At 47.4% G+C, this 60,948-nt stretch overlaps 4 protein-coding genes across 5 annotated transcripts in view; 3 read left to right on the top strand and 1 right to left on the bottom strand.

Moving 5' to 3' along the window:
* The first annotated feature begins 570 nt into the window (after positions 1–570).
* Positions 571–5,611, top strand: LOC116989852 (zinc-binding protein A33-like). The gene is made up of 6 exons (XM_033047420.1): positions 571–1,058; positions 1,149–1,244; positions 1,893–2,123; positions 2,783–2,801; positions 2,900–3,022; positions 4,872–5,611. Exons 1-6 carry the CDS (start codon positions 648–650, stop codon positions 5,402–5,404), a joined length of 1,413 nt encoding a protein of 470 aa, XP_032903311.1. The 5' UTR covers positions 571–647; the 3' UTR covers positions 5,405–5,611.
* Positions 5,612–12,674: 7,063 nt separating this feature from the next.
* LOC116989944 (zinc-binding protein A33-like) lies at positions 12,675–30,731 on the top strand. Its single transcript, XM_033047498.1, has 8 exons — positions 12,675–13,064; positions 17,268–17,363; positions 19,322–19,341; positions 20,754–20,859; positions 23,290–23,523; positions 25,383–25,402; positions 26,882–26,997; positions 30,181–30,731. The coding sequence occupies exons 1-8, from the start codon at positions 12,675–12,677 to the stop codon at positions 30,729–30,731; spliced, it is 1,533 nt and encodes a 510-aa protein (XP_032903389.1).
* A 15,224-nt stretch (positions 30,732–45,955) lies between these two features.
* On the top strand, positions 45,956–52,767 carry LOC116989850 (zinc-binding protein A33-like). 2 transcript variants are annotated; one of them, XM_033047417.1, is made up of 7 exons: positions 45,956–46,496; positions 46,783–46,878; positions 46,959–47,192; positions 50,140–50,162; positions 50,251–50,366; positions 51,467–52,171; positions 52,661–52,767. In XM_033047417.1, exons 1-6 carry the CDS (start codon positions 46,014–46,016, stop codon positions 52,012–52,014), a joined length of 1,500 nt encoding a protein of 499 aa, XP_032903308.1. In that variant the 5' UTR covers positions 45,956–46,013; the 3' UTR covers positions 52,015–52,171; positions 52,661–52,767. The 2 variants fall into 2 exon arrangements, with proteins under 2 accessions (XP_032903308.1, XP_032903309.1); XM_033047418.1 differs by lacking the exon at positions 46,783–46,878.
* A 361-nt stretch (positions 52,768–53,128) lies between these two features.
* The window catches only part of LOC116989943 (elongation factor 1-gamma-like), a 12,439-nt gene continuing 4,619 nt past the window's right edge, over positions 53,129–60,948 (bottom strand). Inside the window, exons 3-5 of the mRNA XM_033047497.1 lie at positions 60,168–60,311; positions 59,099–59,258; positions 53,129–53,226 (exon numbers count right to left, since the gene is read on the bottom strand). Coding sequence (XP_032903388.1) covers positions 53,129–53,226; positions 59,099–59,258; positions 60,168–60,311 — 402 coding nt within the window. The remainder of the gene's footprint in view (positions 53,227–59,098; positions 59,259–60,167; positions 60,312–60,948) is intronic.

Raw genomic sequence — 60,948 nt, 5'->3', positions numbered from 1 at the left:
TGCTGGAGAAACTCAGCGGGTGCAGCAGCATCTATGGAGCGAAGGAAATAGGCGACGTTTCGGGCCGAAACCCTTCTTCAGACTGACACCCGAGGCTTCCTTAGCGCCGGGACCCGTCTGAAGAAGGGTTTCGGCCCGAAACGTTGCCCATTTCCTTCGCTCCATAGATGCTGCTGCACCCGCTGAGCTTCTCCAGCTTTTTTGTGTACCTTCGATTTTCCAGCATCTGCAGTTCCTTCTTGAACACGGTACTGTAGGGGTTGAGTTTAATGTAGTTGAGAGATACAGTCAGTGCGCAAACAGGCCCTTCGGCCCACCAGGTCCTCGCCGACCAGCGATCCCCGGCCATTAACACTATCCTACACCCACTAGGGACATTTCTTACATTTATCAAGCCAATATTTTACGCTTCCCAAGCCTTGGAGTTTGTCAGGAAAGCGAAGATCTCAGAGAAACCCCACGCAGATCACGGGGAGAACGTACAAACTCTGCACAGACAGCGCCCGTTGTCAGGATCGAACTCGGTTCTCTCCGCTGTAAGGCAGCAACTCTACCGCTGCACCACAGTGACGGTCACATGACCATGACCATATTCTGCAGATCCACGTCAGTGAATACATTTTGAACCAGGGAGAGCTGCAGATAAAATGGCTGCAAAAGACCCGGTCGCGAGTTGGACCGAGGAGGTCGTTTGTCCCATCTGCCTGGATCTCTTCACCGATCCGGTGACACTGGAGTGCGGGCACAACTTCTGCCGCTCCTGCATCACACAGAGTTGGGACAGCGAGCGGAGAAACTCCTGCCCGGAATGTAGAGAGGTGTTTACAGACCGCACCCTCAGGGTGAATCGGGCCTTGGCGAAACTGTCTGAGAAAGCTCGAGCACTGAGCCTGAATCTCAAAGAGAAGGAAAGTAAACTTCACTGCGAGGAACATCAGGAAGAACTGAAGCTGTTTTGTGAAACTGACAAGAAGCTGATCTGTGCGATTTGTGCAGCTGGGCAGGAACACAAGACTCACAGCTTCATGCCGGTAGATGAAGCTGTTAAAATCTACAAGGTAAAAGCAAACCGATTCTGATCACTTCATTGTGTCGTGTCGTGTTGATTTTCTGACATTTTTATTCTCTGATCTGAATCCCAACTCCAGGGTCAGGTGAAATCTACCTTCGAATCTCTCACAAAAAGGAAATCAAATACCCAGCAACTTGAGCAAGAACAGAAATGGAACATTTCTATTCTTCAGGTTTGTGCTATCAATTTAATGTTCTGGTGTGGATTTGATCCCTGTGATGTGTGCAATAATTTGGCATCTCTATAGAGCTCAGTAGTCGAGGGCCAGAACTCTTGGGAGAAGTTGAGCAGCCAAGGACTTTACTCCCTGGAGCACAGCAGTCTGAAGAATAGTCTGTGGCAGGTGTATAATATCATGAAACTAAATTATACGTTGGAGGGTCAGTCTTTTACACTAAGTAGGGGGGGTCGAGAATATGAGGCTATATGTTTTAGGTGAGAGGGAAAAGATTTAAAACGGACATGAAGGACAACTTTGATAGTGGCTCATGGAACGAGCTGCCAGATGAGGTAGTTGAGTCAGGTACCATAACAACAGTTCCTAAGAATTTGAACAGATTCATGGAGAGAAGTTTTAGAGCTATCTGGGCCAAATGCGGGCAGGTGGAATTAGCGCAGATGGGACATGTTGGTCGGTATCTAACAACCCTTGCTGTATGACTCTATGAAGTCTGTCATTCTAAGTGGTGCTGCTGTCTGCTAGTTCTGGTGACCTGGTTCTGTCCAGTGAGGGTTGATGGACATATAAAAATGGTTTAGGTTGCTGGGAATTGAAATGGTGAAATGGGTGAAATTGGTGAATCTTATCTTTCTCTGATAGATAGAGTCACGCAACTTTCAGTCACAGGTCACATCCCAGTTTGCTGATCTGCACCAGATTCTCGTGGAGAAAGAGCAGCGCGTACTCGGAGATATCCAGGAAGAAGAGAAGAAAATTGTAAAAGACAGTGAAGAAAATATTCAAGAGATACAAGAGAAATTAAATTCCATTCAGGAGGAACTCTCAAAGTTACAGAAACTAATAGACATGGACGGCGCGATATTTCTGAAGGTGAGGGGTTACACTACAGTTTGGCGAAGTGAAAGTGCACACTCACAAAGTGGTGGGTTACATTTCTTAAATAAATGCTGCATTTGCCAGTAATTCTGTACTGGGTCAATGTTCCATCTGTTCCATCTACTCACCAATTCTGACAACAATTCCCCAAATTCCAGGAACCCTCATGCATTTATCCCACTTCAACTTCAATTTAACTGCAATATTATCTTCAGGCCACCCTGTGAGTTCCACATTCTCTTTACTACATTTCTTGTGGAATTTATTAAAGGCCATCATACATTCCAGGCATTATCTCTCTTTTCCCCACAAGTAGTGATAATATTTCCAACCCCCACCCATTTAAATCCGCCGCTGACCTTAAAACATTCCATCCTATTATCTCTGACATCTTCTCCAGATAAAATCCCACGACCTGCCCGGTCTTACTCGTAAGTTGCATACTCGCAGTTATTTTCATCCACATTCCTAATGCTTTCCCCCGTGTTCGATGTCTCAACGACAATATCCACTTTCTGTCTGTGTGACAGCGGCAAAGAGTTGGGATGTGGGAATTATCAGAGGGTTTTTTGTAGCAATTTGGTGAAATACCCACCGTCGGGATCATGACAATCCATCTCAGTCTATTTAGATTTGTGTTTTATTTATTTCAGGAGCAAGCTGGTCACAAGACGAGGTAGGACATGCTTTTGACTGAAACAATGTATGTTTTTATAGTACCGCTCAAAAAAACAGAGAATGCTCAGTTTCTAACCAGCTGTTAAATATTTGCAGGGTTAGAGATGAAACCTACTCTCTGGGTGTGGTAGAAGGTGTGATGCCGATTGACAAGTTTGAACTCACTTTTTTCATCAACATGGTATTGAGAGAAGCATCTGATATCATCAAACAAGGTAAAACTGATACCTATTAACAACTCTTTGTGTGAAGAAAACTGCGTCCTCCAGTATTGATATCCCTGCATGACAATAAGGGTTCGATGATCTAGCCTATACCTTGTTGCGAACATTGGCAGACTTCCTCGCTATCCACATTTCCCATTCTCCACAAACATACTTGTCACACCTCCTACATTCACATCCAGGCCAGGAAAATATAACATAAACAGCAAAGGTTGCAGCACCGATCTCTGCTGCACACCACCAGTCACAGACCTCCAAGCTGAACATCCGTCTACCACTATCTTCCACCTCCAACCACCAAGCCAATTGTGGATCCATTTTACCAACTCGTCTTGGGTCCCACCTGCTTTTGATTTCTGGACCAGCCTTGCATGCAAAACATTGTCAAGTCCCTCAGTGAAGTTCACATATTGTCTCACAATGAGATCATAGTGTTCGTGGTTGTACAGACATATCAAATCCACCCTCCACTATAGAAAGCAAGTAAACAGTAGCAGATTGTCTCGCCCCTCCAGTCCACTCCCGTTCAATATAATAATAATAATGGATGGGATTTATATAGCGCCTTTCTAATACTCAAGGCGCTTTACATCGCATTATTCATTCACTCCTCAGTCACACTCGGTGGTGGTAAGCTACTTCTGTAGCCACAGCTGCCCTGGGGCAGACTGACGGAAGCGTGGCTGCCAATCTGCGCCTACGGCCCCTCCGACCACCACCAATCACTCACACACATTCACACACATTCACACACAGGCAAAGGTGGGTGAAGTGTCTTGCCCAACGACACAACGACAGTATGCACTCCAAGCGGGATTCGAACCGGCTACCTTCCGGTTGCCAGCCGAACATTTAGCCCATTGTGCCATCTGTCGTCCCGTAAATATGATCACGGCAACACCACCCCGCATCTCTACATCCTCTTAACAACCTCTAATTACCACTCACATTCGTCTCCTCAGCTTCCAATCTGCCTCTCCCTCTCCATCTACTGGCAAGATATTTGAATACCCGCCTTATTTCTCCATCTTCACCCGCAATCTCTCGTTCATCCTCACTTTACGCATTTGTTTTCCCCATCCGCACGCCCCTGCCCCCTCCCGTTCCCGATAACCCGCGGAATGTTCCCTTACCTGCCCGGTTCGGACACTCGGGGAAAGATATAGGTTATCCATCCATAGAAACATAGAAACATAGAAAATAGGTGCAGGAGTAGGCCATTCGGCCCTTCGAGCCTGCACCACCATTCAATACGATCATGGCTGATCATCCAACTCATTATCCCATCCCTGCCTTCTCTCCATACCCCCTGGTCCCTTTAGCCACAAGGGCCAAATCTAACTCCCTCTTAAATATAGCCAATGAACTGGCCTCAACTACCAAGGAAATCATTTTTTACACAGAGAGTGGTGAATCTGTGGAATTCTCTGCCACAGAAGGCAGTTGAGGCCAGTTCATTGGATATATTTAAGAGGGGGTTAGATGTGGCCCTTGTGGCTAAAGGGATCAGGGGGTATGGAGAGAAGGCAGGGATGGGATACTGAGTTGGATGATCAGCCATGATCATATCAAATGGCGGTGCAGGCCCGAAGAGCCGAATGGCCTACTCCTGCACCTATTTTTTATTACCTTCTGTGGCAGAGAATTCCACAGATTCACCACTCTCTGTGTAAAAAATGATTCACAGGTCACATCCCAGTTTGCTGAACTGCACCAGATTCTCGTGGTTGGAGTGAAACCTCGAGCAAGTTTTCAGTTATACGCCCGCCTGTGCCCGAGTCTCCCCCCGACCCCGGGGACTCTCTGATTCTCTGCTTCTTTCCCCCCCCCCCCCCCCCAGTCTCCATCACCCTAGATGACGAAACATCGGGTCCGCAGCTCGAGGTGTCTGAGGATCGGAAGAGGGTGAAACTGGCCGAGTACTGCAGGAATCTCCCTGAAACCGAGAAGAGGTTTACATCCCTGGAGTGTGTGCTGGGATCGGAGGGATTCACATCGGGGAGATATTACTGGGAGGTGGAGGTGGCGGAGTGTCGTGGCTGGAGTCTAGGGGTCGCCGCAGAGTCTGTGGAGAGGGGTGACGAGTTAGAGTTGAACCCGGAGTCTGGAGTCTGGAGCATTGGGCGGCAGGGTGACTGGTTTCATGCAAATACCGAACCTTTAACCCTACTCCCCCACCGTCCCACCCCCAGGAGGGTGGGAGTTTATCTCAGTTACGAGTCCGGGATAGTGTCATTTTACGACGCGCCAACCAAGTCCCATCTCCACACCTTCATTGGGAATAAATTCACGGAGAAACTTTATCCTTTCTTCTGGGTTTGGGATGAAAACCAGTGGCTGATAATCTACTCCGGTTCCGCTCTGGGTGTGTAAAAGGGTCGGGTCCCGGGACCGGCGTCAGGAGCGGGGCTCAGGGGCTGTGGGGCAGAAACCCGGTGGACAACAGGTCGGCGCTGAATGAACGGCTCCCATTTAATCCCCAAATTCCGCGTCGTGAAACAAACCCCAGTGAGCGCGGAAATAAAACCAGGGGGAATGTAAATGTGGGAAGAGTGAAATAAAGAGCAACTGAAATCAGAGCTGTCTGTCTGTCGATCCGTTCATTTCAATGCGTTAACCGCGTCCGGCAACGGAACAGAAATTACTTTTGTGAAAATATAAAGAGTGAAACAATCTCCCTTCCCGCGGGTTCAGCAGCAGCCGCGGGCGGCGGGTCCTGAGCTCCGGGCTCCCCCGGGTTCTAAAGCCGGCCGTGTAAGTTGTGGAGATAGAAATAATGCTAAATGTTGGAATGGGAGTTACATAGATGGGCTGTGTAGTGTGTTGGAAGGAACTGCAGATGCTGGTTTAGACGATAGACAATAGGCGCAGGAATAGGCCATTTGGCCCTTCGAGCCAGCAGCTCCATTCAATGAGATCATGGCTGATCATCCCCAATCAGTACCCCGTTCCCGACTTCTCCCCATATCCCCTGACTCCGCTTTCTCTAAGAGCCCTGTCTAGCTCTCTCTTGAAAGTATCCAGAGAACCTGCCTCCACCGCCCTCTGAGCCAGAGAATTCCACAAACTGACAACTCTATGTGAAAAAGTGTTTCCTCATCTGTTCTGTGGCCCCTGGTTCTGGACTCTCCCAATATCAGGAACATGTTTCCTGCCTCTAGCGTGTCCAATCCCTTGACAATCTTATATGTTTCAATGAGATACCCTCTCATCCTTCTAAACTCCAGAGTGTACAAGCCCAGCCGCTCCATTCTCTCAGCATATGTCCCGCCATCCCGGGAATTAACCTTGTAAACCTATGCTGCACTCCCTCAATAGCAAGAATGTCCTTCCTCAAATGAGGCGCTGGTAAGGCTGCATTTGGAACAGGGGGAGCCATTCTGGTCACAATATCTCAGGAAGGATGTGCGAGAGTCCAGAGGAGGTTTACAAGAATGATCCCAGGATCGAGTGGGTTAACCTATGATGAGCGTTTGTCGGCACTGGGCCTGTACTCGCTGGAGTTCAGAAGAATGAGGGAGTGGGGAGAGAGGGGGGGGGGACCTCATTGATAAATACAGAATAGTGAAAGACTTGGATAGAGTGAATGTGGAGAGGATATTTCCACCGGTGGGAGAGTCTAGGACTAGAGGTAATAGCCTTAGCATTAAAGGACGTTCTTTTAGGAAGGAGATGAGGAGAAATGTATTTAGTCAGTGGAATTCTTTGCTACAGAATGCTGTGGAGGCCAAGTCAGTGGATATTTTTAAGGCAGAGACAGATTGATTTTTGATTAGTTGAGATGCCAGAGAATGGGAGAAATAGATCAGCCATGATTGGTTGGCAGAGTATACTTGATGGGCCGAACGGCCTAATTTACCCCTATCACATGACCCGATGTCCCCGCCGGATCACGTGACCCTCGGTGCCCAGCAATCAAAGTCAAAGTCCAAAGGTGCAGGGAAGTGAATTTGCCAGCAGCGATACACTTAAAAAGGACACACAATGCACAATAGAATTTAACACAAACATCCACCACAGCATTCTTCACTGTGGTGGGCGAGGATGAGGAATGAAAGTTCTGGCAACTTGGAGCTGGGATGCTCCCGCGTGGACCCTTTTCTCCTTGTTTGTGAGAGGCCTTTACATAATACTTGGATGTAAAAGTTAACTTTAACAATGATGTGAACGTGATTGACACGGTTATTTGTGGGGAGGCAATGAATTCTGGACGCGTGGGTAACGTTCAAATCGTGTGATACAGGCTCTAAATCTCACTTCATCCAGGCGCTGGGGCGAGTGTATCTTCGGTTTAAACCAGCATTTCGGAAAGAAGGGATGGGTGGCGTTTCGGGTCGAGACCTGTAGTGCAATGAGACCCATACACAGGAGTAATAACTCGTAGTTTTTTATTGTAACACATGCGGAGGAAACATTACATGATATCGTCTCCGTGGTCAGCATCTAGTCTGACCGTGAGATAGTGAGGTGCTGTATTAATAGTCCAGGGTAGGGATGAAGCTCTGGACTGTGGACACGTGGAATGTGCAGCATGCATAATATGTGTGGTCATATCTATATAGTGAAGGCAGACTAATGTGGTTACTCTACAAAGGTAGATAAAAATGCTGGAGAAACTCAGCGGGTGGGGCAGCATCTATGCAGCGAAGGAAATAGGCGACGTTTCGGGTCGAGACCCTTCTTCAGACTGTTTAAGAAGGAACTGCAGATGCTGGAAAATCGAAGGTACACAAAAATGCTGGAGAAACTCAGCGGGTGCAGCAGCATCTATGGAGCGAAGGAAATAGGCAACATTTCGGGCCAAAACCCTTCACTGCGGATGCTGGTTTACATTGCGAACTTGGGCGAAGCGATCGCTTGATCTCACCGATGTAGAGCAGCTGACACCGAGAGCAGCGGATGCAATAGATGAGGTTGGAGGAGGTTCAGGTGAACCTCTGCCTCACCTGGAAAGACTACTACAAGATCCTTCTTCAGACTGAAGAGGGGGGGGGGGCAGTCTGAAGAAGGGTCTCGACCCGAAACGTCACCCATTCCTTCTCTCCAGAGATGCTGCCTGTCCCGCTGAGTTACTCCAGCTTCTTGTGTCAAACTTCTGTTTAAACCAGCGTCTTGCAGTTCCTTCCCACACAGTTATCAAATGTTGTTCAGACCAAGAACACAATGTGTTCCAAGTGAATGTAATGAACTAACTGTCCCCCACTACACTGTTTTGGTTTGACATTAATATTATAACTATGCAGACCTTGGACTTTGTTATCTCCACTTTCTCTGTAACTGTAACACGTTCATTCTGTAACACAGCATTCTGCCCGCTGGTGTTTAACCCTTTCCACTATCTGCTGTACTTGAGTATGGGTTGATTATACTCACATAATAGACTGGATAGAAAACAAACAACGATTTCAATTGCCAACAATAAACAAATACCAAAGCCAATAATGTCTGACAGTGGATTTTAAACCCATTCAAAAATAATTTTCTACGTTGACACAATAGCACAGTTTCAACCAACGCACAGCTGATAGATCAAGCGCCAGGGTCCCGGGTTCGATCCTGGCTGGGGGTGCTGTCTGTACGGAGTTTGCACGTTCTACAAGGTTTACAAGGTTAATTCCCGGGATGGCAGGACTGTCATATACCGAGAGAATGGAGCGGCTGGGCTTGTATACTCTGGAGTTTAGAAGGATGCGAGGGTATCTCATTGAAACATATAAGATTGATAATGGCTTGGAGACACTAGAAGCAGGAAACATGTTCCCGATGTTGGGGGAGTCCAGAACCAGGGGCCACAGTTTAAGAACGGAGACGAGGAAACGCTTTTTCTCACAGAGAGTGGTGAGCCTGTGGAATTCTGTGGAGGCAGGTTCTCTGGATGCTTTCAAGAGAGAGCTAGATAGGGCTCTTAAAATAGCGGAGTCAGGGGATATGGGGGAGAAGGCAGGAACGGGGTACTGATTGGGGATGATCAGCCATGATCACATTGAATGGCGGTGCTGGTTCGAAGGGCCGAATGGCCTACTCCTGCACCTATTGTCTATTGTCTATTAACTCCAGTATTTGCTGGAGAAACTTACCACTTATAAATAAGAATATACAATGCAGTTACCATATCACATTACTCAAACACTTCTGAAAACCTTTCTTATCCAGTACAGTCCTCCAATAAAGATCGATACCAACCAACAAGCACCCACTTTTACCCACGAAAGCAGTTCTGCCTTCCTACTTCCTACATAAGAGTCAAGAGTTAAGAGAGTCAAGTCAAGAGCATTTAATTGTCATATGTAGCAAAAACTAACAATGAAATCTCCTTTGCTGCAGCTTAAGAGGCCTGTAAACGCAATAACATACATATATATATATTGATCACAGCCATACTGCAAGGGCCAGGAAGCGAGCGGGCAAGATCATCTCTGACCCCTCTCACCCTGGCCACAAACTCTTTTAATTACTTCCCTCTGGAAGGCGACTCCGGACTGTCAAAGCTGCCACAGCCAGACATAAAAATAGTTTTTATCCACGAGTAATAGCCCCAAAATCTGTAGTCTCCTTTTCTGGTATTTTATTGAATTCACGTGTTTAATCAATAATGTTTTATTGTTAATGTTTTATGTGTCATTCCTAACTGTCACTGTATGTCATGTTGTTGGCGGAACACATAGAAACATAGAAACATAGAAATTAGGTGCAGGAGTAGAGGCCATTCGGCCCTTCGAGCCTGCACCGCCATTCAATATGATCATGGCTGATCATCCAACTCAGTATCCCGTACCTGCCTTCTCTCCATACCCTCTGATCCCCTTAGCCACAAGGGCCACATCTAACTCCCTCTTAAATATAGCCAATGAACTGGCCTCGACTACCCTCTGTGGCAGGGAGTTCCAGAGATTCACCACTCTCTGTGTGAAAAAGGTTCTTCTCATCTCGGTTTTAAAGGATTTCCCCCTTATCCTTAAGCTGTGACCCCTTGTCCTGGACTTCCCCAACATCGGGAGCAATCTTCCTGCATCTAGCCTGTCCAACCCCTTAAGAATTTTGTAAGTTTCTATAAGATCCCCTCTCAATCTCCTAAATTCTAGAGAGTATAAACCAAGTCTATCCAGTCTTTCTTCATAAGACAGTCCTGACATCCCAGGAATCAGTCCAAGGCAAATTCCTTGTATGTGAATACTTGGCCAATAAACTTATTCAATCATTCCACATGACCATCACGGTGCAAACAGCACTGTTCATGGTGCTGGAGCAACTCAATGGGCCAGGCAACATCTCTGGAGAAAAGCAATAGGTGGAGTTTCGGGTCCAGGCCCTTCTTCAGACTGAGATTCAGGGGAGAGGGAAACTAGAGGTGTGGAAAGGTACAGAGCAGATCACAGGCCGCACCGATGACCAAAGAGCCCACAATGGTCCATTGTTGGCTGTGGAGGAAGTGACACCAGGCGATACAAACAGCAAAACTAGCAGGGCGACTAGGGTGGGGGTGGGGGGGGGGGGTGGAGAGAGATGGAACCATAGACACACAGCCCGTAGAAGTTCATACTTGCTGAGGTAAGCGTTATGCAGTGTTCAATGGCCTTATGGTTGTTGGGAGGAAGCCCTTCCTGGTGGTCACTGGTTTCCAGACACCTGTAGGGGGAGAATTAGGCCGCTCGGTCCATCAATTCTACTCCGCCATAGTGTAACTTCCTCCCGATGGTAGCAGTGAGATGAGAGCGTGGCCAGGGCAATGTGGGTCCGAAGAAGGGTCTCCACCCGAAATGTCACCCATTCCTTTTCTCCAGAGATGCTGCCTAGCCCGCTGAGTTACTCCAGCTTGTTGGGTCTTTGATGATATTGGCTGCCTTGTTGAACAGCGCCTTCCGCCGATCCCATCGATGGGTGGGTAGTTCAGTACCTGTCAGGCTGCCTCTGGTACTCTATGTAATATCATCATCCCATCAAACTCCCCCAGGCTTCACAACTCGCGTACACACGAGGGGGAGGGGGGGGGGGGGGGTCTCGTGGCGATGTAACTCACCTTGGAAGAAAGCCCTGTGCACCCGGTGGAAACCCACTCGGGTCACAGGGAGAACGTGCAAACTCCACGCTGGCAGCACCGGAGGTCAACATCGAACCTAGTAGGTCCCACGAAGGTAGAAACATAGAAACATAGAATATAGGTGCAGGAGTAGGCCATTCGGCCCTTCGAGCCTGCACCGCCATTCAATATGATCATGGCTGATCATCCAACTTAGTATCCTGTACCTGCCTTCTCTCCATACCCCCTGATCTCTTTAGCCACAAGGGCCACATCTAACACCCTCTTAAATATAGCCAATGAACTGGCCTCAATTACCTTCTGTGGCAGAGAATTCCAGAGATTCACCACTCTCTGTGTGAAAAAAGTTTTCCTCATCTCGGTCCTAAAAGATTTTCCCCTTATCCTTAAACTGTGACCCCTTGTTCTGGACTTCTCCAACATCGGGAACAATCTTCCTGCATCTAGCCTGACCCCTTAAGAATTTTGTAAGTTTCTATAAGAACCCCCCTCAATCTTCTAAATTCTAGCGAGTACAAACCGAGTCTATCCAGTCTTTCTTCATATGAAAGTCCTGACTCCCAGGAATCAGTCTGGTGAACCTTCTCTGTACTCCCTCTATGGCAAGAATGTCTTTCCTCAGATTAGGAGACCAAAACTGTACGCAATACTCCAGGTATGGTCTCACCAAGACCCTGTACAACTGCAGTAGAACCTCCCTGCTCCTATACTCAAAATAGAAGAGAGAGGATGAGTCTGAAGAAGGGTCCCGACCCAAAACATAATCTGTCCATGTTCTCCAGAGATGCTGCCTGACTCGCTGAGTTACTCCAGCACTCTGTGAAACGTCACCTATCCATGTTCTCCACAGATGCTGCCTGACCCGCTGAGTTACTCCAGCACTCTGTGAAACGTCACCTATCCATGTTCTCCACAGATGCTGCCTGACCCGCTGAGTTACTCCAGCACTCTGTGAAACGTCACTTATCCATGTTCTCCAGAGATGCTGCCTGACCCGCTGAGTTACTCCAGCACTCTGTGAAACGTCACCTATCCACGTTCTCCACAGATGCTGCCTGACCCGCTGAGTTACTCCAGCACTCTGTGAAACGTCACCTATCCATGTTCTCCAGAGATGTTGCCTGACCCGCTGAGTTACTCCAGTACCTTGTGCCTATCGTTGGTGTAAACCGGCGCCTGCAGTTCTTTTGTGTCTACATTTCAGTCCCTCGAATCTGAGAGGCAGCGAGCGGCTCGGCTATTTGCTGCTATGCTTGGCGTTTTGTAGCATTTTAAAACATGGCCCTTGGCGTGGTGGGTCTTGAGTCGAGGTTCGGATGTAGGAGCCAAGAGGCAGAGTGAAACGAAGTGGAAACTTAAATCTCCCCCAGCCCTACCTCCCTCCCACCCTGCTTTGCCTTGTCCTCCCCCTATCCTCCCCCTATCCTCCCCCTCCTCCACCCCCCTCTCCCTATCCCCTTCCCCTTCCCCTCTCCCTCCCCCTCCCCCTCCTCCACCCCCCTTCCCCTCCCCCTCCTCCACTCCATTTTCGTCATCATTCCGCCTGGAAACTCTGGCGTAAGCGAGCGCAGTCTAACTGCGGCGCATTAGCGAAGCTGCCTTAACATGGCCTCTGGGGAACAGACGGAGGATTTGAATTGTCCGGTTTGCCAGAAGCCGATCACCGACCCGGTTTCGCTGGAGTGCGGCCACACCTTCTGCAAGCCCTGCATCGCGGCGACGTGGGGCAAGAAGGGATCGAACTCTTGTCCCGAGTGCGGCGAGGCCTTTTCGGGCACAAACTTCGGGGTGAATCGGGCCGCCGCCGAGAAGGCTCGGAGCTTCAAAGTGGATTTCACTCAGAGAGGGAGCAAGACCCATTGCAAGGAACATCAGGAAGAAGCGATGCTCTTTTGTGAGAACGATAAGGAGGTGATCTGTCTGAAATGCGTGGCCGCACCGGAGCACGGAGACCATCGCTTTATGTCCATTAACGAGGCCGCCGAGACCTACAAGGTAAATGTCACCCCCCACCCTTCTAATCGGATGCCCCCTGTTCTGAGGCAGTGCAGCGTAGGTTCACGAGATCGATCCCTGGGATGGCGGGACTGTCATATGAGGAAAGATTGAAAAGACTAGGCTTGTATTCACTGGAGTTTAGAAGGATGAGGGGGTTCTTATAGAAACATATACAATTATAAAAGGACTGGACAAGCTAGATGCAGGAAAATGTTCCCAATGTTGGGCGTCCAGAACCAGGGTTCACACACAGTCTTAGAATAAAGGGGAGGCCATTTAAGACTTAGGTGAGAAAAAACTTTTTCACCCAGAGATTGTGCATTTGTGGAATTCCCTGCCACAGAGGGCAGTGGAGGCCAAGTCACTGGATGGATTTATGAGAGAGTTAGATAGAGCTCTATGGGCTAGTGGAGTCAAGGGATATGGGGAGAAGGCAGGCACGGGTTATTGATTGGGGACGATCAGCCATGATCACATTGAATGGCGGTGCTGGCTCGAAGGGCCGCATGGCCTCCTCCTGCACCTATTTTCTATGTTTTCTATGTTTAACTGCAGATGCTGGGTGAAACCGAAAATGGACACGCAACGGGTCAGGCAGGTGGACAAAAATGCTGGAGAAACTCAGCGGGCGTGGCAGCATCTATGGAGCGACGGAATAGGCGACGTTTCGGGTCGAGACCCTTCTTCAGACTTCGCTCCATCGATGCTGCCTCACCCGCTGAGTTTCTCCAGCATTTTTGTCTACCTTCGATTTTTCCAGCATCTGCAGTTCCTTCTTAAACGACGGGACAGGCAGCGTCTCTGGAGAAAAGGAATAGGTGACGTTTCGTGTCGAGATGCTTCTTCAGACTGAACTGTACAGCTTTTTTATCTCTAGCCTTTGTCACCCATCTGCCAATACCCCCACCCCCTATCCTGTGTCGACCTATCCATCTGAAGAAGGGTCTCGACCCGAGACGTCACCCATTCCTTCTCTCCAGAGATGCTGCCTGTCCCGTTGATTTACTCCGGCATTTTGTGTCCATCTATCTTCGGTGTAAACCAGCTTCTGTAGTTCCTTCCTACGCACATCGACCTGTCTCCGGTGGTGCAGCGGTAGAGTTGCTGCCTCACAGCGCCAGAGACCCGGGTTCGATCCTGACCACGGGCGCTGTCTGTACGGAGTTTTACACGTTCTCCCCCGTGAGCTGCGTGGGTTTTCTCCGTGTGCTCCGGTTTCCTTCTACGCTCCAGTGAACAACGTGGAGGTTTGTGGGCTAATTGGCTTCGCTAAAAATTGTCTACTCCGTTAGTGGTGTTAAATGTGCGGGGGTCGCTTGTCGGCGCGGACTCGATGGGCCGAAGGGGCTGTTTCCCCGCTGCATCTCCAAACAATAGACAATAGGTGCAGGAGGAGGCCATTCGGCCATTCGAGCGATCACCGCCATTCAATGTGATCGTGGCTGATCATCCACAAACAGTACCCCGTTCCTGCCTTCTCCCCATATCCCTTGATTCCGTTATCCCTTAGAGCCCTATCTAACTCTCTCTTGAAAGCATCCAGAGAACCGGCCTCCACCACCGAGACCTAAACTTAGAAACAAGGAACAGCAGGTGCCTGTTCACAGAAGTCTGAAGGGCCGAATGGCCTACTCCTGCACCTATTGCCTATTGTTTGGAGATACAGCGGGGAAACAGGCCCCTCGGCCCATCGAGTCTGAGGAAGGGTCTCAACTCGAAACGTCACCTATCCATGTCCTCCAGAGGTGCTGAAGTGCTTTAGTAACTCAGCGGGTCAGGCAGCATCTCTCGAGGAAAAGGACCGGTGACCCTTTGGGTCAGAACCCTTCTTCAGCCTGAAAGTCGGGGGGGTGGAAATGGGGTGGCAAAGGCCACAACAAATGAAGGCAGGCAACAGATGGCATAGGAAGAGTGGAGCTCATAATGGTCCATTGTTGGCTGGGGAAGGGGTGATGACGAAGAGATACAAAGGATGCCAACAATGAAACTAGTGGGCCGTCCAGGGTGGCGGGGGGGGGGGGGGGGGGAATGGACGGGATGGGAGATTGCAACCTTCACATGGCCCGCCCTGTTTCGACGAATGCAATCAACCTGGCGTGCACAATCAAATAAGATCAAATAGAACAAGTTGTCCTCCAACTTTAGGCTGTGCACGCCACATGCAAGAAGAAGAAGTAATAGGAGTAGAATAGGGCCATTCGATACATCAAGTCTACTCCGCCATTCAATCATGGCTGATGTATCTCTCCCTCCGAATCCCATTCTCCTGCCTTCACCGCATAACCTCTGACACCACGTACCAATCAAGAATCTATCTATCTCTGCCTTAAATATATCCACGAGTTTACCTCCACAGCCCCCTGTGGCAAATAATTCCACAGATTCACCACCCTCTGAATGAAAGCTTTACTTGAAATTAGAGAAATCGATGTTCAGACTGATTCCTGGGATGTCAGGACTGTCTTATGAAGAAAGACTGGATAGACTTGGTTTATACTCTCTAGAATTTAGGAGATTGAGAGGGGATCTTATAGAAACTTATAAAATTCTTAAGGGGTTGGACAGGCTAGATGCAGGAAGATTGCTCCCGATGTTGGGGAAGTCCAGGACAAGGGGTCACAGCTTAAGGATAAGGGGGAAATCCTTTAAAACCGAGATGAGAAGAACTTTTTTCACACAGAGAGTGGTGAATCTCTGGAACTCTCTGCCACAGAGGGTAGTCAAGGCCAGTTCATTGGCTATATTTAAGAGGGAGTTAGATGTGGCCCTTGTGGCTAAGGGGATCAGAGGGTATGGAGAGAAGGCAGGTACGGGATACTGAGTTGGATGATCAGCCATGATCATATTGAATGGCGGTGCAGGCTCGAAGGGCCGAATGGCCTACTCCTGCACCTAATTTCTATGTTTCTATGTTTCATACAGCTGGGCTGTAAACTGCCCATCCACCCCACTGCAAACAGTCTGAAGAAGGGCCCAGGCCCGAAACATCACCTATTCCTTCTGTCCAGGGATGCTGCCTGGCCTGCTGTGTTACTCCAGCATTTTGGCCTTCATAACAAGAGGATTTCAGTATCGGAGTAAAGAGGTTTTTCTGCAGTTGTATAAGGTCTCTGGTGAGACCACATCTGGAGTATTGTGTACAGTTTTGGTCTCCTAATTTGAGGAAGGACGTCCTTGTGATTGAGGCAGTGCAGCGTAGGTTCACGAGATTGATCCCTGGGATGGCGGGACTGTCATATGCGGAAAGATTGAAAAGACTAGGCTTGTATTCACTGGAGTTTAGAAGGATGAGGGGATATCTGATGGAAACTTCTAAAATTATAAAAGGACTGGACAAGCTAGATGCAGGAACAATGTTCCCAATGTTAGGCGAGTCCAGAACCAGGGGCCACAGTCTTAGAATAAAGGGGAGGTCATTTAAGACTGAGGTGAGAAAAAACTATTTCACCCAGAGAGTTGTGAATTTGTGGAATTCCCTGCCACAGAGGGCAGTGGAGGCCAAGTCACTGGATGGATTTAAGAGAGAGTTAGATACAGCTCTAGGGGCTAGTGGAGTCAAGGGATATGGGGAGTTCCAAATGGCCTGCTCCTGCACCTATTGTCTATTGTCTATTGCCTATTGAGTAGGTCATTTGGCCCTTCGAGCCAGCACCGCCATTCAATGTGATCATGGCTGATCATCCCCAATCAGTACCCCGTTCCTGCCTTCTCCCCTATTCCCTGACTCCGCTATCTTTAAGAGCCCTGTCTAGCTCTGTCTTGAAAGCATCCAGAGAACCGGCCTCCACCGCCCTCTGAGGCGCTCGACATCGATGTGGAGTCCTGGGAGATCCTTGCAGCTGGCTGCATGAGGTGGAGAGGTACCCTGAACCAACATCTCCAAACGGGGGGGGGGAAGAGAAACTGCAGAAAGGACACAGCAACTTCAACAAACCAGAGACCACACACACAAATGTGACCTTTGCCACAGAGACTGTCACTCCTGCATTGGTCTCTTGAGCCACAAGGACCGGGGTTTGGAGCAAGCAGGCAACAACTAGGATGCATCACCCATGGCCAGTCATGACCGAGGGGGGTCTACACAGGGAGGGGGTGCAAATCCCGTGCAGTCTGTGGTGCTGTGAGGCAGCAACTCTACTGCTGCCGCGCAGTACAAGTTACCGTTGCTCAACCGGACTTCTGTTATTGTGCCATTCCTAGGATCGGCTGAAAAAATCATATAACACACTCACAGAGAAGCAAACCATGGTTATTGACTTGGAGCGGCAGCAGCGACTGAAGTTGACCAAGATTAAGGTAAGCTCTCAATGTGCTCACAGCTTGTAAGCCATAGAGTGATACAGCGTGGAGACAGGCCCTTCAGCCAACCTGCCCCCTCCACCAGCAGCATGCCCCATCTACACTAGTCCCACCTGCCTGCATTTGGCCCATATAGAAACATAGAAACATAGAAAATAGGTGCAGGAGTAGGCCATTCGGCCCTTCGAGCCTGCACCGCCATTCAATATGATAATGGCTGATCTTCCAACTCAGTATCTTGTACCTGCCTTCTCTCCATACCCCCTGATCCCTTTAGCCACAAGGCCCACATCTAACTCCCTCTTAAATATAGCCAATGAACTGGCCTCAACTACCTTCTGCGGCAGATAATTCCAGAGATTCACCACTCTCTGTGTGAAAAAAGTTTTCCTCATCTCGGTCCTAAAAGATTTCCCCCTTATCCTTAAACTGTGACCCCTTGTTCTGGACTTCCCCAACATCGGGAACAATCTTCCTGCATCTAGCCTGTCCAACCCCTTAAGAATTTTGTAAGTTTCTATAAGATCCCCCCTCAATCTTCTAAATTCTAGCGAGTACAAACCGAGTCTATCCAGTCTTTCTTCATATGAAAGTCCTGACATGCCAGGAATCAGTCTGGTGAACCTTCTCTGTATCCCTCCCAACCTGCCCTATCCACATACCTGCCCAAAAAATGTTTCTTAAACGTTGCGATAGTACCTGCCTCAACTACCTCCTCTGGCAGGACGTTCCATACACCCACAGAAATTGTGTGGAAAAGTTACACCTCAGGCTTCTTATAAATCTCCCAAGACTTGAGGATCTGAGCTTTTGGGCAGTGGTTGGGCAATGTCTATAGCTCAGGCCCTCAGGTCCTGGTGATATCGTTGTAAATCTTCCCAGAAGAGTGTGCGGAGACTTGATTGAGGCACATGTTAGTCTTAGAGGCAATAGACAAAAGACAATAGGTGCAGGAGTAGGCCATTTGGCCCTTCGAGCCAGCACCACCATTCAATGTGATCATGGCTGATCATCCCCAATCAGTACCCCGTTCCTGACCTCCCCATATCCAATGACTCCACTATCCTTAAGTGCCCTATCTATCTCTCTCTTGAAAGTATCCAGAGAACCGGCCTCCACCGCCCTCTGAGGCTGAGAATTCCACAGACTCACAACTCTCTGTGAGAAAAAGTGTTTCCTCATCTCTGTTCTAAATGGCTCACCCCTTATTCTTAAACTGTGTGGCCCCTGGTTCTGGACTCCCCCAACATCGGGAACTTGTTTCCTGCCCCTAGCATGTCCAAACCCTTAATAATCTTATATGTTTCAATAAGATCCACCCTCATCCTTCTTGGATTCTGACAATGTCAATGTGCAGAAGATGTTCCCTCTTGCGAAACATCACCCATTCCTGCTCTCCAGAGATGCTGCCTGTCCCACTGAGTTACTCCAGCATTTTGGGTCTATCTTAGGTTTAAGCCAGCATCTGCAGTTCCTTCCTACACTAGTGTACCCTAGCATCCTGGAAATATTCCAAAAAAGGGACTTCCCCCTTAGGTTGGTTTAATTTATTGTCACGTGTTTAGAATAAGGAGTAAGCCATTTAGAACGGAGATGAGGAAAAACCTTTTCACCCCGAGAGTTGTGAATCTGTAGAATTCTCTGCCGCAGAAGGCAATGGAGGCCAATTCTCTGGATGCTTTTAAGAGAAATTGGATAGAGCTCTTACAGATAGCGGAGTCAAGGGATATGGGGAGAAGGCAGGAACGGGGTATTGATTGGGGATGATCAGCCATGATCACAGTGAATGGCGGTGCTGGCTCGAAGGGCCGAATGGCTTACTCCTGCACCCATTGTCTATTGTCTATTAATATTGTCTTCAACTAAAGATTGTCGTTTAAAAATAAATGGCCTCTTCTCTTAATATCTAAAATATATGGTCAATAAGTTAAAAACGTCCTCCTTTTATTTAATAGTCTGCTGTTTTCAAAGTTATGTGAGAAATGTATTGTTGTGTTGCAACCTTGAACTGAACATGCTGTACTTCATGTGGGGATGGCAGAATGGAGCAGCAGTGGAGTTGTTGCCTTTTAAAGGGCCTGTCCCACTTTGGCGATTTTTCTGTCAACTGCCGGCGACTGTCATGGTTGTAGCAGGTGGCCGAAAAACCGGGCGACTGGTCCCCCCCTACGATAATGTCTACGACAAGCTACAACAACCTAATCGACGTCAAGCTACCGAACACTGGCAACACAATCAGCGTGACTTAGGACGACAACCTACGATAACCTACGTCCACGTCCATGGGTGGGCGGCGCGACCGACGTCGCAGCGGCCTCTGCAGTCTGTCTGTCTTTTTTTTTGTTTTTTGTCCCGTTGAGGGTATAGTTTGTAGTGGGTTTTTAAATGTGTATGTGTGGGGGGGAAACTTTTAAATCTCTTCCCTGCATGGGGACCCGACCTTTTCCCTGTCGGGTCTCCGTTGTCGTTGGGGCCTAGCACCGTGGAGCGGCCTCCAACCAGAACGACCTGGGGGCCCAAGTCACGGGGCTGGCGGAGCTGCGGAGCTACCGTCGTGGAGCTGGCCAGCTTCGGAGCGTGGAGAGCTGCGGTGGCGCGCGGCTGCGACCCGACTCCGGTGGAGGGTGACACCGGGAGCTCGCGGGTCCCCGGTGTTAGACCGCTTTGCGGGGCACCGGCAACGGCGACTTCTCCCGGCCGAATTGCGGGGTTGAAAGTGACCTGGAGCGGGGCCTTAGATCGCCCGGCGCGGCTTTAAATGGCCGCGGACTTGCTAGCGCCCGCCGGGGGCTTTGACTTTGACATCGGGAGAAGAATGGAGAGCAGGGGAGAGACAAGACTTTGCCTTCCATCACAGTGAGGAGGAGATTCACTGTGATGGATGTTTGTGTAAATTGTGTTGGTGTGTGTCTTGGTTCTTTTCTTGTACGACTGCAGAAACCAAATTTTGTTTGAACTTCATGTGAGGTTCAAATAACAAATAAATGGTATTGTATTGTATTGTATTGTCCACCCGTGTCAAGCTACGACTGTCGGCGACAACTGAGGGCAATTGAAGACATCCAGGTAGTCCTTACTTTCTCCTCCCCTTCTCAGCTCTCCCTCAGCCCTCTGGCTCCGCCTCTTCCTTTCTTCCTCCCCCTCCCCACCCTCACATCAGTCTGACCCAAAACATTGCCTATTTCCTTCGCTCCCTAGATGTTGCCTCACCCGCTGAGTTTCTCCAGCACTTTTGTCTGCCGAAGACATGTGATGTCATTTTGACCTCCAAAACAATGGAATCAGCCCATTCCTATAAAATGGGCTGTAGGGTGCGGTTTCGAATCATTCTGCAACATCCGAGGGCATTGCTCATGTTACAAGATGAAGCCCTGCTGCTTGCCGCAGGCCTCTTGCTTACAGATCTGCGCAACAGAAGGACAAGAGGAATGGTGAAGAAGAGGCCCAAGAAGAGGCCTGTGTTGTTGAAGGCCTTGTCCCTGAAGAGACCCAGGTTGGGCCAGTATGAAAACCTGATGACTGAGCTCCAGAAAAAAGATGAGGCTGCTTTAAAAAAAATCAGGAAGTCCACGCACTTTAGACAATAGACAATAGGTGCAGGAGTAGGCCATTCGGCCCTTCGAGCCAACACCGTCAATCAATGTGATCATGGCTGATCACCCCCAATCAGTACCCCGTTCCTGCCTTCTCCCCATATGCCCTGACTCAGCTATCTTTAAGAGCCCTATCTAGCTCTCTCTTGACATGTCCTTTAAGTCAAGACTAAAAACTTATCTATACTCCCAAGCCTTTCCTGACGTCCACTGAGCGAGGGCTATATGTATATATGTATGTAGTTTGTTTGTTTATACTATTCTTATAACAAATGTAACGCACTTTGGCCAACGAGAGTTGTTTTTTTAAATGTGCTATAGAAATAAATGTAACTTGACATGACTTGACTTGAAAGCTTCCAGAGAACCTGCCTCCACTGAGGCAGAGAGACCACTTTATTTTTCACTGATCACGTGTTTTTCCAAAGTCGTTACTTGACTTTTCTTGATGACAAGCTGGCGACAACCTACAACAGCACCTACGTCAGGAGAAGACAAGCTACGACAAGCCCACGGTCGCCGAAAAGTTTAGAACATTTCAAAATCCAGCGGTGACCAGAATAGCGCTATGACCCATTGGGCGACTGAGGAGACTACTCACGACCATACAGGCGACACTCCGGTAACCACACGGCAACAGCCTAGTCTCCGGCAGTAGCCTAAAAAAATCCTGTAAGTGGGACAGGCCCTTTGCAGCGCCAGAGCCCCGGGTTTGATCCTGACCTTGGGTGCTGTCTGTGTGGAGTTTGTACATTCTCCCTGTGACTGCGTGGGTTTCCCCCGGGTGCTCCGGTTTTCTCCCACACTCCAATGATGTGCAGGTTTGCAGGCTAATTGGTAAAGATTGTAAGTTGTCCCTAATGTGTTGGATAGTGCTAGTGCACAGGGTAAACAAAAATTGCTGGAGTAAATCGAAGATAGACACAAAAGGCCTGAGTAACTCAGCGGGACAGGCAGCATCTCTGGAGTGAAGGCATGGGTAATGTTTTGGATCGAGACCCTTTCTTCATACTGATCTCGACCAGAAATATCACCCATTCCTTCTTTCCAAAGATGCTGCCTGTCCCGCTGAGTCACTCCATCATTTTGTGTCTATCTTCGGTTTAATGCAGCATCTGCAGTTCCTTCCTACACTAGTGCACAGCGTGATCACTGGTCGGCACAGACTCAGTGGGCCGAAGGGCCTGTTTCCACACTGTATCTCTAATGTCTGAAAGTCCCCTAATTTGAGGAAGGACATTCTTGCTATTGAGGGAGTGCAGCGTAGGTTTACAAGGTTAATTCCCGGGATGGCGGGATTGTCATATGCTGAGAGAATGGAGCGGCTGGGCATGTATACACTGGAATTTAGAAGGATGAGAGGGATTCTTACTGAAACATATAGGATTATTAAAGGTTTGGACACGCTAGAGGCAGGAAACATGTTCCCGATGTTGGGGGAGTCCAGAACCAGGGGCCACATAAAGTTTAAGAATAAGGGGTAAGCCATTTAGAACGGAGACGAGAAAACACTTTTTCACACAGAGAGTTGTGAGTCTGTGGAATTCTCTGCCTCAGAGGGCGGTGGAGGCCGGTTCTCTGGATACTTTCAAGAGAGAGCTAGATAGGGCTCTTAAAGATAGCGGAGTCAGGGGATATGGGGAGAAAGCAGGAACGGGGTACTGATTGGGGATGATCAGCCATGATCACATTGAATGGCGGTGCTGGCTCGAAGGGCCGAATTGTCTATTGTCTAAAATAGGTGCGGGAGGAGGCCATTTGGCCCTTCGAGCCAGCACCACCATCCATTGTGATCATGGCTGATCATCCACAATCAATAACCTGTGCCTGCCTTCTCCCCATAACCCTTGAATCCACTAGCCCCTGGAGCTCTGTCTAACTCTCTTTCAAATTCATCCAGTGAATTGGCCTCCACTGCCTTCTGTGGACACCATGTCATAGGAAAGGTGTCAAGCTGGAAAGGGTTCAGAGAAGATTTACGAGGATGTTGCCAGGACTCGAGGGTGTGAGCTATAGGGAGAGGTTGAGCAGGCTGGGTCTCTATTCCTAGTCCTGGCGAGATCCTCGTAAATCTTCTCTGAACCCTTTCCAGCTTGACACCTTTCCTATGACATGGTGTCCACAGAAGGCAGTGGAGGCCAATTCACTGGATGAATTTGAAAGAGAGTTAGAATGGTGGTGCTGGCTCGAAGGGCCTAATGGCCTACTCCTGCACCTATTGTCTATTGTCTAAGTCTACATGATAATTACTGCCGAGTTGTTTCTAGATTTCCCCTGCCCCAGACCCCTGTCACCATTGTGTTTATAAATTCTTACATTTCAATCCACAGGATCTGTCCACGAGCATGCACAACAACATCAGCAGTGAATATGCAAGGATGCATAGAATTCTCTCGGAGAAAGAGTACCGTTTAATCAAGGAGCTGAAGAAACAAGAGGAGAATGCGCTGGATACAATCGGACAGAATCTTCACGGAATCCAGACCTACTTAGGTTTTGTCGATAAAAGATTGTTAAAGATGCAACAAAGAATGTATCTGAAGGACAGTTTTGCACTTCTGAAGGTGAGGATTCAGTTTTAGCCTTAGAGTAAAACAGTGCACATTTTCAAGAGAGAGCTCGATAGGGCTCTTAATGATGGCGGAGTCTGGGGAATATGGGGAGAAGGCAGGAACGGGTTAGTGACTGGGGATGATCAGCCATGATCACATTGAATGGCGGTGTTGGCTCGAAGGGCCGAATGGCCTCCTCCTGCACCTATTGTCTATTGAATGAACTTTGAGATGAATACAGCAAGTCAAAAATAAACGAAATCAATAGAATGCTCATCAGTTTTGTTAAGAGATTATGGCGTGGAAACAGGCCCTTCGGCCCACCGATTCCGCCCCGACCATCGTTCACTGTACACTTGTTCTATCCTACACACTTGGGGCAATTTACCAAAGCCTATTCGCTTACAAACCTGCACGTCTTTGAGATGTGGGAGGAAACTGGGCCACCCGGTGGAAACCCACAAGGTCACGGGGAGAACGTTACAATCTCCGTACAGACAGCACCCGTAGTCAGGATGGAACCCGGGTCTCTGGCGCTGTAAGGCAGCGACTCTACCCGCTGCGCCCAGAGCAATCAGGGGTTCATCCTTAAAACGAATTATCTCTGCGATATCCAGCAAGAATATCTGCATCTAACGCAGAAGTGAGTTGTTATACTCTTGGGATTTATCGGTTCTGTTTTATTGCTGTCATGTGTACCAAGATATAGTTTTAAAATGTGTTTGCGTGCCACGCAATCAAAGCATACTATTGCACTGGGTAGAAACAAGGAACTGTGGATGCTGGTTCACCAAGGGAGGAAACAAGTCAAGTCAAGTCAAATTCATTTGTCACATACACAGACAAGATGTACAGTGAAATGAAAGTGGCAATGTTTGCGGATTGTGCAAAAAGCGGCAGAAAATAGAACAGAATCAGTATGTACATAATAGAAAAAAACTGCACTTTTATAAAGACACAACACAACGGTAAATGAGTCCCTGGTGAGATCAGAGTTTACAGTCCTGACGGCCTGTGAGAAGAAACTCTGTTTCATCCTCTCTGTTTTCGCAGCGTGACAGTGGAGGCGTTTGCCTGACCGTAGCAGCTGGAACAGTCTGTTGCTGGGGGGGTAGGGGTCCCCCATAATGTTGCTGGCTCTGGATCTGCACCTCCTGGTGTATAGGTCCTGCAGGGGGGGCGAGTGTAGTTCCCATGGTGCGTTCGGCCGAACACACTACTCTCTGCAGAGCCTTCCTGTCCTGGGCAGAGCTGTTCCCAAACCAGATTGTGATGTTGCCGGACAAGATGCTTTCTACAGCCCCAGAGTAGAAGCACTGAAGGATCCTCAGGGAGACTCTGAATTTCCTCAGCTGCCTGAGGTGGTAAAGGCGCTGCCTTGCCTTACTCACCAATGCGGCAGTGTGTGTTGTCCATGTCAGATCCTCTGTGATGTGGACTCCCAGGTATTTAAAGCAGTTCACCCTATCCACAGTAGTCCCGTTTATCCCCAGTGGCGTCTACGTTCTCAGATGTTGTACCCTTCTAAAGTCCACAATCAGCTCCTTAGTTTTAGTGACATTCAAGAGGAGGCTGTTGTCCTGACACCAGAGTTCCAGATCAGCCACCTCCTCCCGGTAGGCCTTCTCATCGTTATCGGAGATCAGGCCCACCACCACAGTGTCATCAGCAAACTTGATTATGGAGTTGGAGCTGAAGATGCTGGAATGACTCAGTAGGTCAGGCAGCATCCCTGGAGAACATGGAAAGGTGATGTTTTGGGTCGGGACTCTTCTCCTGAAGAAAGTGAAAATAGTTCAGCATGATTCCCGCTGCAGTTTGCTAAACATCTCCCTCCATGTATTATTTGTGTGTTTTTTTATTTATTATAGGAGGAATCTCAGAAGAGGAGGTAAGACAAACTGTTCGTTGAACCTCTGTCAAGTTTAAAGTCTTTAGACCAGACCTTAGTGATGTGTGTGTAAGAGTGAATTGCAGATGCTGGTTTAAACCATTAAATCCATTTAGAACGGAGATGAGGAAACGCTTCTTCACCCAGAGAGTTGTGAGTCTGTGGAATTCTCTGCCTCAGAGGCTGGTTCTCTGGATGCTTTCAATAGAAACATAGAAAATAGGTGCAGGAGGAGGCCATTCAGCCCTTCGAACCAGCACCGCCATTCATTGTGATCATGGCTGATCGTCCCCAATCAATAACCCGTGCCTGCCTTCTTCCCATATCCCTTGATTCCACTATACTTTCAAGAGAGAGCTAGATAGGGCTCTTAAAGATAGCGGAGTCAGGGGATATGGGGAGAAGGCAGGAACAGGGTACTGATTGTGGATGATCAGCCATGATCACATTGAATGGCGGTGCTGGCTCGAAGGGCCGAATGGCCTACTCCTGCACCTATTGTCTATTGTTTAAATGTTGTTATTGTAGCTGCCACATTGATTTTCTCCGACATATGCTTCCACATACCCACCACCCTCAATGTGAAAACAATTGCCCCTCAGGTCCCTATTAAATCTTTCCCCTCGCACGTTAAAGCTGTGCCCTCTAGTTGCTAATTCCTGCCACCCTGAGGAAAAAAACTGTGCTTCCACCCTTCCTATTCCCCTCGTGATTTTACACACCTCGAGATAAGTAAATAAGTAAGTAAGTAAGTTTATTGGCCAAGTATTCACATACAAGGAATTTGCCTTGGTGCTCCGCCCACAAGTAACAACCTGACATACAGTGACAGTTACGAATGACTCAGAAAACACTAAACATTAATAATAATAAAACATTAATGATAAAACACCATTGATCAAGCATGTGAACCAACAAAATACCAGATCAAAGGGAGGCTACAGATTTTTAGCTGTTGTGTAGAGCAACTACTCGTGGATAAAAACTGTTTTTATGTCTGGCTGTGGCAGCTTTGACAGTCCGGAGTCGCCTTCCAGAGGGAAGTGATTCAAAGAGTTTGTGGCCAGGGTGAGAGGGGTCAGAGATGATCTTACCCGCTCGCTTCCTGGCCCTTGCAGTGTACAGTTCATCAATGGAGGGAAGGTTGCAGCCAATAACCTTCTCTGCTGATAGGACGATTCGCTGCAGCCTCCAGGTGTTGTGCTTGGTGGCTGAGACAAACCAGACCATGATGGAGAAGGTGAGGACAGACTCTACGATGGCCGTGTAGAATTGGACCATCATTGCCTGTGGCAGATTGTGCTTCCTCAGCTGCCGCAGGAAGTACATCCTCTGTTGTGCCTTTTTGACTGCGATCGCCCCTTCACCCTACTGCGCTCCAAAGATTCTGGTTCACAGAAAGCAGCAGAAGGGGCCTCATATCTGCTCAGTAGAAAAGTCCTGATGTCAATTCATTCACCAGCTGTTTGTCGTTTGCAGGATTAACGATGACGATGGCCAACCAACAGTGGAGGACGTCAGCCTGGCCATTGACAAATTTAACGGTCCCATACTCTACATCACATGGAAGGACATGATCAACTATATTAGCTCCGGTAACGTACCTGATTCTGACTCCACACTCTCGGTAAAAGTGGTTGCCGCGGTGAAAGCTAGCGTCTTGCAGCTTCGGACGATAGCTAAAATAAAACCATTCCTCCAATTTGACGACCTCGAAAAGATCATCCACTAATTCATCTCCTCCCGCCTCGATTACTGCAACTGCCTTTACACTGGCATCAGTCAATATTCCCTGTCCCGCCTGCAACTGGTCCAAAACGCCGCAGCGAGACTCCTGACGGGCACCCGATAAAGGGCCCACATCACCCCGATCCTGGCCTCTCTCCACTGGCTTCCTGTGCGGTTCCGTATACATTTCAAGATCCTCCTTTATGTCTACAAAGCCCTTAACGGGCTTGCCCCCACCTACATCGAAAGGCTGCTCACCCACTACACCACCTCCAGGCTCCTCAGATCGGCCGACTTGGGGTTACTGAACATCCCGCGGTCCAGGCATAAGCTCAGGGGCGACCGGGCCTTTGCGGTTGCAGCTCCTAGACTGTGGAACAGCATCCCTCTTCCCATCAGAACTGCCCCCTCCATTGACTCCTTTAAGTCGAGACTTAAAACTTATTTTTACTCTCAAGCCTTTCTTGAGGTCCTCTGAGTATGTATTTATGTATGTATTGTTAGATCTATGTACCACTGTATGTAGCATGTTAGTACAATACAATACAATACTATACAATACAATTTATTTGTCATTTGAACCTCATTGAGGTTCAAACAAAATGTTGTTTCTGGAGTCGTACACACAAGAAAAAGACCCAAGACACAACACAATTTACACAAACATCCATCACAGCGTATCTCCTCCTCGCTGTGATGGAAGGCAAAGACTTATCGCTCCCCTGCACTCCCCATTCCCCTCCCGATGTCAGAGTCAAAGCCCCCGGCAGGCGATGGTAAGTGTCCCGTGGCAATTCAAAGCCGCGCCGGGCGATGTAAAGCCCCGCTCCAGGTCATCTTCAACCCCGCAACTGGGGCGGGAGAAGTCGCCGTTGCGGAAGCCCCGAAAAACGGTCTCCCAGCAGGGACCCACGTGCTCCCGGTGATAACGTCCACCAGAACTGCGGTAAGCCTCCGAATCTCCGGGGTCGGGTCGCAGCAGCCGAGCGCCACCACCGCTCCTCCCGCTCCGAACTCGGCCAGCTCCGCGATGGTGAGTAGGTCCGCAGCTCCGCAACTGGAGCCCCAGGTCGTTCCTGCTGGAGGCCGCTCCACGTTGCAGCCCCAACGACAACGGAGACCCGACAGAGAAAAGGTCGGGTTCTCCTTACAGGGAAAAGATTTTAAAAGTTTCCCCCACCCCCCGCCCCCCACACACATGCCCACACACATACACAAAAAAATATATAATAAAAACTACATTCAAACGAGACAAGAAATAATAAAAAGACAGACGGACTGTAGAGGTCGTTGCGACGTGAGTCGTGCCGCCCACTGCACTAATGTAAAGCACTTTGGTCAACGAGAGTTGTTTTTAAATGTGCTATAGAAATAACTTGACTTGATTTGACTTGACTTGACTCTCGACCCGAAACGTCACCCATTCCTTCTCTCCAGAGATGCTGCCCGTCCCGCTGAGTTACTCCAGCATTTTGTGTCTACCTTCGATTTAAACCAGCATCTGCAGTCCCTTCTGACTCTAAACACTCTCCACATGTTTCCAGATTAGGTTGCATTCCAGGGAGAGAATCCTCGGTACGAATCGGCTGCAGTGTAGTTACACATTTCTGGGATGGTGTCGCAGTGTCATGGAGACATACAGAGTGGAAACAGGCCCTTCAACCAGGCAGATTACTTTCTAAATGGTGTCAAGTTGGGAAAAGGGGAAGTATATAACCATATAACCATATAACAATTACAGCACGGAAACAGGCCATCTCGACCCTTCTAGTCCGTGCCGAACACATATTCTCCCCTAGTCCCATATACCTGCGCTCAGACCATAACCCTCCATTCCTTTCCCGTCCATATAACTATCCAATTTATTTTTAAATGATAAAAACGAACCTGCCTCCACCACCTTCCCTGGAAGCTCATTCCACACAGCCACCACTCTCTGAGTAAAGAAGTTCCCCCTCATGTTACCCCTAAACTTCTGTCCCTTAATTCTCAAGTCATGTCCCCTTGTTTGAATCTTCCCTACTCTCAGTGGGAAAAGCATATCCACGTCAACTCTATCCCTCTCATCATTTTAAAGACCTCTATCAAGTCCCCCCCTTAACCTTCTGCGCTCCAAAGAATAAAGCCCTAACTTGTTCAACCTTTCTCTGTAACTTAGTTGCTGAAACCCAGGCAACATTCTAGTAAATCTCCTCTGTACTCTCTCTGTACAACGGGATCTGGGGGTCCTTGTTCATGTGTCGATGAAAGTGAGCATGCAGGTACAGCAGGCAATGGAGAAAGCCAACATGTTGGCATTTGTAACAAGAGGAGATGAGCATAGAAGCAAAGAGGTCCTTCTGCAGTTGTTCAGGGCCCTAGTGAGACCACACCTGGAGTATTGCGTACAGTTTTGGTCTCCAAATCTGAGGAAGGACATTATTGCCATAGAGGGAGTGCAGAGAAGGTTCACCAGACTGATTCCTGGGATGTCAGGACTGTCTTATGAAGAAAGACTGGATAGACTTGGTTTATACTCTCTAGAATTTAGGAGATTGAGAGGGGATCTTATAGAAACTTACAAAATTCTTAAGTGGTTGGACAGGCTAGATGCAGGAAGATTGCTCCCGATGTTGGGGAAGTCCAGGACAAGGGGTCACAGCTTAAGGATAAGGGGGAAATCTTTTAAAACCGAGATGAGAAGAACTTTTTTCACACAGAGAGTGGTGAATCTCTGGAACTCCCTGCCACAGAGGGTAGTCGAGGCCAGTTCATTGGCTATATTTAAGAGGGAGTTAGATGTGGCCCTTGTGGCTAAGGGGATCAGAGGGTATGGAGAGAAGGCAGGTACGGGATACTGAGTTGGATGATCAGCCATGATCATATTGAATGGCGGTGCAGGCTCGAAGGGCCGAATGGCCTACTCCTGCACCTAATTTCTATGTTTCTATGTTTCTATGTTTCTATTGTGTGCAGTTTTGGTCCCCAAATTTGAGGAAGGACATTCTTGCTATTGAGGGAGTGCAGCGTCGCATTGACCGTGTGTTATTTTTTCTTTCAACGCTCCTCAGCTCCGGCCCCTCTGACTCTGGATCCGAAGACGGCCAACCCTTGGCTGGTGGTCTCCAAGGACCAGACCAGCGTGAGGTGCGGGGACAGGCGGCAGGAGCTGCCCGACACCCCGGCCCGCTTCGACCGCAGAGCCTACGTGCTGGCGACAGAGGGCTTCTCCTCGGGCCGCCACTACTGGGAGGTGGAGGTGGGAGACAAGATTTGGTGGGGGCTGGGGGTGGTGGAGGAGACGGCCAACCGCAAGGGGAGCGCCGACCTGAAGCCGGAGACGGGGTTCTTCACCATCTGCCTGCTCCCCGGGAAGGGGTACGTGGAGTTCACCTCCCCGCCCCGGGGCCTGCTCACCCCCGCCGTCAACCCCAGGAAGATCGGCGTGTTCCTCGACCACGAGTTGGGCCAGGTGACGTTCTACAACGCGGACGACATGTCCCACCTCCACACCTACACCCACACCTTCATCGAGAAGATCTACCCCATTTTCAGCCCGGGTCGGAACGACGCCGGGGACAACTCAGCGCCGCTGAGAATCCGCAGAGTTAAAATTCACTAAGGAGAGCGGAGGTAGGGGTCTCGTTACGTACACTTGCCTCGTGCACTTTGCCATCCTCCAAGCGATCCCCTCCAACATAGTGTAAGAAGGAACTGCAGATGCTGGCTTAGACAATAGACAATAGACAACAGGTGCAGGAGTAGGCCATTCGGCCCTTCGAGCCAGCACCACCATTCAATGTGATCATACATAGAAACATAGAAACATAGAAATTAGGTGCAGGAGTAGGCCATTCGGCCCTTCGAGCCTGCACCGCCATTCAATATGATCATGGCTGATCATCCAACTCAGTATCCCGTACCTGTCTTCTCTCCATACCCTCTGATCCCCTTAGCCACAAGGGCCACATCTAACTCCCTCTTAAATATAGCCAATGAACTGGCCTCGACTACCCTCTGTGGCAGGGAGTTCCAGAGATTCACCACTGGCTGATCATCCACAATTAGTACCCCGTTCCTGCCTTCTCCCCATATCCTCTGACTCCGCTATCTTTAAGAGCCCTATCTAGCTCTCTCTTGAAAGTATCCAGAGAACCGGCCTCCACCACCCCCTGAGCCAGAGAATTCCACAGACTCAAACTCTCAGGGTGAAAAGGTGTTTCCTCGTCTCAGTTCTAAATGGCTTACCCCTTATTCTTAAACTGTGGCCCCTGGTTCTGGACGCCCCCAACATCGGGAACATGTTTCCTGCCTCTAGCGTGTCCAAACCCTTAACAATCTTATATGTTTCAATAAGATCCCCTCTTATCCTTCTAAACTCCAGAGTATACAAGCCCAGCTGCTCCATTCTCTCAGCATATGACAGTCCTGCCATCCCGGGAATTAACCTTGTAAACCTACGTTGCACTCCCTCAATAGCAAGAATGTCCTTCCTCAAATTAGCGGACCAAAACTGCAAACAATACTCCAGGTGTGGTTTCACTTAAGGCTGCAAAAAGGCGTAACCACTGCCCAGTCCTGACCTCCCTACCATCGAGGGGATCTATCGCAGTCGCTGCCTCAAAAAGGCAATCAGCATCATCAAGGACCCACACCATCCTGGCCACACACTCATCTCTCCGCTGCCATCGGGTGGAAGGTACAGGAGCCTGAAATCTGCAACATCCAGGTTCAGGAATCTGCTTCTTCCCCACAGCCATCAGACTATTAAACACAACTTCAAACAAACTATGAACTATAACAGCCTATTGTGTTTAAGAAGGAACTGCAGATGCTGGAAAATCGAAGGTAGACAAAAATGCTAGATAAACTCAGCGGGTGCAGCATCATCTATGGAGCGAAGGCAAAGGCAAAGGCAAAGGCACATTTATTTGTATAGCACCATTCGTGCAAACAGCAATTCAAGGTGCTTTACAGGAAAAAATAAATAAAATAGTCAATAATTAAAAATTGCAAAATAAGCAATACGACAAATGTATGAATAATAAAACAACGTCAATGAAACAATAAAACGATTTTAAAAAGCAAATAAAAGGGTTAAAATTGGACGGTTAAGATTACCTGCATGTCGGGTTATGGACAAGCTATAGTAAACAACAGTGTTTTTAGGCCTGATTTAAATGCGCTTACAGTCTGTGCTCACCTCAGGTGTTCAGGGAGCTTGTTCCACAGGTGTGGAGCATAAAAACCCAATGCTGCTTCAGCCTTTTTAGTTCTGACCCTGGGAACACAGAGTAAACCTGTCCCTGAAGACCTGAGGAGTCTAGGCGCCTCATATACAACAAGTAGGTCAGAGATGTATTTTGGACCTAGACCATTCAGTGCCTTGTAGGTCAGTAACAGAATTTTAAAATCTATCCTCTTACACACAGGGAGCCAGTGCAAAGATTTAAGGACAGGTGTAATGTGGTCCATTTTCTTGGTGTTGGTCAAGACTCTGGCAGCGGCATTTTGGATAAGCTGCAGTTGTTTCATTGATTTTTTATTGAGACCTGTAAAGATGCCATTACAATAATCTAACCTACTAAAAATATATGCATGAACAAGTTTTTCAGTGTCTTCTTTGTACAGAATTCTTTTGATTCTTGCAATATTTTTTAGATGGTAATAGGCAGATCTGGTAATGGTTTTTATATGGCTGTTAAAATTCAAATCCGAGTCCATAACTACACCAAGGTTTCTGGCTTTGTCTGTGGTTTTCAGTGCAATTGAGTCGAGTTGAGCACTCACCTCTAGACTTGTTTTTTTGGGACCAAAGACAATAATTTCTGTCTTATTTGCATTGAGCTGGAGGAAGTTCTGGTTCATCCACTCATTGATATATTTGACACACTGGCTCAGTGAGTGTAGGGGACTATGGTCATGTGGTGACACTGCGCTATATAGTTGTGTGTCATCGGCATAAGTGTGGTAGGATATGTTAAAATGCTCTATGATCTGAGCTAGGGGGAGCATATAAATGTTGAACAAAATGGGTCCTAGAATGGAGCCCTGAGGAACCCCGCATGTGAGTTTTGTACGTTCTGATTCAAAATTACCAAGGGAAACAAAATAATCCCGATCTTTCAAGTAAGATTTGAACCAGTCCAGCACAGAACCAGAGAGTCCCACCCACTTCTCCAGTCTGTCAAGCAGTATGTTGTGGTCCACCGTATCAAAAGCAGCACTGAGATCTAGGAGTACCAAAACTGAAGCTTTTGATGCATCACTGTTTAGATGTATGTCGTTTAGGACCTTAGTGAGTGCAGTCTCGGTGCTGTGATGTGGCCGAAATCCCGACTGGAAAACATTAAAAATATTGTTTTGTGTCATAAAGCAGTAAATTTGTTGATAAACTACCCTTTCAATAATCTTTGCCAAAAATGCTAAATTAGATATGGGCCTGTAGTTGCTCATAGCTGAGGCATCCAAATTAGGCTGCTTCAATAGGGGCTTGATCACTGCTGTTTTTAAGGCTTCGGGAAAATGCCCCGATTGAAGGGAAGTGTTTACTATGTTCAGTACTTCTGTGCAACACTGTTAAAAATATTTTTAAAGAAGCTTGTGGGCAGCAGATCAAGACAGCAGGTCGTGGACTTTAGCTGTTGAACAGTTTCAGTCAGAGATGCACAATCTAAAAGTTTAAAATGTTGTAGATTCATTAGTGAATCTGGAGGCATAGGTGACAAAGCCATGTTCCCCGAGGTGGAGCTAGACATTGTTTGTCTTATCTTCAGAATTTTATCGGTGAAGAAATCTGCAAAGTCATTGCACGACTTGCTGGACAGGAGCTCAGGAGGGACTGATGATGAGGGGTTTGTCAGTCTATCGACAACGGCAAACAGGGTGCGGGAATTATTATTTTTGTTGATAACCTCTGAGAAAAAGGACTGCCTTGCCCCTTTCAATTCCTGATTATAGATACGGAGGTTGTCTTTGTAGATGTCGTAGTGGACCTGTAGTTTGGTTTCTCGCCACCTACGTTCGGCCTGTCTACACTTTGTTCTAAGCGAAGGAACTAGGCAACGTTTTGGGCCGAAACCCTTCTTCAGACTGATGGACCATTATCTGTTTACTGATGTGTGTGTACATATATATTCTATCGTACATGGCCACACTGATCTGATCTGATCTGATCTGCATTTATGCCTACAATATACTGTTGTGCTGCAGCAAGCAAGAATTTCATTGTCCTATCTGGGACACATGTCAATAAACTCTCTAGACTCTTGACTTAGGCCCTATACAACTGCAGAAGGACCTCTTTGCTCCTATACTCAACTCCTCTTGTTATGAAGGCCAACATGCCATTCGCTTTCTTCACTGCCTGCTGTACCTGCATGCTTACTTTTATTGACTGATGAACAAGGACCACCCAGATCCCCCTTTCCCAACTTGACACCATTCAGATAACAATCTGTTAAACCGAAGGTAGACACAAAAAGCAGGAGTAACTAAGTGGGACAGGCAGCATCTCTGGAGAGAAGGAAGAAGAGTCTCGACCCAAAACGTCACCCATTCCTTCTCTCCAGCGATGCTGCCTGGCCCGCTGAGTTACTTCAGCGTTTTGTGCCTATAGCCTCCAACAAAGAGCGGTGCAGCCAGTGTATGTCTTGCCCCAGGTAGTGTCTTATTTACGCATTGTTTGATCAATATAGTTGGATAAGACTCACAGAGTGATGGGCCTGTCTCACTTGGCCATCATTTACGCGACAGGCCGCTAGTGACTGGCGCGCATCATCGCCCATCATCATGCGCCTTCAAATATTTTATCTGCTCTGCAAGTAGAATTAGTCAACGTATTGACATCATTTGTTAAGTGAAACATTGATAACATTATTGTTTGCTGGAAAAATTCATTTACTTTAAACTTTCTGAAATTTTGAGGGTTTGAACCCAGCTTAAGAATTAGTTTGCAAATTTTTTTTTTTAATGGTGTTAGTAAAATTGTTGGTGGTTACTTAAAAAAAAACGAATTTGGTTACTAGTTGTTCTTTTAGGATATAAAATCAGCAATCCGTACCTGGATGTTAACTTTTGAAACATCCTTAACTAAGGATGTTTCAAAAATACTTACTAACGTGTAACTCTGAAGGCATTGATGCTGACGGCGTAATTATTCTCTCATTGTGACCGACTGGCTGAGGGAGCACAGAGAAGGTTCACCAGACTGATTCCTGGGATGTCAGGACTTTCATATGAAGAAAGACTGGATAGACTCGGCTTGTACTCGCTAGAATTTAGAAGATTGAGGGGTGATCTTATAGTGACGTACAAAATTCTGAAGGGGTTGGACAGGCTAGATGCAGGAAGATTGTTCCCGATGTTGGGGAAGTCCAGAACAAGGGGTCACAGTTTAAGGATAAGGGGGAAATTTTTTAGGACCGAGATGAGAAAACCATTTTTTCACACAGAGAGTGGTGAATCTCTGGAACTCTCTGCCACAGAAGGTAGTTGAGGCCACAGTTCATTGGCTATATTTAAGAGGGAGTTAGATGTGGCCCTTGGGGCTAAAGGGATCAGGGGGTATGGAGAGAAGGCAGGGATGGGATACTGAGTTGAGTGATCAGCCATGATCATATTGAATGTTGGTGCAGGCTCGAAGGGCCGAATGGCCTCTACTCCTGCACCTATTTTCTATGTTTCTATGACTGCGTTTGGGCGGCGCGCGGCAGAGCATGGTTACGCACGGTAACGTAATCGTGCGTCACCACGCACTACACGTACAAGGTCAGGACGTCAGCGTGCCGACCGCAGTGTGTCCGCGTGCGTAAGCGATACGCCACGCCGGTGGCGCACGAAGATTTAATGCAGCACGAAATCCGCAACTCCACACTCCTCCACGCCTCTCCATGCGCCCGTCCCGCGCTACCCACACGCTTCCCGTGCGTCACAACACGACGACCACATTTTTGGAGGTCGCGTAAATGGCGCGCAAATGACGGCCAAGTTTGGACGGGCCCAACTTGCCCACACTGTCCCAGCTACACTAATAACCATATAACCATATAACCATATAACAATTACAGCACGGAAACAGGCCATCTCGACCCTTCTAGTCCGTGCCGAACACGTATTCTCCCCTAGTCCCATATACCTGCGCTCAGACCATAACCCTCCATTCCTTTCCCGTCCATATAACTATCCAATTTATTTTTAAATGATAAAAACGAACCTGCCTCCACCACCTTCACTGGAAGCTCATTCCACACAGCCACCACCCTCTGAGTAAAGAAGTTCCCCCTCATGTTACCCCTAAACTTCTGTCCCTTAATTCTCAAGTCATGTCCCCTTGTTTGAAGCTTCCCTACTCTCAGTGGGAAAAGCTTATCCACGTCAACTCTGTCTATCCCTCTCATCATTTTAAAGACCTCTATCAAGTCCCCCTTAACCTTCTGCGCTCCAAAGAATAAAGCCCTAACTTGTTCAACCTTTCTCTGTAACGTTGTTGCTGAAACCCAGGCAACATTCTAGTAAATCTCCTCTGTACTCTCTCTCTACAACGGGATCTGGGGGTCCTTGTTCATGTGTCAATGAAAGTGAGCATGCAGGTACAGCAGGCAATGGAGAAAGCCAACAGTCTGAGTAAAGAAGTTCCCCCTCATGTTACCCCTAAACTTCTGTCCCTTAATTCTCAAGTCAAAGATTCAAAGGTTCAAAGGTTGATTTATTGTCACATACACCTAGATGTAGTGAAATTCTTTTTGCCAATGCAGCACATTAAAAAGGAATACAAACATAACAATAATAAATAGCTTTAACATAAAAAACATCCCCCCACAATGGTTCCCATTATGGGGGAAGGCACAAAGTCCAGTCCCATCCCCAATGTCCACCCATAGTCGGGCCTATTGAGGCCTCCACAGTTGCCTCTACGGAGGCTCGATGTTCCAGGCCGTCCTCGCCGGGTGATGATGTTCCGGCGTCGGGAGAGTCCTCCCAGCGGCCTGGGAACCCTGGAACGGCCGCCTCCCTACTCGAGACCGAGTCATGTCCCCTTGTTTGAAACTTCCCTACTCTCAGTGGGAAAAGCTTATCCGCGTCAACTCTGTCTATCCCTCTCATCATTTTAAAGACCTCTATCAAGTCCCCCCTTAACCTTCTGCGCTCCAAAGAATAAAGCCCTAACTTGTTCAACCTTTCTCTGTAACTTAGTTGCTGAAACCCAGGCAACATTCTAGTAAATCTCCTCTGTACTCTCTCTATTTTGTTGACATCCTTCCTATAATTAGGCGACCAAAATTGTACCCCATAATCCCACCTTCCCCGTTCCTGACTACCACTCCGCCAACATGGAACAAACATCCAATAACCCCACGAGTCACTGGGTCACTGAGGGACATTACAACCTAGCACAATATCGCCGCGGTTATCGTGACTTATAACGCACTGTCCGGAGGTAACCGACGTGACGGTAGATTTAACATCAACTCTATTCAAAGTGCCGGCACAGTGAGAGATATGGCCTCAAACTGGCGACTCTAAGCAACATCTACAGTTCCTTCCTCCACACTGTCTCAGTGTTCTACTCTATACACTTGTACTGTATCTAAGATGTATCTAAGTGCTTATGCAGAGTGATTCTTGTACTGAACTGTACACAAAAATTAATTTCAGTTTTCCTCGGTACATGCGTCAAATAAAGTACCATACCATACCTCCCCTTTCGGCTTTCCGCAGAGACCGCTTCCTCCGTAACTCCTTGGTCAATTCGGCCCTTCCCACTCAAACCACCCCCTCCCCTGGTGCTTTCCCTTGCAACCGCAGGAAATGCTACACTGGACCATTCAAGGACCCGAGCAGTCTTTCCAGCTGCGGCAGAGGTTCACCTGCACCTCCTCCAACCTCATCTACTGCATCCGCTGCTCCAGGTGTCAGCTGCTCTACATCGGTGAGACCAAGCGCAGGCTTGGCGATCGCTTCGCCCAACACCTCCGCTCGGTCCGCAATAACCAACCTGATCTCCCGGTGGCTCAGCACTTCAACTCCCCCTCCCATTCCCAATCTGACCTTTCTGTCCTGGGCCTCCTCCATGGCCAGAGTGAGTCCCACCGCAAATTGGAGGAGCAGCACCTCATATTTCGCTTGGGTAGTTTACGCCCCAGCGGTATGAACATTGACTTCTCCAATTTCAGGTAGTCCCTGCTTTCTCCTTCCTTCCCCTCCCCATCCCAGCTCGCCCACAGCCCACTGTCTCCGCCTCTTCCTTTCTTCTTACTGCCCCCCTCCCAACCTCCACATCAGTCTGAAGAAGGGTCTCGACCTGAAACACCACCTATTCCTACTCACCATAGATGCTGCCTCACCCGCTGAGTTTCTCCAGCATTTTTGTCTACATACTATACCATAGGCAAGGCAAGGCAAGGCAACTTTATTTATATAGCACATTTCATACACGAGGCAGACTCAAAGTGCTTCACATAAAAACATTTCATACAATAAAATGAAATAATAAAATAGAAGAACTAAAAGAAAAGAAAAGCAAAATTAAAAATGCATTATAAAAAGTGCAATGTAGTTAAAAGATTTAGCTGAAAGCTAAAGTAAACATAAAAGTTTTCAGTCTTGTTTTAAAAGTGGTCAAAGTTGAGGCAAATCTTAAATCTTCAGGGAGTTTATTCCAGCTATTTGTTGCATAGTAACTAAATCCTGCTTTCCCATGTTTTGTATTTACTCTGGGAATCACTAACAGATTGGTTTCAGAAGATCTTATATAGAAGGCTTATATAGTGGAAGCATGTCAGTGATATACTTTGGTCCTAAACCATGTAGTGATTTATAGGTGAGCAGCAGGATTTTAAAATCAATTCTCTGACATACAGGGAGCCAATGTAAGGATTTAAGAATTGGTGTAATGTGTTCAAATTTTTTGGTCTTTGTTAGAACTCTAGCAACAACGATCTGAACAAGCTGTAGCTGCGTGACAGTTTTTTTTCAGAAGACCTGCAAGGAGACCGTTACAATAATCTAGCCTACTAGTAATAAAGGCATGTACAAGTTTTTCTAAGTCTTGAGCTGACATGAGTCCTCTTAATCTTGCTACGTTTTTGAGGTGATAGTAGGCCGATTTTGTTACTGATTTGATGTGACTGTCGAAATTTAAATCTGAATCCATAATGACCCCAAGATTTCTGGCTTTGTTTGAAGTTTTCAGGGACAGAGAGTGAAGGTGTTGGGTCACTTTAAGCCTTTCTTTTTTAGCACCAAAAACAATTATCTCCGTTTTGTCCTTATAGAGTCAGTGGGCGAAGGGCCGCCCTCGTGCATCTGGTCTGTCGATTGTTTGTGTGTGGGGTGATGCTTTGGGTAAGCTTCGGTTAGTCAGCAGTTTGCCAAATGTAACTTTATTGTAGCAACTATTAATAAAGTCATGAACATCATTGAAAGGTGCCATGGGTCTGCTTTTTATCAGGGTTTGTAAGAGGAGAAAAACCTTGCACTCACAAACGCTGGGCAGAAATGTGACTGATTGTGGACTTTAGAAGGGCACAACAACCGAGGGCGTACACGCCACTGGGGATAAACGGGATGACTGTGGATAGGGTGAGCTGGTTTAAATACCTGGGAGTCCACATCACAGAGGAACTGACATGGACAACACACACTGCTGCACTGGTGAGTAAGGCAAGGCAGCGCCTTTACCACCTCAGGCAGCTGAGGAAATTCAGAGTGTCTCTGAGGATCCTTCAGTGCTTCTACTCTGGGGCTGTAGAAAGCATCTTGTCCGGCAACATCACGATCTGGTTTGGGAACAGCTCTGCCCAGGACAGGAAAGTAGTGCATTCGGCCGAACGCACCATGGGAACTACACTCACCCCCCACCCCCTGCAGGACCTATACACCAGGAGGTGCAGATCCAGATCCGGAGCCAGCAACATTATGGGGGACCCCTACCCCCCCAGCAACGCACTGTTCCAGCTGCTACGGTCAGGCAAACACCTCCGCTGTCACGCTGCGAAAACAGAGAGGATGAGACGGAATTTCTTCCCACAGGCCATCAGGACTGTAAATTCTTATCTCACCAGAGACTAATTTACTGTTGTGTTGTGTCTTTTTTTTTCTAAAATGTAAATACCGGTTCTGTTCTGTTCTGTTCTGTTGTTTTGCACAATCCCGCAGGCATTGCCACTTTCATTTCACTGTACATCTTGTATGTGTGTGTGACAAATAAAGTTGCCTTGACTTGACACAAAATGTTGGAGTCGTTCAGCGGGTAGGGCAGCATCTCCAGGGGATAGACACAAAATGCTGGAGTAACTCCAGCCACCGTCTTTGTTGAGAAGGAATGGGTCGAGACCCTTCTTCAGACTGAGAGTCAGGGGAGAGGGAGACTCAAGATGTGGGAGTGTAATGCCCCTGTCCCACTTAGGAAACCTAAACGGAAACCTCCGGAGACTTTGCGCCCCACCCAAGGTTTCCGTGCGGTTCCCGGAGGTTTTTGTCAGTCTCCCTACCTGCTTCCACTACCTGCAACCTCCGGAAACCACCTGCAACCTCCGGGAACCGCACGGAAACCTTGGGTGGGGCGTAAAGTCTCCAGACGTTTCCGTTCAGGTCTCCTAAGTGGGACAGGGGCACAAGGAGTGAAAAGGACAGATGGCAGCGAGTGAGGATGCTGCAGAACTCTCGTCAGAGAGACGAGGAGGACTTTATCAAAGTAGGCATACCTTGGGGAGATTTCATAGAAACATAGAAAATAGGTGCAGGCGGAGGCCATTCGGCCCTTCGAGTCAGCACCGCCATTCATTGTGATCATGGCTGATCGTCCCCAATCAATAACCCGTGCCTGCCTTCTCCCCATATCCCTTGACTCCACTAGCCCCTAGAGCTCTATCTAACTGTCTCTTAAATCCATCCAGTGATTTGGCCTCCACTGCCCTCTGTGGCAGGGAATTCCACAAATTCACAACTCTCTGGGTGAAAAAGTGTTTTCTCACCTCAGTCTTAAATGGCCCCCCCCTTTATTCTAAGACTGTGGCCCCTGGTTCTGGACTCGCCCAACATTGGGAACATTTTTCCTGCATCTAGCTTGTCCAGTCCTTTTATAATTTTATATGTTTCTATAAGATACCCCCTCATCCTTCTGCACGCCAGTGGATACAAGCCTATTTCGCAGTGGAGCAGACGAAATGCGTAAGAAAGAACTGCTGATGCTGATTTACACTGAAGACACAAAATGCTGGAGTATTAAGTGGGACAGGCAGCAGCACTGGGGCAAAGGAAATGGTGACATTTCGGGTCGAGGCCCTTCTTCAGACTGAGAGGCAGGGGAGAGGACTAGAGGTATGAAAAGTACAGAACACTTTCCTTGTCATACCTCTAGATTCCCTCTCCCCTGACTCTCCTCTGCACCCTTTCCAACGTGACAACATATTTTCTATAACATAGTGCGCAGAACTGAACACAATACTAAATGTGGAGTAGACAAGAAGGGTCTTGACCCGAAATGTCACCTATTCCTTCGCTCCATAGATGCTGCCTCACCCGCTGAGTTCCTCCAGCATTTTTGTCTACTCTAAATGTGGCCTCACCAACGTCTTAGATAAGTGCAATGTGACCTCCCAACCTCCACACCCGATATAAACACAAAAATCAAGAGTAACTCAGTGGGTCAGGCAGCATCTCTGGAGAAAATCATGAGAGGAATACATTGGATAGAAGCACAGAGTATGTTGCCCAGAGTAGGTGAGTCGAGGACTAGCGGACATAGGTTTAAGGTGAAGGGGAAAAAATTTAACAGGAATCTGAGGGGTAACTCTTTCATTCAAAGGGTGGTGGGTGTATGGAACGAGCTGTCAGGGGAGGTAGTTGAGGCTGGGACACTCCCATCGTTTATGCTGCACTGCCTCAATCACAAGGATGTCCATCCTCAAATTAGGGAGGCAGGTACTATCCCAGTGTTTAAGAAACAGTTAGTTACGTACATGGATAGGACAGGTTTGAAGGGATGTGAACCAAACGCGGGCAGGTGGGACTAATGTAGTTGGGACATGTTGTAGGGCCGAAGGGCCTGTTTCCACACACTGTATCACTCTATGACTCTAATAGGCGACGTTTCGAGTCGAGACCCTTCTTCAGACTGAGAGTCAGGGGAGAGGGAAAGGAGAGATATGGAAAGGTACATAGAACAAATAAATGAAAGATACGCAAAAAGTAATGATGATCAAAGAGAGGTGGAGCCCACAATGTGCCAACGTTGGCTGTAGGGAAGGTGATGACGAATGATACAAAGATTGAAGCTCAGCAGGCCAACAGTGAAGTAAGTAGGCCGACTAGGGTGTGAGGGAGTGGCGGAGAGAGAGGGGATGCAAGGGTTACTGCTAGAGTCAGTTATTAAAGATGGGATAGCAGCACATTTGGAAAGTGGTGAAATCATTGGACAAAGTCAGCATGGATTTACAAAAGGTAAATCATGTCTGACGAATCTTATAGAATTTTTCGAGGATGTAACTAGTAGCGTGGATAGGGGAGAACCAGTGGATGTGGTGTATCTGGACTTCCAGAAGGCTTTCGACAAGGCCCCACATAAGAGATTAGTTTACAAACTTAAAGCACACGGCATTGAGGGTTCAGTATTGATGTGGATAGAGAACTGGCTGGCAAACAGGAAGCAAAGAGTAGGAGTAAACGGGTCCTTTTCACAATGGCAGGCAGTGACTAGTGGGGTACCGCAAGGCTCAGTGCTGGGACCCCAGCTATTTACAATATATATTAATGATCTGGATGAGGGAATTGAAGGCAATATCTCCAAGTTTGCGGATGACACTAAGCTGGGGGGCAGTGTTAGCTGTGAGGAGGATGCTAGGAGACTGCAAGGTGACTTGGATAGGCTGGGTGAGTGGGCAAATGTTTGGCAGATGCAGTATAATGTGGATAAATGTGAGGTTATCCATTTTGGTGGCAAAAACAGGAAAGCAGACTATTATCTAAATGGTGGCCGACTAGGAAAAGGGGAGATGCAGCGAGACCTGGGTGTCATGGTACACCAGTCATTGAAAGTAGGCATGCAGGTGCAGCAGGCAGTGAAGAAAGCGAATGGTATGTTAGCTTTCATAGCAAAAGGATTTGAGTATAGGAGCAGGGAGGTTCTACTGCAGTTGTACACGGTCTTGGTGAGACCACACCTGGAGTATTGCGTACAGTTTTGGTCTCCAAATCTGAGGAAGGACATTATTGCCATAGAGGGAGTGCAGAGAAGGTTCACCAGACTGATTCCTGGGATGTCAGGACTGTCTTATGAAGAAAGACTGGATAGACTTGGTTTATACTCTCTAGAATTTAGGAGATTGAGAGGGGATCTTATAGAAACTTATAAAATTCTTAAGGGGTTGGACAGGCTAGATGCAGGAAGATTGCTCCCGATGTTGGGGAAGTCCAGGACAAGGGGTCACAGCTTAAGGATAAGGGGGAAATCCTTTAAAACCGAGATGAGAAGAACTTTTTTCACACAGAGAGTGGTGAATCTCTGGAACTCTATGCCACAGAGGGTAGTCGAGGCCAGTTCATTGGCTATATTTAAGAGGGAGTTAGATGTGGCCCTTGTGGCTAAGGGGATCAGAGGGCATGGAGAGAAGGCAGGTACGGGATACTGAGTTGGATGATCAGCCATGATCATATTGAATGGCGGTGCAGGCTCGAAGGGCCAATGGCCTACTCCTGCACCTAATTTCTATGTTTCTGTTTCTATGTTTCTATGAGGTGCTGTTCCTCCAATCTGCGTTTGGCCTCACTCTGACAGTGGAGGAGGCCCAGGACAGAAAGGTCAGTGTGGGAATGGGAGGGGGAGTTAAAGTGTTTGGCGACCGGGAGATCGGATAGGACCAGGCGGACTGGGCTGAGGTGTTCAGGGAAACAATCATAGAGTCATAGAGTGATACAGTGTGGAAACAGGCCCTTCGGCCCAACTCGCCCACACCGGCCAACAATGTTGCAGCTACCCAAGTCCCACTTGCCTGCGCTTGGTCCATAACCCTCCAAACCTGTCCCACTGTTTCTTAAACTATGGGATAGTCCCAGCCTCAACTACCTCCTGTGGCAGCTTGTTCCATACACCCACCTGTGTGAAAAAATTACCCCTCGGATTCCTGTCAAATCTTTTCCCCTTCACCTTGAAAATATGTCCTCTGGTCCTCAGTTCCCCTACTCTGGGTAAGAGACCCTGTGCATCATTAATTCTGAGTAAAACTAAAATAATGTTATTTGGTAATTGTAGAATAAATACACTAGTAAGTATAAAGATAAATGGGGTGGAAGTTGAAAGAGTGCATGAAAATAAATTTCTTGGGGTTATAATTGACGATAAAATAAGCTGGAAATCACATATTAAACATGTAAAATTAAAATTGTCAAAAAGTATCTCTGTATTATACAAAGCCAAGCAAGCCCTGGATTACAAATCACTCCGTATTCTTTATTGTTCATTAATTTTACCCTACTTAAATTATTGTGCAGAAATCTGGTGTAATAACTATAAAAATTCGATACACTCATTAAACATGATGCAAAAAAGAGCAATTCGTATTATCCATAATGCTAAGTACCTGGGTCATACGAATCCATTATTTTTAGAGTCAAAATTATTAAAATTAGAAGATTTGGTTACATTCAAAACAGCTCAGATAATGTTTAGGGCCAAAAATAAAAATTTACCTGGAAACATTCAAAAATTATTTAACGAGCGTGTGGGGGGTTACAATTTAAGAGGAATATTTAACTTTAAGAAACAAAGAGTCCTTACGACTAGAAAAACCTTTTGTATTTCGGTTTGTGGAGTAAGAGTGTGGAATAAATTGAACGGGGAATTGAAGCAATGCACAAACATGAATCATTTTAAAATGATATATAAAAAAATAATTCTCAAGGGGTACAGGGATGGAGGGGATGGTTGACAAGTGGGCGTTAATGTTTATCTATTGCTTTACTATTGTTTACTTATGTTTGGGTACTTCAGATATGAAGTTTGTATGTACATAATAGTTGTATGTATATATATGTCTGTAGGTATTATGGGAAATTGCTTAGGGTAGTATTATTATTATTAATTAATTGATTTTTAAATATGGTAGAAGTGTTGGGGAAAAGGGGTGAGATTTAATAAGTTATTCTTCTTCTTTTCGAGCTTGTACAGACATTGGAACTTTGCTTTTGTTCTTTTCATTGCTTTGTAAATATTGATTGTAATGTCCAATTGTTTGATAATTTCGATTTTGTTACTATTAATGTCTTTACTTGTTCTGAATAAATAAATAAATAAAATAAAAAATAAATTCCTCTCACGATGTTGTAGACCTCTATAAGATCTCACCTCATCCTTGATGGAATAGAGACCCAGCCTACTTAACCTCTCCCTGTAGCTCTCACCCTCTAGTCCTGGATCACCCAGTACTAGGCACTCAATATTCTGAATGACAAAGGCCAACGCGCCAAAATCTTTTTTTTTTACCACCTTATCTACCCTGAAGGAACAATAAAAAACCCCACCGGCTACTATGAATGTGTTAGCCAAAGACCATCATCGGCTCTGACCTCCCTACCATCGAGGGGATCTACCACAGTCTATGTTTTCTGATCTTTACATGACAAAGCTGATACTATAATCCTTGCATCTCTCACCGCTGAGTTTTTCCAGCATGTTTTGTCTACCTTTGGTTTTTCCATATATATACACACACACATAAATAAGCATTTAAAGTGCAGTAGGCTAATTAAAGTTCAGATTTTTTTGGAGTTGAGTTTAATAGCCGGATGGCTATATATATATATATATATATATTCAATGATATATGGACACACTTATCTGTTCTGTATTATTTATCCCTGCAATGTTCTGTTGTGCTGAAGCAAAGCAAGAATTTCATTGTGACACATGACAATAAATTCTCTTGAATCTTCATTGCAAAGTGAAAGTCGGCTGCAACAGGAAGCGAATGCAAACATGGCCTCCCAACTATTTCAAACCGACAGCTTCACGGAGGATTTGAATTGTTCCGTCTGCCTGGATTTCTTCACGGAGCCGGTATCACTGGACTGCGGGCACACCTTCTGTCGCCGCTGCATCACGCTGTACTGGGAAGAGTCGAATAAAAAATCCTGCCCAGAATGTCGGGAAGAGTTTGAAGAGAAAAACTTCAGCACAAACTGGGCCTTGGCAAACCTGGCCCAGAAGACCCGGACATTGAACGCGAAGCCCAAAGCGACGGGAAATCAACACCTCTGCGAGGAACATCAGGAAGAACTCAAGCTGTTCTGCGAAACTGACCAGAAACTGGTCTGCCTGGTCTGCAGAGATGCGAGGGAACACAAGTCTCACAGCTTCATGCCGGTCAAAGAAGCTGTTGAATTCTACAAGGTAACTAAAAGCAAACCGGTTTTAACATGTGGTGAAACTCAGCGGGTCAGGCAGCATCTATGGAGCGAAGGAATAGGTGATGTTTTGGGTCGCGACCCTTCTTCAGAACATCGCCTATTTTATTCCTTCACTCCACAGATGCTGCCTCACCCGCTGAGTTTCTCCAGCAATTTTGTCTACCATCGATTTCCCCAGCATCTGCAGTTCCTTCTGAAACTTAACATCTGATTACGTTCTTGTGTTTTTACGGCATATTGTGGTGTTAATCCTTTTTTGGGTTTTCAAGGACCGGGTCAAGACTTCCTTCGACTCTCTCACAGCGAAGAAAGTGGCGGCGCTGAGTGTAAGACTGGCGCAGATTCAGCGGATTTCTGGAGTCAAGGTAGGCAGGTGAAGTCCCGCTTCAGTTTCGTCCCCGCAATCCCCCTGCAGTTTATCACGTTAATCCTTCACTTTTTGCAGGAACAGTCGCGCAGTTTGCAGTCGCTGGTCTCGGCAGATTTCACGAAAATTTACCAGAGTCTCCGGGAGAAGGAGCAGAGTTTGAACAGAGAGGTCAGGGAACAGGAGCAGAGGATCCTAGACGCCATGGAGGGAAATGTCGCAGTCATTGACAAGTATTTAAGCTCCGTTCAGAGAGAACTCTCCAAGCTACAGAAGCAAATGGGGGAACACGACGGAGTGACATTTCTGAAGGTGAGGTGCTGCAACTACAACAGGAAGGACTTTAAAGTTTAGGCCGCAAAAGAAATGTTGGGAGAGTTGCTGCTTTTGGCCTCCACACGGCGGCGATGTTGCCTGACTCGCTCCTCCTGCGGCCCCGGTTCGAGTCCCACCACAGGCGTCTGCCCATCCACCCCGTGACCGTGTGGCCTCCCATAGTTCATAAGATACATTCATGAGTTACAGGAGCAGAATTAGGCCGTTCGGCCCATCAAGTCTACTCCGGCATTCATAGAAACATAGAAACATAGAAATTAGGTGCAGGAGTAGGTCATTCGGCCCTTCGAGCCTGCACCGCCATTCAATATGATCATGGCTGATCATCCAACTCAGTATCCCGTACCTGCCTTCTCTCCATACCCTCTGATCCCCTTAGCCACAAGGGCCACATCTAACTCCCTCTTAAATATAGCCAATGAACTGGCCTCGACTACCCTCTGTGGCAGGGAGTTCCAGAGATTCACCACTCTCTGTGTGAAAAAAGTTCTTCTCATCTCGGTTTTAAAGGATTTCCCCCTTATCCTTAAGCTGTGACCCCTTGTCCTGGACTTCCCCAACATCGGGAGCAATCTTCCTGCATCTAGCCTGTCCAACCCCTTAAGATTCAATCGCGGCTGATCAGACACAAAATGTTGGATGGAGTAACTCAGCGGGACAGGCAGCATCTCTGGAGGGAAGGGATGGGTGACGTTTCGGGGGCGAGACCCTTCCTCAGACTGATCGTAGCTGACCTATCTTTCCCTCTCAACCTCATTCTCCTGCCTTCTGCCCATTACCCTGGACATAGGGTCGAGACCTGAAACGTTGCCTATTTCCTTCGCTCCCTAGATGCTTCCTCACCCGCTGAGTTTCTCCAGCATTTTTGTATACCGTACTAATCAGTCACAGTCACTTTCCAAACACCACAAGTAGTTCTGCTAAAGATAGACCACAATGTGCTGGAGTAACTCAGCGAGCCAGGCAGCATCTCTATGTCACCTATCCATGTTCTCCAGACATGCTCCCTGACCCGCTGTGTTACTCCTGCACTTTGTGTCTATCTTCGCTGTCAACCAGCATCTGCAATTAGTTGTCGTGTTCAAAAGGGAACTGCAGATGCTGGAATATCGAGGGTACACAAAATTGCTGGGGAAACTCAGCGGGTGCAGCAGCATCTATGGAGCGAAGGAAATAGGCGATGTTTCGGGCCGAAACCCTTCTTCAGACTGATGGGGGGTGGGGGGGGGGGGGGAGAAAGAAGGAAACGGGGAGGAGGAGGAGGAGCCCGAGGGCGGGCGGATGGGAGGGTGGGAGGAGAGCTAGAGGGTTAAGGAAGGGGAGGAGACAGCAAGGGCTAGCAAAATTGGGAGAATTCAATGTTAATGCCATACGGACGCAAGGTCCCCAGACGGAATATGAGGTGCTGTTCCTCCAATTCCCCCTCGACTCCATTCAAGGACCCAAGCAGTCGTTCCAGGTGCGACAAAGGTTCACCTGTATCTCCTCCAACCTCATCTACTGCAACCGCTGCTCTAGATGTCAGCTGATTTACATCGGGGAGACCAAGCGTAGGTTGGGCGATCGTTTTGCCGAACACCTCCGCTCAGTCCGCAATAACCTACCTGAACTCCCGGTGGCTCAGCACTTCAACTCCCCCTCCCATTCCCAATCCGACCTCTCTGTCCTGGGTCTCCTCCATTGCCAGAGTGAGCAACAGCGGAAATTGGAGGAACAGCACCTCATATTCCGTCTGGGGACCTTGCGTCCGTATGGCATTAACATTGAATTCTCCCAATTTTGCTAGCCCTTGCTGTCTCCTCCCCTTCCTTAACCCTCTAGCTGTCTCCTCCCACCCTCCCATCCGCCCGCCCTCGGGCTCCTCCTCCTCCTCCCCTTTTCCTTCTTTCTCCCTCCCCCCCCCCCCCCCCACCCACCCCCCATCAGTCTGAAGAAGGGTTTCGGCCCGAAACGTCGCCTATTTCCTTCGCTCCATAGATGCTGCTGCACCCGCTGAGTTTCCCCAGCAATTTTGTGTACCCGCTGCAATTAGTTGTTTCTGCATGTGCTTCTGCTGTACTGCTGATTTCCGTAAAATGAATTAGACATAAAACGAGTGATAAATTCTGCAACATTATTCACATTACATGGTCCGAATGAGATTTCGATCAAAAAACAGAGAAATACTTAAGTTACTTTGGAAATTGACAAGTGGAAGAAAAAAAGTTGGCCTGCAAAGAACAGTCTGCAGGAAAAAAAATGTTTCCATGTAAACTCCGTGCAGCAATCACACATCCATTGTCTCTTAAGATCAGTCTCACTGTGGGTAGTCATCGAAATTGACAAATATTTGTTTCTTGTGACACTTGGGCAACATTGCTGAACAATGTATTTCTCTTGCCTTTGGCGTGCACAGCCTAAAGTTGTAGGACAACTTGTTCTATTTGATCTTATATGATTGTGCACGCCAGGTTGATTGCATTCGTCGAAACAGGGTGGACCACGTGAAGGTTGCAATCTCCCACCCCGCTGAACAATGTTACATGCCAGCCTTTGATATCAGAAGGGTCTCGACCCAAAACGTCACCCATTCCTTCTCTCCAGACATGCTGCCTGTCCCGCTGAGTTACTCCAGATTTTTGTGTCTATTTTTGGTATCTTAAATTTGCAATAACCAAAAAAATCTCATAGCTAGATTTACCTCACTTTTTAAATGGCTCACAAGCAGTGTTTGAGTTGATTTTGTAGTAACCAGTAAGGAAAACCTTATCTGGTTTAATAAAGGTCTGAAGAAGGGTTTCGGCCCGAAACTTCGCCTATTTCCTTCGCTCCATAGATGCTGCTGCACCCGCTGAGTTTCTCCAGCAATTTTGTGTACCTTCTGGTTTAATAAAGATGGTCGTCTTTAATTAATTAACGCATCTTTCTTTCCATTTTCTTTCAGGCGGAAACATGTCGGGAGAGGAGGTAGGACTTGTCCTTCACTGAAGCATTGATAAAATAGTTCAGAAAGCAATTGATGGTGAAGTTATAACTAATTGTTTGAAACTTGCAGGTTTATTTCTAGGGAGGAAACTCTACCATTAGTAGACACCGCCTTATCTATCGATAAAGTCGGTGGGCCTTTCCAATACAAACTCTGGAGAGAAATGGCTGATGTTATTAAACCAGGTAAAGCTCTTAGTTTTCTGATCTTTACATGACAAAGCTGATACTATAATCCTTGCATCTCTCACCGCTGAGTTTTTCCAGCATGTTTTGTCTACAGTTGTCTACATCTGCAGTTCTTTCTTAAACATGTTCACAGAGGGTGCGGGGCCGTGCGCTGATGATGCTGCCAGCCTTTTTGAGGCAGCGACTGTGGTAGATCCCCTTGATGGTAGGGAGGTCAGCGGCTTTGCGCAGGATGCGGTACAGCCAGAGCTCGGTCGTGCGCTCGGTGGGCCGGATGATTACGGGAGAAAAAATCTGCCTGCGGGCCAGATGTTATCGGGTTACGGGCCACATTCGGCCCGGGGGCCGTAGGTTGCCCACCCCTGGTTTAAGGTGAGAGGGGTAAGATTGGAACCTGAGGAGCAACTTTTTCACACATGGCATATGGAAGGAACTGCCACAACAGGTAGTTGAGGCAGGCACAGTGCCCTGCATAATGTTTGGGACAAAGACCCATCATTTATTTATTTGCCTCTGTACTATGGGCACTACACTATGACTTGTACTTGCTAGAATTTAGAAGATTGAGGGGGGATCTTATAGAAACGTACAAAATTCTTAAGGGGTTGGACAGGCTAGATGCAGGAAGATTGTTCCCGATGTTGGGGAAATCCAGAACAAGGGGTCACAGTTTAAGGATAAGGGAGAAATCTTTTAGGACCGAGATGGGAAAAACATTTTTCACACAGTGAAATACTCTAATAGAATGGAATGCTATTTATTGTCATTCAAACCTAGGTTTGAATGAAATTTCATTTCTACAGTTTTTTACATTACAAAACAATCCAAGACCCACACTTAACACAAACATCCATCACAGTGAGTCTCCAACATCTCCTCACTGTGATGGAAGGCAAAGTCTTTATCTCTTCCCTTTGTTCCTTCTCCCGTGGTCCAGCAGTCCAACTGCAGTGTCTAGGCGAACTGGGGCTCCGATGTTAAAGCCCCCGGCGGGCGATGGTAAGTCCTGAGGCCGTTTAAGCCACGCCGGGCGATGTTAGGCCCCGGCTCCATGTCCTTAAATGTGACTGCCAATGTTACTTTCATGTCTCTGCCAGCTCCTGTTTCCCTGACGCTGGATCCCAACACGGCCCACCCCTACCTCGTTCTGTCTGAGGACCTGACCAGCGTGAGACTCGGAGACCAAGGCAAGGAGGTGCCCGACACTCCGGGGAGGTTCGATCGCAGGTCCTCTGTCCTGGCCTCCGAGGGGTTCTCTGCGGGGAAACACTACTGGGAGGTCGAGGTGGGGACGAAGACCTGGTGGGAGCTGGGAGTGGCCGAGGAATCTGCCGAGAGGAAAGGCCACATCACCCTTCAACCCGACATGGGATATTGTATCATGTGCCTTGTGTATGGGAACTCCTATGTGGCCCTCACCTCCCCAAGGACCCCTCTCGCCATCAAGGTGAAACCCTGTAACATTGGCGTGTACCTGGACCACGAGGGAGGTCAGGTGTCATTTTACAATGCGGACAACATGACCCTTCTCTACACCTTCAACCAAACTTTCAAGGGCAGAGTCTTTCCCTTCTTTAACCCTGGGTTAAATAAAGATGGGAAAAACTCGGCTCCCCTGATAATCTGTGGTGTTAGATATTACTGATCATTCCGCAGAGGGGCAAGGAGGTGCGATCTTTCAGCTCCACGGACATGAGTTTGATTCTGACCTCTATGTTGAGGTGATATTTTCTCTCCATGATCTCTTGTGCTTCCCCACAGCTTCACACCTTTCCTCCTTATTCCCTAAAGATGAGCAGTTTGGTTAACTGGCTATCCCTTGCAAAACGTTCCACCTCTCCCTTCCCATTCCCATAGCCATCTTTCTGTTCTGCGCCTCTTCCACGGCCAAAGAGTGCTCCCAGGCAAACATGAGGAACAGCACCTCATATTCGACCATGGTAGCTTTAGTGGGGCGGCATGGTGGTGCAACGGTAGACTTGCTGCCTATAGCGTCAGAGAACCGGGTTCAATCCCGACTCTGGCTGCTGTCTCCACAGCATCTGAAGAAGGGTCTTGACCCCAAATGTCTCCATGTCCTCCAGAGCTGCTGCCTGGCCAACTGACTTGCTCCAGCACTTCGGGTCTTTTTATTGTGGGAAACCAACATCTGCAGATACTTGTGTTAAAAAAAATAATTGGATTAAGAGGAAATCAAAAGCATAGTGGTGTCATTCTGTGATTCGATATTAGATGATCAGAATATTATTGTGCATGTCTTTAGCTTGCATTTTGTGGAATGGAACGATGTACCAAAACGTTAATGCCAATTTAACCTGTTTGCACGTTTTTTGAACAAGCACTGGAACCATGTTGTACAACTTGTCTGCATGGAAAAATAAAAATTCACAAATGCAAATTTGGATGGTTCTTATAATGTTTCGGGAACAGCTCCATCCAAGACCCGCAAGAAACTGCAGAGAATTGTGGACTCAGCCTAGACCATCACACAAACCACCCTCCCTCCCTTCCATTGACTCCTTCTACACTTCACGCTGCCTCGGCAAGGCCAGCAGCATGGTCGGAGACGAGTCACACCCCGGTCGCTCCCTCTTCTCCCCTCCCCCATCGGGCAGGAGGTGCAGGGGGTTGGGGGCGCACACCTCCGGATTCAGGGACAGTTTCTTCCCAGTGGTTATCAGGCAACTGAACCATCCTATTACAACCAAGGAGCAGTGGTGAGCTGCAATCTGCCTTAATTGGAGACCCCCAGACTATCTTCAATCAGACTTTATCTTGCACTGAAGGTTATTCCCTTTGGCCTGTGTCTGCACACTGCGAATGGTTTGATTGTGGTCTTGATTTGTCTTTCTGCAGACTAGATAGCATGAAACAGCAAAAGGATTTGAGTATAGGAGCAGGGAGGTTCTACTGCAGTTGTACAGGGTCTTGGTGAGACCACACCTGGAGTATTGCGTACAGTTTTGGTCTCCAAATCTGAGGAAGGACATTATTGCCATAGAGGGAGTGCAGAGAAGGTTCACCAGACTGATTCCTGGGATGTCAGGACTGTCTTATGAAGAAAGACTGGATAGACTTGGTTTATACTCTCTAGAATTTAGGAGATTGAGAGGGGATCTTATAGAAACTTACAAAATTCTTAAGGGGTTGGACAGGCTAGATGCAGGAAGATTGCTCCCAATGTTGGGGAAGTCGAGGACAATGGGTCACAGCTTAAGGATAAGGGGGAAATCCTTTAAAACCGAGATGAGAAGAACTTTTTTCACACAGAGAGTGGTGAATCTCTGGAACTCCCTGCCACAGAGGGTAGTCGAGGCCAGTTCATTGGCTATATTTAAGAGGGAGTTAGATGTGGCTAAGGGGATCAGAGGGTATGGAGAGAAGGCAGGTACGGGATACTGAGTTGGATGATCAGCCATGATCATATTGAATGGCGGTGCAGGCTCGAAGGGCCGAATGGCCTACTCCTGCACCTAATTTCTATGTTTCTATGAAACAGCAAGGCTTTGCACTGTACCTCCGCACATGTGACAATAAACTATAGTAGCGAAATACTTTCCAGAAAATGGTTATAGAGGTCGGAACCAAGGTAAACTCTGGAACGGAGACCCCGGCGCTGTCTGTACGGAGTTTGCACGTTCTCCCCATGACCTGCGTGGGTTTTCTCAGAGATCTTCGCTTTCCTCCCACACTCCACAAAGACGGACAGTTTTGTAGGTTAATTGGCTTGGTAAATGTATAAATTGTCCCCAGTGTGTGTAGGATAGTGTCTTCTTCTTCTGCTGTAGGGTGTCTTTTTGACCTGTAGCTCCGTTGAGGCGAGCCAGGCCAATGTGTCATCGTCCCGGTCAATCAGACCTCGTTCACCATTTGGTGTTTGGGGCAACTGGTGATGATGTGCTCCACTGTCTGTGTTGGGTCCCCACACAAGCAGGAGGCGCTCGCTGTCCACGAGGCCCCACCTCTTCATCGCTACTCCATAGCGTCCGACACCTGTCCTCAAGCGGTTGAGGGTTGTCCACTGCTTTCGGGGCAGGACATGGCCAGGGACGTCCATAGGGTCATCGATGTACTGGTGTAGCCTAGATGGTTCCCGGTAAACTCATTCAGCTGGACAAAAGGGCGGGGGCGGGAGAGGAGAGAAATGAGCCAAGGATTAGTAACACGGATAACATGCGGGGAATGGGATTATCTAGGGCACTGGAATTTGCTGTGAAAACAGATTGGCGAACTCAGCGAGACGCAGCGCGCTCCACACTGTGAATTATTTTGATTAAGGTTGGGTTGCAGCCTTGTGTATTCTTAACCAAAATAATTCCGGGTTATAACACAAAGGAAAAGACCCAGTGCAATGGTGAGGGAGGAGAGCTTTTCCCCGCATGTCTAATTGGCTTTCTCGCGATTAAAGGGAGGATTTGGAGCGCGATTTCAGCGTGAAGAGGTTCTGGCAGTCAGTCTGAAGAAGGGTCTTGACCCGAAATGTCACCCATTCCTTCTCTCCAGAGATGCTGCTTGTCCCACTGGAGTTACTCCAGCATTTTGTGTCTAACTTCAGTTTAAACCAGCATGTGCAGATCTTTCCTACACATTCCGGTAGGTGGCTGATCTAGCACTCTGAGGTGGTGGCTGATCTAGCACTCTGGTGCCAGGATAACAGCCTCCTCTTGAACATCAAAAAAACGAAGGAGCTGATCATGGACTTTAGGAGGGCACATCATCCGAGGACGTACACTCCATTGAGGATAAATGGGGATCCTGTGGATAGGGTGAACTGTTTTAAATATCTGGGAGTCCACATCTCCGAGGATATGACATGGGCATCACACGCCTCAGCACTCGTGAGTAAGGCAAGGCAGCGCCTTTACCACCTCAGGCAATTGAGGAAATTCAGAGTGTCTCCGAGGATCCTCCAGTGCTTCTACGCAGCGGCGGTGGAAAGCATCTTGTCCGGGAACATTACCATCTGGTTTGGGAATTGCTCTGCCAAGGACAAGAAGGCTCTGCAGAGAGTAGTGCGTTCGGCCGAACGCACTATGGGAACTTCACTTGCCCCCCTGCAGGAACTATACATCAGGAGGTGCAACTCCAGAGCCAACAATATCATGAGAGACCCCTTCCACTCCTGCAACGGACTGTTCCAGCTGCTACGGTCAGGCAAACGCCTCCGTTGCCATGCGGTGAGAACGGAGAGGTTGAGAAGGAGTTTCTTCCCAGAGGCTATTCGGACTGTAAACGCCTATCTCACCAGGGACTAACTCTACTGAACGTTTTTCCTTCCATTATTTATTATGTAAAAGTATATGTGTGTTATGATTGTGTTTATAGTTTGTTTGGTTGTTTGTCTTTTTGCACAAAAGTCCGCGAGCATTGCCACTTTCATTTCACTGCACATCTCGTATGTGTATGTGACAAATAAACTTGACTTGACTTGACTAATAATTTTATATGTTTCTATAAGTTATGGTTGGGGGGAGGTATGGTTGGGTGGAGGGACTAAAATTGGGAAAGCTAGCAGTCAGTGTGTGAGGCAGGAGGCAGAGAATGGTAGCACTCTGACCCAAAATGTAGGGGAGAGAGAAGAAAAAGACAATAAACAGAGAATAAGAGAGGGTGGGTTTCTTAAATGTGTATATTTTAATGCTAGGAGCATTGTAAAAAGGTGGATGAACTCAGAGCCTGGATTGACACCTGGAAGTATGATGTTGTGGCGATCAGTGAAACATGGTTGCAGGAGGGCTGTGATTGGAAACTAAATATTCCAGGATTTCGTTGCTTCAGGTGTGATAGAATTGGAGGGGCAAGAGGTGGAGGTGTTGCATTGCTTATCAGGGAAGATATTACAGCAGTGCATTGGCAGGATAGATTAGAGGGCTCGTCTAGGGAGGCTATTTGGGTGGAACTGAGAAATGGGAAAGGGGTAGCAACACTTATAGGGGTGTATTATAGACCGCCAAATGGGGAGCGAGAATTGGAAGAGCAAATATGTAAGGAGATTGCAGATATTAGTAGTAAGCACAAGGTAGTGATTGTGGGAGATTTCAATTTTCCACACATAGACTGGGAAACACATTCTGTAAATGGGCTGGATGGGTTGGAGTTTGTAAAATGTGTGCAGGATAGTTTTTTGCAGCAATACATAGAAGTACCTACTAGAGAAGAGGCGGTGCTGGACCTCCTGTTAGGAAATGAGACGGGTCAGGTGGCAGAGGTATGCGTTGGGGAACAGTTCGGGACCAGTGATCACAATACCATTAGTTTCAATATAATTATGGAGAGGGTCAGAACCGGACCTAGGGTTGAGATTTTTGATTGGAGGAAGGCTAACTTTGAGGAGATGCGAAAGGATTTAAAAGGAGTAAATTGGGACATTTTGTTTTATGGGAAAGATGTGGAAGAGAAATGGAGTACATTTAAAGGTGAAATTTTAAGAGTACAGAATCTTTATGTCCCTGTTCGGTTGAAAGGAAATAGTAAAAATTGGAAAGAGCCATGGTTTTCAAGGGAAATTGGACACTTGGTTCTGAAAAAGAGGGAGATCTACAATAATTATAGGCAGCATGGAGTAAATGAGGTGCTTGAGGAGTATAAAGAATGTAAAAAGAATCTTAAGAAAGAAATTAGAAAAGCTAAAAGAAGATATGAGGTTGCTTTGGCAAGTAAGGTGAAAGTAAATCCAAAGGGTTTCTACAGCTATATTAATAGCAAAAGGATAACGAGGGATAAAATTGGTCCATTAGAGAGTCAGAGTGGACAGCTATCTGCAGAGCCAAAAGAAATGGGGGAGATATTGAACAATTTCTTTTCTTCGGTATTCACCAAGGAGAAGGATATTGAATTATGTGAGGTAAGGGAAACAAGTAGAGTAGCTATGGAAACTATGAGATTCAAAGAAGAGGAAGTACTGACACTTTTGAGAAATATAAAAGTGGATAAGTCTCCAGGTCCGGACAGGATATTCCCTAGGACATTGAGGGAAGTTAGTGTAGAAATAGCAGGGGCTATGACAGAAATATTTCAAATGTCATTAGAAACGGGAATAGTACCGGAGGATTGGCGTACTGCGCATGTTGTTCCATTGTTTAAAAAGGGGTCTAAGAGTAAACCTAGCAATTATAGACCTGTTAGTTTGACGTCAGTGGTGGGCAAATTAATGGAAAGGATACTTAGAGATAATATATATAAGCATCTGGATAAACAGGGTCTGATTAGGAACAGTCAACATGGATTTGTGCCTGGAAGGTCATGTTTGACTAATCTTCTTGAATTTTTTGAAGAGGTTACTCGGGAAATTGATGAGGGTAAAGCAGTGGGTGTTGTATATATGGACTTCAGTAAGGCCTTTGACAAGGTTCCTCATGGAAGGTTGGTTAAGAAGGTTCAATGGTTGGGTATTAATGGTGGAGTAGCAAGATGGATTCAACAGTGGCTGAATGGGAGATGCCAGAGAGTAATGGTGGATGGTTGTTTGTCAGGTTGGAGGCCAGTGACTAGTGGGGTGCCACAGGGATCTGTGTTGGGTCCACTGTTGTTTGTCATGTACATCAATGATCTGGATGATGGTGTGGTAAATTGGATTAGTAAGTATGCAGATGATACTAAGATAGGTGGGGTTCTGGATAATGAAGTCGATTTTCAAAGTCTACAGAGAGATTTATGCCAGTTGGAAGAGTGGACTGAAAGATGGCAGATGGAGTTTAATGCTGATAACTGTGAGGTGCTACATCTTGGCAGGACAAATCAAAATAGGACGTACATGGTAAATGGTAGGGAATTGAAGAATGCAGGTGAACAGAGGGATCTGGGAATAACTGTGCACAGTTCCCTGAAAGTGGAATCTCATGTAGATAGGGTGGTAAAGAAAGTTTTTGGTGTGCTGGCCTTTATAAATCAGAGCATTGAGTATAGAAGTTGGGATGTAATGTTAAAATTGTACAAGGCATTGGTGAGGCCAATTCTGGAGTATGGGGTACAATTTTGGTCGCCTAATTATAGGAAGGATGTCAACAAAATAGAGAGAGTACAGAGGAGATTTACTAGAATGTTGCCTGGGTTTCAGCAACTAAGTTACAGAGAAAGGTTGAACAAGTTAGGGCTTTATTCTTTGGAGCGCAGAAGGTTAAGGGGGGACTTGATAGAGGTCTTTAAAATGATGAGAGGGATAGACAGAGTTGACGTGGATATGCTTTTCCCACTGAGATTAGGGAAGATTCAAACAAGGGGACATGACTTGAGAATTAAGGGACAGAAGTTTAGGGGTAACATGAGGGGGAACTTCTTTACTCAGAGAGTGGTGGCTGTGTGGAATGAGCTTCCAGTGAAGGTGGTGGAGACAGGTTCGTTTTTATCATTTAAAAATAAATTGGATAGTTATATGGACGGGAAAGGAATGGAGGGTTATGGTCTGAGCGCAGGTATATGGGACTAGGGGAGAATACGTGTCCGGCACAGACTAGAAGGGTCGAGATGGCCTGTTTCCGTGCTGTAATTGTTATATTATTATTATTATATATAAGAACCCCCCCTCATCCTTCTAAACTCCAGTGAATGCAAGCCCAGTCTTTTCAATCTTTCCTCATATGACAGTCCCGCCATCCCAGGGATCAATCTCATGAACCTACGCTGCACTGCCACAATCACAAGGATGTCCTCCTCAAATTAGGAGACCAAAATCAGTGAGCTCCCTCTCTCTCGCGCTCTTTGACCAGTTGTGCATGCTGGGATGAAGTTACCTCTGCAGAGTTCTCCTGCGCTTTTCTCCCCGCTGGTGGGCGGGCGTCCGTCGCAGAATTTGACCTCTCCCAGCGCTCTCCTGAACTCGGGCTGGTTCACGCACGTCTCGAACCAGCGGTTGGCGTTTACGAACGGCTTTCGGCACTCGGGATTGAAGACCTGCAGGGGGGGGAAGGAGCAAAGAGGTGTAAACTCCAAAGATGGCTGAACGCGAAAAGCGTGTGATTTAATCCCATTTACAAGTTCGCCAGCTGAGACAAGAGACATGAATGAATGAATGGCCAAGTATTCACATACAAGGAATTTTCCTTGGTGCTCCGCCCGCAAGTGACAACATGATATACAGTGATAGTTAAGTATGAATAGTTAGGACTAGGTGCAGGAGTAGGCCATTCGGCCCTTCGAGCCAGCACCGCCATTCAATGTGATCACGGCTGAACATCCCCCAATCAGAACCCCGTTCCTGCCTTCTCCCCATATTCCCAGACTCCGCTATCTTTCAGACCCCTATCTAGCTCTCTCTTGAAAGTATCCAGATACTTGGCGGTGCTGGCTCGAAGGGCCGAATGGCCTCCTCCTGCACCTACTTTTTATGTTTTCAATGTTTCTAGAACCTGCCTCCACCGCCCTCTGAGGCAGAGAATTCCACAGACTCACAACTTTCTGTGAGAAAAAGTGTTTCCTCGTCTCATTTTGGTAATGGTTTACCCCTTATTCTTAAACTGTGGCCCCTGGTTCTGAACTCCCCCAACATCGGGAACAAGTTTCCTGCCTCTAGTGTGTCCAAACCCTTAATAATCTTATATGTTTCATCCTTCTAAACTCCAGAGTACACAAGCCCAGCTGCTCCATTCTCTCAGCATATGACAGTCCCGCCATCCCGGGAATTAACCTGGTGAACCTACGCTGCACTCCCTCAATAGCAAGAACGTCCCGCAGTAACCTTGGGGGGTGCGGGGGGGGGGGGGGGTGAATCCCTGCGTAGTGGGACCCCCTCCAAAGGGGGGGGGGGGGGCACCTCGCGACCGGAAGGCAAGACCGACCGCCGCCGACCGACTGCCGACTTACGTGTTGGTAGGGGAGTAGCAGGGCACAGCTCACGGCAACGTCCGCCAAGGTGATCTTCTCACCCACCAGGTACGTTCTCAACCTGAGGTGGTCATCGAGGAACCTCAGCGTCTTCCGCAGCTCCACCGGTGCCCGGTCCACAGCCTGGGGGGGAAGAGCAGACACACTAAACCAACAAGAGTCAAGTCAAGAGTCAAGAGAGTTTATTGTCATGTGTCCCAGATAGGACAATGAAATTCTTGCTTTGCTTCAGCACAACAGAACATAGTAGGCATTGACTACAAAACAGATCAGTGTGTCCATATACCATTATATAAATATATACACACATGAATAAATAAACTGATAAAGTGCAAATAACAGAAAATGGGTTATTAATATTCAGAGTTTTGGCTGAGCCAAGTTTAATAGCCTGATGGCTGAGGGGAAGTAGCTATTCCTGAACCTGGTTGTTGCAGTCTTCGGGCTCCTGTACCTTCTACCTGAAGGTAGCAAGGAGATGAGTAGAGGAGATGGTATATATACACCATAGACCATATATGTACACACATAAATAAACAGATAATGTTCCAGGGGCCACACACAGTCTTAGAATAAAGGGGAGGCCATTTAAGACTGAGGTGAGAAAAAACTTTTTCACCCAGAGAGTTGTGAATTTATGGAATTCCCTGCCACAGAGGGCAGGTGGAGGCCAAGTCACTGGATGGATTTACGAGAGAGTTAGATGGAGCTCTAGGGGCTAGTGGAATCAAGGGATATGGGGAGAAGGCAGGCACGGGTT

Source organism: Amblyraja radiata, chromosome 30 (genome assembly GCF_010909765.2).
Source record: "Amblyraja radiata isolate CabotCenter1 chromosome 30, sAmbRad1.1.pri, whole genome shotgun sequence".
Classification (NCBI taxonomy): domain Eukaryota; kingdom Metazoa; phylum Chordata; class Chondrichthyes; order Rajiformes; family Rajidae; genus Amblyraja; species Amblyraja radiata.
This window is presented reverse-complemented; position numbering and strand designations above follow the sequence as displayed.

Excerpts from the sequence above, each read along its gene's own strand:
- LOC116989852 (XM_033047420.1), top strand. The coding sequence starts at position 648 with ATGGCTGCAAAAGACCCGGTCGCGAGTTGGACCGAGGAGGTCGTTTGT. Across the intron at positions 1,059-1,148 it reads AAGCTGTTAAAATCTACAAG|GGTCAGGTGAAATCTACCTT; the intron begins GTAAAAGCAAAC and ends TCCCAACTCCAG. Across the intron at positions 1,245-1,892 it reads GGAACATTTCTATTCTTCAG|ATAGAGTCACGCAACTTTCA; the intron begins GTTTGTGCTATC and ends TTTCTCTGATAG.
- LOC116989944 (XM_033047498.1), top strand. The coding sequence starts at position 12,675 with ATGGCCTCTGGGGAACAGACGGAGGATTTGAATTGTCCGGTTTGCCAG. Across the intron at positions 20,860-23,289 it reads TTGTCCCTGAAGAGACCCAG|GATCTGTCCACGAGCATGCA; the intron begins GTTGGGCCAGTA and ends TTCAATCCACAG. Across the intron at positions 23,524-25,382 it reads ACAGTTTTGCACTTCTGAAG|GAGGAATCTCAGAAGAGGAG; the intron begins GTGAGGATTCAG and ends TATTTATTATAG.
- LOC116989850 (XM_033047417.1), top strand. The coding sequence starts at position 46,014 with ATGACAATAAATTCTCTTGAATCTTCATTGCAAAGTGAAAGTCGGCTG. Across the intron at positions 46,497-46,782 it reads AAGCTGTTGAATTCTACAAG|GACCGGGTCAAGACTTCCTT; the intron begins GTAACTAAAAGC and ends TGGGTTTTCAAG. Across the intron at positions 46,879-46,958 it reads AGCGGATTTCTGGAGTCAAG|GAACAGTCGCGCAGTTTGCA; the intron begins GTAGGCAGGTGA and ends CACTTTTTGCAG.